This window comes from Silurus aristotelis (assembly GCF_946808225.1).
Source record: "Silurus aristotelis genome assembly, chromosome: 26".
Taxonomy (NCBI): domain Eukaryota; kingdom Metazoa; phylum Chordata; class Actinopteri; order Siluriformes; family Siluridae; genus Silurus; species Silurus aristotelis.
Window position 1 is genome coordinate 2,636,068 of NC_139599.1, and position 72,089 is coordinate 2,708,156.

Sequence of the window (72,089 nt, forward strand, 5' to 3'; positions counted from 1 at the left end):
TTGTTCCAACACTACAGGCTACAGCATGGGCAGAAGAGCACCAGACTTTACACACACACACACACACACACACACACACACACACACACACACACACACACACACACACACACACACACACACACACGTGAAAACACAAGTTAGGAAAGTTTTTTACCCATGTCAGTAAATTACATAAAGCTCAAGTCATTCAGGTCAACACCTGGCAAACAAATTCAACATACTGTTCACAGAAAAGTATTGGGACACCTGATTTTTCCAGCCATGTGATTCATCCCCAAACTGTTACCACAAACTTGGAGGCACACAACTGTATCGGATGCCTTTGGGTGTGGTAGTGTTAAAATCTCCCTTGACTTGAACTAAAGAACCCAAACCTGTTCCAGCATGATGATGCCTGATCCACTAACATATATTTTGCTTGGGTTGGAGTGGAAGATCTTGAGTTGTCCGCTATAGAGCTCTAGACTCAACTCTATTGAACATATGAACAAGAACACTGTCTGCAACCCAGTCTTGTTTACCTCACCTATACATCAGCACCTGACTTTACTAACATCTTTGTGACTGAATAACTAAAAATCTCAATTGAAGACATTCTCCACAATCTCCATCCTGTTATTATAACAGACGAGGCATTGAACAAGTATCCGAGTGGCCTGTTTGGATAGAAACGGATGAATTCCAATAAAATGACCATGTCAGATACACAATACTTCAATGTATCAGACTGTGCCATACTTTACAAGTTCGAATATGTGTAAGATTTATAGAATGGTTGACTTGCATTCTTACAGATTGGCCCAGATTCAAATACGAGCTTAATAAGAAGTAAATAAATTGATAAATAAAAGTAAAAAATAAATACTTTTCAGTATCGGTAAATATTTTTGCTACCTCTTGAAGCTAATTACAGTGTGCACATAGTAACCTAGGGAAATAAGGCATTTTGGATCGGAAAATTTGAATCTCAGTCCCAAAAAGCTGCCACTCGCTGAGGAAGGCCCTCAAACCCCTTAGTTTCTCAGTTGTACAAATGGGACGTAAACGTAAGTTGCTCTAGATACAGTAAGACATTACTGTTTGACAGTGTTTCCATATTTTTCCTCTCCCAACACACCACTAACTGCTCTTCAGCTCGAAGCTTTAGTGTAGAGCACCGATGTGGACCGTCTGGAGTCCCTGAGGACCAGCGTGAGAAACGCAGCCTGAGGCAGTACAACATTGCACCAGACCAGTCTTATGTTCCCTGCCTGAGGACTCGAACATGCAGCCATTTGACTCTCTGCTTCTCATCTTTAATAATCAGCGTGAACTTTAATGGTCTTTCTCCCCTTTACACAGACATGAAGTTCTGATGCCATCGATATTTCATGAGGACTCGTATTTCAGAGACGAGCAGATGTGTATCTGAGGTTCAAGCGCACGGCGACACAAGAACAGACGAGTGTGTAATGCCTACTTTGCTTTTCATTTAAGAGACACCCAGTGAGCGCTGACGTAAATCAGAGTACTTTAGAAATAGGTCACATTTTCACATCACAATAATTGACTAAACTTTGAGTCCTGCATCTAAGAATGGAGATATATTTTGAGAAAATACAGAAAACAAAAACAAAAAAAGCAGCTCTGGTGAACACTGGTCTGGTCTGTACACATTCATTTTGTTGCGCAGTGCTGCTGTGTCTGCTTTTCTTCTAACCAAAGACAAGCTGCTGCTGCAAAAGAAAAGGGTTTCTGGGAAAAAAAAGTCAGGAACCAAGTTCATCCTGAACAAACTAATGAGTCAGTCAGTAAATAAGGGAACCTTCAGTAAATAAATACACTATATCGCCAAAAGTAGTTTGTAGACACCTTGTTGTAAGGTACGGTATGTGCTTTCTTTGAACATCACATTGCAGATTTCGTCCCAATTTGCTCTTATAATTTCATTCACTCTTCTGGGAAGATGTTCCACTAGATTTTGGAGCTTGTTCGTGAAGTAAAATACTGATGTAGGTGAGGTGAGGAGGCCTGGGGTGCAGACAGTGTTCCAATTCATCCCAAAGGTGTTCAGTATCGTTGAGATCAGAGCTCTCTAGCTGGCCACTCAAGATCTTCCTCTCCATGCAGATATGCTTTACATGTTTTGGAGATCACTTTGTGAACAGGAGCATTGCCATGGTGGAACAAGTATTAATTTCCAAGTTTCAGTGAAGGATAAATATAATTATACCACATCCAAAGCCATCCTATAAAATTGTGTACCTCCGCATTTGTGGTGACAGTTAGAGAAGAACCACATATAGCAAGAAAGATCAGGTGTCCCAATACTTTTATCCATATAGTGCAAGTCATTCAGGAATGTGAAAGTCAGGAATTCAGTAAATAACATCAAACTACATATTTGTGATTGTTTAATCTGCTGCTGGTTCCTGACTTTTCTCATAGTAATAATTACACCAGAGAACTGAATCCTCAATTCTGATTAATCAGTGTTTTTTGCTGCTCTAACGCTAATAAAAACAAGTAATTTGTTTTATGGAAATTCCATAATTGTTCATAAAGCATCCTTGAAGTGTGTGAATTTTAGGCTGAAACATTTCTGTGGTAAAAGTGGAAAAAAAATATCTATAAAAATCACCTCAGTATGTGCAGTTGTAGGAAAATAAGTCACCTTTTAACTCCATTGCACGTAGTCACAAACCCGTTGTTGATTACTTTTCTATAACGGCACACCCAGAAAGCTTTATTATTTTTTTTATATTTTACTGTGTATTGCAAAACAAAAGGTCTGCACTTTGTGATGGCGATGCTACTGACATACCCTTGTGTCATTTGTTTACCAATTGGGCCAATCAGAATATAACCAATTACCAAAACACGCCTACTAAAAAGTGACAAATAAAAAAGCACATGGCTACAAACGAACATAAACAAACTCTACATCTTACGTGTCATGTGCGCCATTTATTTCAGCTGTTGAAGGTTATAATAAAGTAGTATAGAAAATAGATTTCTTCTATAAACACCCAAAGTGATACAAAGTGATGAATTACATACACAATCATTTTTCAGAAGAGATGGATACTGTCCAGTTTTTTGTGGGGGGGGGGGGGACATTTTGGCCCTTCAAGAGTGTATCTGAAAAAAGGTACAGGGAAAAAAAAAAAAATCTAAAAGGTGGAAAAAAAATATAATAAAGAAAAAAAGTCGGTAAAGTAGTCTTTTGATGTTTTTAATACACGGTTACCTGTACACATGAGAAAAAGAAGAGAAGAAGAAAAAACAAAAACGAAAAAACCCAAAACACTAAAATTAAACATCTGAAATTATAATATCCCTTTTCATTAAGCGATGAAGTTAATACTAGATTCGATTTATAACTAATCATTCATACATATATTAGATCACACAGAGCAGGAAAAAAAAATTACTTAAAACGTTATTAGCATCGGACTGTACACGAGTCCACAGTGTGTACTGGCGGAGGGGCGTCGATGAGCCGGCTGGTACCAAATAAGACGACTTTGATCTTAATACTTAGAATATAAAAAACTACAATTAATACACATACAGGATCTGGAGGCTTAGCAGTCTTGAATGGGTTAAAGTACAGAACATACATAAAAACCTATCAGTTCTCATTATATTTTTTTTTTTTTGTCCAAAACATCAAGATGCAACATCAAATTTCAAATGACATTCACGATCTTTGAAAAACTTTCAGTATGAAAACAGAGAGAGAAAAACAGGGACAGTTTTTCTGCAAAATGACTCTCCATGAGGAAAAAAAAAAAAACTTCTTTGATTTTTTAATTACATATATATTTAAATAAAGTATTTAGTCAAGTATCTGAGTGTACATACATAGTTTTACAAGATAGCAAAGGCAATAAACTCACAATATGCAAGACCCCCCCCCTGTTTCCCATATCAGATCAAGGTAATAAAAAATTATCCGTTACATTTCCATACTAAAAAAAAAAAAAAAAAAAAAAAAAAAAAGAGAAAAAAAAAATTTAAGAACTACATGTTAAACATCTGTCAAAATATTAGAGAAATCCATCTTTGTTTCAAATATGAAATAAGATATTGCACCTTTTTTTAACCAGAGTACAATAAAATGACAATGAAAAACAGAATACAAAACACAAGAGGAATTAAATTAGGAATTGACTGCCGTTCACCATCATCACTCGTCATATTGTGTAACAAAAAAACACATTTTTCCTGTAACAAAATATCACAGTTTTTATCACACTGAATTAAAATTGCTTTATGTAAAAAGGAAAAGAAAGGAAAAAAAGAAAACATCTTTTTACACATTCTTAAAACATCTCACAAGAACAGAACAAAAAAAAAAAAAAGGATTCAAGACTGCTAAGCCGGCAAAGTACGATTTTATTGCAACAGAACTAGAAAAAATAGATTATATTGCGATTGCTGAAATGTCACAATTCCGGGTTTCGTTTTGGCCATTTCACTTTGAATTAAAAAGATAGAATAGAAAAAAAAAACTAATTAATAAAAGAAAACAAAAACAGCTCTGTTTGCCCAAAAAAGAATCCCGGATATTGTTCATTCAAATAATGGTGTACACAAGTATTTAGTAACAATTTTTTTTTTTAACGTTCCTGATTTAGAAATATTTCTTACTTTTAATTGTATAAGTCATTCTACAGCTAGTGTTTCTCACTAAGAAAAAGAAAAAAAAGTAAAAGTCTTCAAGGCGTTGCAAATCTAGAAACCTCTGTTACAAAAGGTTTGTTTCATCTTCTGATCAAAAATCTTCAACAAAAAGGTATCCGCTCTAATGATCCTACAGGAGACACACACAAACAGGAAGACAATAAATTAACAATTCGGTTAAACAAATCTGTCAGCTGAAGTGTCCATGTTTGTTCATATCTCTGTGTGTGTGTTCCCCAGTGCCGATGTCCCCATTCCTCAGAGTGTGTTCCGCATCACTGTATGTCCATAGGTTTAGGCATGTCCACTAGGGTCTATAGGGTATGTATATCATGTGTCTGCTGTGTGTGTATTTCACAGTCTATGTGTTTCTCAAGGTGCAGGGTTCCTACACTATTCATTTATTTAAAATTCCAAACTTTTCCAGACTAAAATACGATTTTCCTAAAGATTTTTAAGACCATAAGAAACCAAACCTCGTTCGACGAATGATCAATCTATTTTTTTTTTCAATGCACATCATTCCGCGTACTGTGTGTGTGTGTGTGTGTTTGTTTGTTTCCATCAGGCCTACATGTTTGTACATTTCCTTGTCTGCTCATGTCCAATATTCCCGTGTCTACCATCATGTGTTTGTGAGGTTCTGACTGTACCTGAAGGCCTGGAGCCTGCGAGTGCTGCGCCCCCTGGCCATAAAAAGCCCCCTGCTGTCTGTAATACTCCATCCAGGCAGCACTGTAGTCAGGAGTGGAGCTCTGCTGAGAGCCAGGACCTGCAGCCTGACCTGAGACAGACGGACATTTAAAACCATCCGATGCTTCATTTTCTTTTTCCACATTTACTTTAACAAATAAAAATAAATAAATAAATAAACGTCTTAACCAGCAGAAGGCTCGAGATCAGACAGTAAAAAAAGTAAAGCAACTCACCCTGTTTCTTATAATACTCCTCCCAAGCTTTGCTGTAGTCAGGACCAGTGCTCTGTGCTTGGCTCTGCTGACCTACACACACACACACGAACACACATACCACAGTCCATTAAGATTTAAACCGTGTAAATAAACCGATCCAGTTCTCCAGACTGCATTTCAGCGTGATAAAGGGAGAGATTTCTACTTTTTCCCCTACAACTGTGTGTAAACTTCTGTCCTTTTTAGATCATTTCACTGGTTAAATGAAACAACTACAGGCTCTCTAAGAATCCTGTATAGGCCACTTGCCTAGCTTCTTATAATACTGCTCCCACGCTTTGGAATAATCCATCTGTCCTGTCTGCGAGCCATTGTGACCTGAAACCAGACAAACATGGTGCAGATGACCGAACGTTTTAAGTTTCTTTCCCTCTGTTTTTATGCAATTCCTCAGTTCTTTTTAACAAAATTGTCTCTCTGTTGCATCTCGGGCTCGGGGATATATTCAGCATTAACAAATTAATGCCATAAGAGGAAATAGAACCAGAATAAAAAAAGGGTGCGTGGGGGAGCAAAGCCCTCGATTGTGTATCGGGACAGAAACAATAAGCTGGTGCGGTACTCACTGGGGTCCTGCTGGCCCTGAGGCTGCCATGTCTGGTATGTAGTCCCCCAACCTCCAGTCATGAAAGTCTGCGGTCCGCTGTCAGACAAAACACAACAATTTAACACGTTGAACTCTGGGGGGGAAAAAATAAATAAAAGCCATAGGTATTAGAAAGGAAATAACGCTCACTTCTGGTGTGGGTTGCTCGGTCCTTGGGTGAAGGGACTGAGGCCGAAGCTGCTGCTGCTAGCCATCCCCGAGGCCTGGATGAAGAGAACACAGCGAATCAGCAAAACAAGGCAGGGTCAGAGGTTACGCACAGGTCCTAACACACCTCATTAAGCACCATCAATTGATTGATGGCGAGGCAGGAAAACCCCTTACAGCTTACCCATTGTGCAAGTACGGACTAAATAAAGAGCAGGGAACAATTAAGACCAAACTTGTGTGGCCGTCACAGACAACGTTTTTGGATGAGACTGGGATACCAAGTGTGGCCTGAAGAGGTGGGTATAATTAACTTGTTTAACATCAAGCGCTCAGATCCTGGGAAGCAGCGACAATTAGTGGTGTGTGAATCTTCACTGGTTTCACGATTCGATAACGATAATCATATCAGCGATACGATTCAATTCAATATAATTTTTACCCATACTGCAGATTTTTATCAATGAATACAAGCAGACAGACCTACTTTAGTTGATCTGTTGCATAATGATTTTAACATACTGGGTGCATTTTTATAGCACTCGTTCTGATGTTGCTCCTTCGTCCGCCATTTTAAGGAAGAACAAGCACGTGTAAACGACGAATGACATCAGTGGGCTGTAAAGGATTGTGGTTTATTACTACATCGATGCAGAATAGTTAACAACCTAAAAATTGTTCATTTCAACAGAACAATATTCATTTGATAAGATGCTCGGTGGTGGTAATGCCAAAGACGACAGAAGTTCATGGACACCTGAGCATAAGCTTTTTGAACATCCTGTTCCACATTGAGTTTCCATTTGCTGCTATATTAAACTCTGGAAAGATTCTAGATTGTTGAGTGTGCTTGTGGGGATTTGTGCTCAAGTCAGGTACTGATTTAGGTGTGGTGACAAGGCCTGGGGTGTAATCGACGTTCCGAATCATCCCAATAGGTTTGAGGCCAGAGTTCAAGATCGTCAACCCATGTAAACCAAATCTTCATGAATTCCACAGGGTTGGGTCTCCGAGTTCAAGTGGGCAAGAGACAAGGGAACATTTCATGCTACTGCTATTCAGAGACATCCTATACAATTGTGTGGCTTCAGTTCTGACCTGAGTCAGGTTTAAATACATTTTCTGAAATGTAGAGAAAATGAAGTGGAAAAACTCGAAAAATACATGCCCCCCCCCAAAAAAAAGTGTAAAGCAAAAATAAAAAAGTGAGGGCAAAAACCCTTAAACAGATTAGTGATGCATGAAATTGTTCACAGGAACTGCTCCATGTGAAGGCACTTCAGTTCTGCGAGCACTAAGACATGAGGACTTCACGTTCTTCGGGGGTCAAGGTGAAATCCATGCTACTTTGGGTCATTTTAATGATCCATAAATGCTGATACGACTCAGACACTTACAAGTTATGTCTAGGGGAACAAACCGTGCATTAACCGTATTTATTCTATCGCATGGACAAAGGAAATACAGGATTTGGCACCTACCCCAATTTTCTCATCAATCAGTTGCCTGGCCATCTCCATCTGCTGCGGGGTTCCTCTGATAGAGAAGATGCGCACGTTGGGGTCGGTGGTGAGAGGAGGGTTCCTCTGCAACTCCACATGAGCTCCAGACTGCTGGTTGATGTTCTTAATGGTCTCACCACCTGAGGAAAACAGGGATGAAGGTATTTCTTTGTAAACTTGATGGTGACCCATACAGAATGCTATTAAAGCATGTTTCCTTTTTCATGTTTAATGGCTAGAACTTTGTTCTAAGGAAAAGCCGAAACCATAAGACAGAGACGGGATTGTTCTCAGCAGTGCAAGAAGATCTGCTCCCTCAGCAGCGGAGCAAATTTTTTAAAAGCGTATCCTGCGCGAGTCCAAGCTTTTCCATTCTTTTCTTCATCTTCTAAAAGGAAAAGCTGTTGGCAAGGAGATGAGACTTTGTCCATGCAGAAACAAAGAATTAAAAAAAAGCATCCTGTGGGTGGTGATGGAGAGGGGGTGGGGGGAACAGGGATGTCCCCCAAAAATCAATTACACGTTTGTTCACATTGGACTGATACTCGCTTGACCTGACCTGACCCCTGACTGAAAACGCTCTTTTAAATCCCCGCCTTTTTCCGTCTCCCTGCCAAAGCCGATGGACAGAGTGGGCCTGTTAAGCTATTGTCAAACAAATTTAACTTCTGCAATAATGAAGCCATTATGAGCTCTGCAGAGGAATAAAGATCCAGAGCGCTCAGTTCATGGACTGGACCTGGGCCTGCCGTATGCGGGACAGGCTTAATTTTGAATTTTTTTTTAAATACCGTGAGAGTGTTTTTCTGGTGGTCTTAAATGCGTAATGAAAAGATGCTCTGGCAAAGCACTTAGAGTATACAATGAGGTGTGTGTTTCAGACTTAAGTTGGGAACTAAGACCCCCCCAATCCTCGGAATAAAGCCTGACAAAAGAACACTTGTGTCTATTACTAAACAACTGATCTAAATCCAACATTTCCATTAATCCCAGATATCCCAGAAAAGGAGATATCCTTTTATTAGAGTATAATAAGCAAGTCTGAAAATCACTCAGCTCTCATTTAACCGCAGCCAACAATATTTTTACTGATGTAGCTGTGCTGAAGAAATAGACTTGAGATATTAACAGAAAATTGTCACTAGAGGAACAAAAAGAGACGCTATGACAAGGTCCAGACTCGCCGACTTCATATGTATTCGTATGTTAACTGGGGGGCAGTTGAAGGATTGATGGCGCACCAGCAAAAAGCCACCATTTCAATTTTGTCCCCGACTTACCACTTTCACAGTTGCAAACAAAACGCGGAAATAGCTCGGACGTCAGCACATTGTCACATGCGTGTACGGGTGTACAGTAGTACAGCGCACAATCAAAAGGCCAATACAAACCAATATTACACGACTTCATAAGCATTTTGAAACTAAAGCAGAAATTCTGAAGTAAAATCACATAAAACAAATTATTATTAATCCAACAATGGAAAAAAAAACATTTATATCAGCCCTAAAATATTTTCTCCTCTTTGTGTCTGACCCATTCGAGATGTTTTACCAAAAGACAGGATTTGCGCGGCTTTTTAAGAAAGCTTTTTAAGAAACGAGCGCAATGAAGTTAAAGGATGCACAGAAATAAATTACCTTTTCCAATCACAAGGCCACACTTGTCTGCTGGTATCGTGTAAGTCACTTCCTGTAGGCCTCCAGGAGCCATGTTCCAGTCAGCACGGCCTCTACCTCGACCGCGAGGAGCCAGACCTCCGCCGTATCCATCGCGCTCCTGAGGGCGAGACGACACAAAATACTTTGAAATGATCATGTCTAAAGCTTTACCTCTTCTATTAAAAAAAATTTTAATGGTGGGAAAAAAAAAACTAATTCCCAAACAAATGCAGGGTTAAAGTTTGATTTGGCATCCAGAACAAAGGTGTGGTTCGAAGGTTGATTTACAATTCAGAGTTGACAATTCAGCATATCTGCTGTGTTGGGTTTCCTAGCAACCGACAAGGGGAAAGTACCTGTACTGTGTTGACCAGCTCGTTGATGAGGTGAACTGCATGCTGACATCGGTCCGACTGTCCCATTACCTGAGCGATCCGCTCCGGACTAATTCCATCATCTGAGGGGAAAAATTAATTTATTAGTTTTAATTTTCATAAATTTTATATAGAGCCTTTAAAAAGTGACATCTCAAAAGGCTTTCCATGCATAAAAATAGGGAAAAAAATTTGATTTAAATATATATATATTTTTAATTAAATAATAAGTAAATAAAATTTACAAAAAAAAAAGATACAATAATAATAATAAAACCCCTAAAATTGCTAGTTTAAAGAGCAGATTTAAAAACAATTCGGCCTGTCTATTCTCAAGAAAATAAAATACAACTTTTTCTGCAGATGTAAGAACTTTGACGATAATATTGGCTAATGCATGCGAGTAAAGCATTTAGCGATTTCCCACTAAAATCAGTGCAGCGAGCAGATGTAGGGCATAGAACACCTAATAGTCTACGCTTTTTTTCCCCCCTGGAGCTACAAATTCTCCAGATGTACCAGCAATACTGAATACTCCGGGATGGAGTTTTCCCCTCACTGCTTCTGAGGATGGTTTCACATTAGCAGCATGAAGATCCATTAGATTACTATAAATGATTCCACGCAAAAACGATGAAGACGGATGTGGACTGTAATATAAACAGTTTTGCATTCAATTTTGCCTTCCATCAGGAAACAGCTGAGAACTTCTATAATGATGGAACTATAATGAACTGACAGTCAGATGAAGATAGATTCCTCTTGTGTGTGGTTCGTCTCAAGGTTTCTTCCTCACACCAGCTCAGGATTACTCACCAATGGCTCACTCATTAAAACGAAAAACTTATAGGGACTAATTTATGATTCGAAACATTTATATTGGCAAGCCATTTTTCTCTATTTTCGCTAATCAGTGTATTATTTTGTATACCAGTTCAGCCAGTACAGTAGCATTAAAACAATGTGACTCGAATTCAGCATGGCTCGCTTGTCTACAACGTAAAAAGACTCGCAGTGACGTTAATCTGTCTTAAAGCCTGGAACACTTCAGCAGGCTGTTACGCTGCGTCTCCTTTACAGACTTAAGAGATTTGTTTGGGTTAAATGTGTCTGCACATAACTTCAGTTCAGTGCAGGAAGAAAAAGACTGATGTTCTGCGAAGTTATGCGAATCACTGCGTGTTCAAGCCAAAAACGGACTCGTCGTCGTGTCATACAAATATCTCAAGCATACTATATGGACAAAGGTTTGTGGACACTTGAGCATAAGATTGTGTGCTTTTTTGAACATCCCAACAATGAGTCAAAGGTGTTTAATAGGGTTCTTATATCTTAATGGAGCTGGCTTTGTGCACAGAGGCATTGTCATGATGGAACAGGTTTGGGTCTCCAAGGGAAAATTTCATTCTACAGCATCCAAAGACGCCCTATACAATGTGTGCATCATATGGTTGGAAAAGTCAGGTGTCCCAATACATTTGGCCTATATAATGTAGTAATTAAGGAGCTTAAACAGTCAGAAGTAAACTTGGAAGTTGCTGGTCAACCACAGACATCAATGCTAACTTTCTAGTTAGCATTGATGAAATAAGAAATAAGGTGTGTGCTGCATCCACACTGACCAGGTTTGAACTGGATCCTCACACCGGCATCATTCTGGATCCTCTTGATCATCTCTCCGTTTCTGCCGATGACTATCCCCACGGCATACCTCGGCACTGCCACCTGTTTCAGCACAGATATGGATCCTCAAAACACATCACGCGAAATAGAAAAAAAAAAGAAAAGAATGCAAGCTCTGCGTTTGCACTTACATCCAGACTGGTTCCTCCCAGCCTTGATCCGAAATCCACCAACCGTCCGGTTCTGAAATCTCCCTGGTCCTTATCCCGTATGATTTCTGCTACCAGTTCTCGTGCTTGCTGCAAGATACACACATACAGCAACTATTCAGCCTTTAGAACATGCAACAGAACCAGCGCTACCAGAACATGTGCATCAGGACTCGCCTGCACTTTGTAGGGATCGCCAGAGATTCTCAAGGGCTTGTCTGCTCCAGTGGGCATGGGACCATCCTGGATCATGACCATCTTCACCCCTGTTCTCTCCTGAAGGCAACACGAAATCAATTAGCGAAAATTTTCCGAAGCGAGACGGACCCACGCTAATAGATATGAAACACACCTGAAGTTGTTTAATGGTGTCTCCTCCTTTCCCAATCACGAGACCCACTTTGCTAGCCGGAATCAGGACGTCCTGGCTGGTTTCGTTTCCGTTCCGGCATCGCTCCACGATCTGACTGAGCAGCCGTTTCGCCTGCCTGATGGACACAAACACAGATCGAAATGGACTACACGTGCGGCTAATAAAACGAACTTTTTTGCATCCAAACCTCAAACACACACAAATACTATACAAACACGCAACTGGCCTTAACCAAGCCCTACAAAAAAACTTTTTCAAGCCAAGTGTTGCTAAACCCAAAGCTGAGAAATAAAATCCATTTAACGGCTGTGTTACAATTAAAGAGAGATTCGCACTAATAACAGAAAGCTGATTGGCTGTTGCAGGTTGGTCTAGTTGCTCGGAATACAGCGAATTATATTTGGACTAGCGAAAAAAACAAACACAAAGGGGAAAAAAAGTATTTCAATGAGCACTTGAGATAGTGTTACACAGACATCAGAAAATTAAGACCTGCTTAAAACGATTTAAGATCTAGAACAGTAAATTAAAGACTTTCTAAGGGCTACAATTTAGATTCCTAAATTTTAGGCTTTATTTAGACTATTTAAGACCCTGTGAAATGAGCTAAATGTATTACAATGCATTACACAAATTGCATTTAAAACCTAATCATCACTACACACCTTTGTGATTATGAACTAGAAATTGATTGTTGCTAAAACTGGATTAATGAGCATCAGTGAGGTTTAAATACGGATAAAAATCACACACACACACACACACACACACACTACAGAAAGCTGAGTGCTTACTCGATGTTCTCTGGACTCCCAGTCAAGGTACAAGGCCGGTCGATCATACCTCCACTGTCTACAGGAGCAACACATGAGGCATGTTAACGCCACAGGAAAAACAAAAACAAAACAAAACAAAAAACAGCCAACACAAACAAATTAAAGTGAATACATTTAATTAAATACAAAGAATTGGAAAAGAAACAGTTAAGGAACACAAGTTAGCTCTGGACATGGAGAACGAGGTCTTAACCACAGTATGCTCATTCAAGCAGATCACACAATGGTGATGAAAATGGAGGTTGAGAGTAATTACGGGTGACAGAATAGTTAAAATCCCACCGGAAGCAATCTGGATCTTGCACCCGGATTCCAACTGGATTCGAGTGATCTGCTCACCACCGCGGCCAATAACTGAAATAATTAGAGAGAAAAAAAAGGATAAATTAAAAAAAAAGAAGTCTGGTGTTAACGTCTGAGTTATTTGTATAAAAAAAAAAAAAAAAAGGTCTTAAAATAATTCCAGCATCATTAAATGTACAGGGAAGCAATTTACCCTGAAATATAAAATGTGGACATTATTATTGGATCATGTCAATCGAATAGTGTACAAGACGTCTTCGAAAACTGTAGCATGAAAGTTCACTTGAACAAGGAGATACAAATCTGTTCCAGGATGACAATGTCCCTGTGCACAAAGCCAGCTCCTTAAAATATGCTTTACATGTGTTGGAGTGGAAGATCTTCTGCTATAGAGCTCTGACCTTTGGCCTCACATCACCTACACCTTTCTGTCCACATAGTGCGTGTGAATTATTCCTACCATAGTAAGAAGGCATTAGCTACAGTTAGTTAGCCACTTTGCTGTACACCCTCATACTCATGTAATGTACAGTCTTACTGTTGTGTCCCTGAGACAAACCCACAGGTTTTTTTAAAATCTGTAATTCAGTGCAATTATGTTCCAGGATATACAAAAAAAAAAAAAGATCTTGCATAGCTGTACTTACTGTATCCCACCATCTTATCAGGCACTTTAAAGTCTTCTGTTATTATAGCCCTGGACAAAAAAAAAGAAAGAAATAAAATTATAGCGCAACATCCCAACTGCACAAAAGAGAGCGGCTTATGTAATTAGTCAAAAACCCGTAATTTACACACTTTCAACACCGCAATATAAATATAAAGAAATTACACTCAGGGCTGTGAAAAGCTCAAGTCTCTCTTTCTGTATTAAAATACGGAGAAATGCAATTTTCACTTTAAATACATACGAACTGATAAGCGAACAGAAAACGGCATAGGTAAATTATTTAGAAAAGGAGGGAGGAAAAAAAAAAGAGGGGAATAAAGCAAGACGGAAAAAGGTGCAACACAAAAAAGGAAATTGTTTAAACAATGAAAAAATATTTGTAAAAATTAATTAAAAAAATCGAAATATTTAAAAATCTGAAAGAAAAGAAGAAGATTTTAATGGGGAAAAAAACAATTTAGAAAAAAAAAAAAAAAAAATCAATTTGTAATATTTACTGCAGTAATTGTCTGTGTTTAGAATTGTAACATTTAATTGAACAATTAAAAAAAAAAATCCTGCTGAAGAGCTTTTATTCCACCAGATTTTGTGAAGGAAGAAAAAACTGAAAGTGAATTTTTGATTCCATGCCCACAGAGGGATCCTGAGGTGGAATTTCACTTTACGGAGAAGGTGTATTTTCTAAACAGCTGTATGAATGGAATACTGCAGTCACAATGGAGTGAAAATTCTCTCTCTTTTTCTTTTTGTACAGCCACCATGAAAAACCTGAAGGTCACCTTCTACAGGATTTGTACAAAAAAATAAAATAAAATAAACGTGACCAGTTAAAACTTACACCCGATATAACAGATGTTATAACTGATATAGATTCATAACTGTGTTTGAAGTTTATAGACCTACTTGGCAAAAGTATTTGGACACCTGACATTGTTTACCACAAAGTTGGAGGCAGACAATTGTATATGACGTCCATCACAAAGCCAGTCCCATGAAGATACCATTTATGAAGATCAACTAAACCCCTTTTAGAATGAATGGGAACTGCACCCCAGGCCTCCTCATCTCACCTCCATCTCCATTATAGTGTTGGACATAATAAAGCTACATGATTTATTTTTAGTAAAATAGAAGATGAAGAAAGACTCACCTTGGATGTACCATTGCACCAAGCTGATTACCCACTTGAAAAATAAAAAGGGGAAAGTTGTTATTTCAATACATCTGTCTATTAATATTAACAAGAGTAATCAGATACAGGAAGTCAATCACTTACAGTTTTGATAAAATAGCATTTTGTGTTTAAGCAGTAGTCATGGACAGTGTGATTCTCTAATGATATCTCACTTTTTAAATCTTTATTTAGACGGACCTTTCTGTTTCATCCTGCATTTAAGTTCACAGAAAAACTAAAGCGCCAACTCAACGTCGCCGACGCCAAAAATCACACCACAGGAAGTGCTAACCTCGCCTGTCAGTTTGTTGTTCACTTCTGGGCCTTTGTACAAAATCTGCTAACTTCGAAACACCTTTTGTTAGTCATTCAGTCAAATGTATTTAAGACAAAACCCTTGCAAACCATTTTCACGCTGAAGAAGCAACAAAATGCACACACAAACATGCATTTTGTTGCTTCCTTTGTGACCTCTTTTTTTTCCGTCTCTTTCCATGTGTAAAAATATTCTACAGCACGCCATTCAAACGTCATTTCTCGACACGAAACTCGGCTCGGTTTCTTAAGTGTCTCTGTGCCCACTGTAGCCTCAGATTCAGCACCTGAAATACTTTTCTGCTCACCACAGATGGAACGAGTGGCGAGTTATCATCGCCTTCCTTCTATCACAAACCAGTCCAGTCTTATTTTCTATTCTATACAGCGCAGAATGTTTTAGGGCTTTTGTTTTTCGCAGGAAATCACTGTCCTGTTTAAGCCCCATCGCCAAAATCACATTCTCCCCTCATCCTGATGTTTGACGTCAACAATACGTGAAGCTCATAAAAGTTTTACACGTCGTGCTGCTGCTACAGGATTAACTAATCGGATGACAACGCTGGTCTCAAAGCTGAATAACGGTGATGTCAATCACAGGGTTGTTAGTGTATATAAAGGCAAGGGCAGAAGAAAGGAAACCTATAAAGCCACCACCACACAGCCACCACTCGCATTTCCATTTCTGGTGCACGAAACGGAAGGTTATTCGGTTGTGATTTCCAGTCAAAGAAACAGGAAGTTGTTGTTGCTGTCTTTATTCAGATACAATGCTACAGGCACGATGAGAGAGGAAATAAATGATGCACTGTGGCTCGGCTTGCAGCGCGGGTTCCTCAGAGGATTTGATAAGCAGCATTCTTTATACAACGAATGCGAAGAATTTAGACGTTTCTGGTCCAAGTAGTTTCTTCACGTACCTGTACTTTACTTAAGTATTTCCATTTGAGGAGACTTTAAATTCACTACATCTCAAAGTCAAATATCTCAATTTTTACTCATCTACATTTCCCAAAATCAGTCGTGCCTTTAGTTTAAGGGAGCTTGACAGTGGCGGATTTAGGCGACTTTTTTTTTCATGCCAATTATTAGATCACTTTGGATACTTAAGTACATTTGAAGGCAAATACTTTTACTCAAGTAGAAGTTTAAAGGGACACTTACTTTTACCTGGAGTAGTAATTTACCTACTGTATCTCTACTTTTACTCAAGTACATGGTTTGTGTACTTTGTCCACCACTGGACAGGACATATTAGCAAAATCAGCAAGAGATGGGATCTGAACTAAATTTAATCATTAATTTAAACAAAAAAAAAAAATACATTTCCAAATAAATAAATTTATGCAGTCGATAATCATGTATTTTCATGGTTTGTGCTCATTTTGTTGCATTTATATTTTCGTTTTTATTCTATTCAGTATTTTTATAAAATTCATTATACGATCACATCTGTTAAATTTTTATTTCTCTTAATAAATTAATAAATAAATAAATAAATAGTATGAATCTTGAACGTGTACTTCAAATATATTTTAGGCAAGATGACAACTTCAGAGAGACAATAATCTGGATACATTTGAAAACATAAAAGTCCAAAAACGCTCCGTGTCCAAACGTTCGTTTTTATTTTTTTTATCGTTTCCCAAAAGTTCAAAAGCTCATCCACACTGAAATAAGAGTCTTCAAACAAAAACTTATTACTAGGGACACATCAGCAGAGCGCTTCATCGAGTCCAGCCTAGCCCCCCCTCCCCTAGGACCTGTAAATGTCCTGTGTCAAGAACCAGGCTGGAAGAATTATGAAGCACCGCACACCCTGCATACACACTGATCAAAACAGGGACTGCCAGAGTCCAAAACGGCCACAAAGTTTCTTTGCACACTCCCATAACCCCAATCTATACCTGAATTTTTATTACTGCCAGACCTCCATCTCTTATTTTGTGCAATATTGTTTTGAACTACCTGGACAATCACGGCACTGTATCATCACATTCATCGCCAATGCTTGAGCGTTTAGTGATGATAGTTGGTTTAGTCTTTTCGAGTTTTGTACGGCTGAATATATTTTTCAAAATCGCATTTTGAAAAAGTTTTTATGAATTTATGCGGCCTTCAATTTCCCCCATGCAAAATTATTACATACAACAAAAGCGATTGTCATCTAGTCTGCAAATCACCTATAATTTCCTTCCTGCTCTTACAAAAACATTTCCGACACATGCCATCCCACCGTGTGTAAGCATCTCTGGATTATAAATTCATTAAACAATCCCACTTCCGGTTCATGTTTTTGACTCATTCGTAACGTCTGGGTAATTAATAAGTGTGGGAAGAAATTTACTACGCAAGAAAAATTAAATTAAAAAAAATTCTCAGTGGTCACATCAGCTCTAGATTCAAAAGGAAGGCCTACGCTGTGTATGCAAAGCAAAAAGCTAAAAACACACCACTGACGAGATCGGAGATGAAGATAAGATCGCACGTCGAGTTAAACGAGTCTGTCAGCATCTGACGCCGAAGCTTTACAAAATACATGGCGCAGAAAAAAATAACCAGACGTGTAATAACCCAATTAGATCGACTCATGATCTGCCTGTGCATCTATAATATAAAATAATTACGAAAATAATTATGAATTCTAGATTCATATGTACAGAAAAGCAGTCTCCGATACCATACAATGGAAATCTTACTCCCAGCATATATAAAAAGCACACTTACATACAGAGTAAACATTTACATACACTAGAGGACAAAATTACATGCACTAGAAGTCCAAAAAAAATAAATAAATAAAGTATTGGGACACCTGACTTTTCTAGTTCTTCCCCACAAAGTTTGAGGCATACAATTGTAATAGACGTCTTTGGATGCTGTAGCGTTTAAGTTTCCTTTCGATCGAACTAGGAGATCTTATAATTATAAGTTTATGCCTAATGAGCGATCCGGTGAGGAAAAATTCCTCGTGATATCATGAGGAAGAAACCTTGAGAGGAATGAGACTCAAAAAGCGAGTGACACTCATCTGGGTAGCACCGAATGTCCATTTATTACAGTACAACGTTGTGGAGGCGTGCAGTGATTGGTGATTAAGTGCAACTTGTGGTCCTGAGCCACTGTAGACTATCGAGATTAACCACAGTTCACATCCACCTTCAAAGCTCCCGTGTAGCTACACAATCTCATGGACCACAACTTTCTTCCCAGAAGAGTGGAGGTTACTATAAAAGCCAATTGGAACTAAATGAGGAATGAGATGTTTTAACGCTCACATGCCTGATTACGCATATTTACGTAATTTAAAAACACGGTCTTCATTTTCAATAAATGTTCAACTAATAGCGGAAATATTTAACGTTAAAGTCATACGTTATTAATGATTAGCAAACACTTCTCAGTGATTTCTCGCACAAAGAAACTTATTTGCTTGGTCTTACATTGCGTCACCAATTCTCTCAAAACTGAAGCTCATGAACTGCAGTGTACCAAAAACCCTCTCACTTCCTAAAACGACTTCAGGCAGCTGGAGCTTTAACGTGTGTGAATCATTGCAGGAATGGAGAGAGCTGTCCATGACAGCCACGTGTAGGGACTCGGACGCCCGATAATAAATCCCTTCTCTGTCCTTGCAGTGGCTTGGACTCTGCTGTTGCCTACACACTTAATTTACTTTGTGCTGCGTTGTGTAATCCCCACCAAAAATAACATTGTGAGCCGAGAGGGCCGAGTGTGTACACGCACACACCTCGAACAAGTGCAAAAACTCCTTCCTGACATACCAACAAGTTTTTTTTTTTTGCAATGCAAATCGCCTTGACATTTCAACATAAACCCTGAGACGTCACTAAACTCCTCATATCTACAGTGAGAAATCTGCAAGGCCAATAAATACACACACACACAAAAAATAAGTGAGCAAGGACAGGGCATGTTTCCCCCACCCCCAGACTAAAGGCTGTTTGTTTGAGAGAAAATTATGACTATGCCAAAAAAGATACAAAGAAGGTTACTTCATCATGGTCTGATATCTGTATATTCACAGATTTTTTTTTAAATGTATTCTTTAGGGAAAAAAAACTAATTTTAAAGATCTAAATATTTAAATAATGAATAAATTGGGATTTAAAAAAATAGATTTTATCCATAATCAATCAGTTAGAGCACAAATGTTAATATATGACATAAATAAATGTAAATTACATTTTACTAGCTACAATATTTACTATATTGACAAAAGTATTGAGACACCTGTATTTTCCAGCCATAAGTGGTTCCTCCCCAAAATTTTACCAGAAACTTGAAGGCACACAATTATATAGGTGTTTATTTTTTAGATACTGTAGCATGAAAATTCTCCTTCGCCTGAACTAGCAGACTCAATTTGCCCCAGTATGGTAATGCACCAGTATAGCTTTCATGGTTTGGAGTGAAAGATCTCCTGCTATAGAGCGCCAACCCTACTGAACACCTTTGGGATGAATTAAAACACTGACTGAACCTCAGGCCTCTTTATCTCACATACATCAGTACCTGACTTGAGCACAAATACCCACAAGCACACTAAAAAATCAAGTGGAACATCTTCCTAGAAGAGTGGAAATTATAAGAGCAAATGGTGGAACTCATTGTGGAATGGGATGTTCAAAAAACACAGTCTGAGGCTCAAGTGTCCACAAAATTGTCCATACAGTGTATGAAATATAATATACAAGTTACAAAAAAAACCAATGAATATTGATAATTTGTTTATTAACTACTTTAAATCTTAATTAAATATATTTTAGAAATATGTTGTTGAACAGTGTGTGTGTCTGGACATCACCAGGCTTACCTCCTTCATCTAGGGAGCGTTTCTGCCCTCCGTAGCCATAAATTGAGGGATCGACAACAGGAGAAGAGTGGTTCAGGTGGGACATTGGATCGCCACCCATTTTAGCTGCAATCTAAAACAAACCAAACAATAAATAGGAAAGAATTCAGATAAGTCTTAGATCAGAAAACATTTGTTGTGAGAGAGAGAGAGCACAAAGCACCGGGTCTCAATATAGCGACATCGACGCACCGTGCGGCATTTAATAAAGTCCAATTTTCACTTCTTTTTTCACAAGCCAAAGTTTACACAACGGACTTCTCCTGCAATTGTGACAAGATCATAACAATTAAAGCCGCTTATATAAAGAGAGCCACACTAATCGCTAGTGTGTTTTTTGTCGTGGTGGTGGTGGTGATGGTGGGGGGGTTTGTATAAATAATCACGTAGCTTCCGATCTGCAGTTTAGCCATTTACGCTAAACACAAAAGTAAAAGCCGACACAAAAGAAAGTAGATTCTATCTGAATTCTTTCTTTCGTTTTCCATGTTGTCTTTCACCATTGAAAAGTATAGCCTTTCAGAAAATTACAGAAAATTGAGATGACTGCCTGGCGGCATGATTGATGTCTTTTCACAAAGGAAAGGACCCGAAAAAACAAAATATAATGTTTCCAAATTAGTGTCTCTCAATTAGAGGCTTGTATCATCTTTAGTGACAAGACGATGTGATTCCTGAGAGACAGCGAGGGAGACTAAGTGCAAATGAGCGCTCCATATTTCCCCCTCAGGCTAAAGCCTCTTTCTTGGGAATGCTGGAATGCCAGCAATGCGAGCATGCGGATAAATCTGCTACCCGGGCAAGAAAAAGCCTCCGACAGCCGCTGGAGGAATTCAGGCCCAACAACTGGCTACTTGTTGACCAGTGGCTGTGGGTCTCAGGACAAGGAAAGGCAACCGGGCTTTTCTGTCGTTTCGTGGGGAAAGAATATGGATGGGCATTTATTTCGCAAAATGGTGCCATGGGGCACCCCAAACGTACCTAGCCATGGGAGGTCCATGTTTTTTGTTAGCGTTTCTCACCTTGTTAAATTGTATTTATTAACTTTGTCTCCCTCCACATATTGGGCAATTTGACTGATCAGTTGAAATGCAATCAAAGGGTTTGAACCAAAAATAAACCAATGTTCGTATATTGTTCCAGAATAAACTTCATGGAGTCAGTAATCAGCTAGAATTTTACCTCCTGTATAATATTTGAAAGTAAGGAACCCAATATATGTTAATAGTTGTAGTATATTCATGAATAAAAGGCTGCTGAGGAAACATGGATTTATTCTACAGTAAAATGGCTAAAAAAAATTTGGCAAACAAAAACTATTGCAAATAAATTATCTGTGGGCGTCACCTGTAGGAAAAACTGATGACACTGTAATGACTTGGGTTTGAATGGATGGGTTTTACCCCTAATTAAGTCTTGACCAATTTCTATCCTAAAGTTAGGTTTACACAATCATATAACAGCTACCAACCAAAAAGGTGAAGGCCGTCACATTCTTCCTCCAAGATACCCACATCGTTTTGAGCTGCTGGTTATTCTGCACTGAATGTGTAAATATAACCTACCTGACTACAAGCTACAAAATCCAACAATCAAACCAGTACATTAATTTTTGCTTTCCAAGGGACCTAATTGCAGGACTGGGCAACACACTGGAGGTTTCACACGTCTGGAGGGCTAGCTAATGAACTTGTGATTTGTTCACACAAGCAACATCCCTGTACCACAATCACAAATGAAAACATTTGCATTTTAATTTTTGACAACAGACATTGTAAAGGGCCGACGACGATCAGTCAAGTCTTGGGCTGTCGTTAGATCTGAGAAAACTCTAACAAACCCATCAGTGATGCAAAAGGCTACAACGCGAGTCATCTGGTGCCGAAGAGTCCGATTCCCTACCTACAACAGGTGTGGTGCTGTTCTGCCAAAGTCAGCACTGTAACAGCTGTCATTAGACTGAAGTACAGTGTGTGTGGGGGTGTTTGTGTGTGTTTACAGATCTGGCCTGAGCTCGAGCAGTAAACGTACTGATAAGACGATGACTTTGACCATGAATTGCAAACTGAGCTGAATGGCAGCATAACATTGTACACCAATAACGTCATAAGCTGCCGAAACCGATGTTTAAACTGCATATGTTGGTGTCAATCGTTAGACTTTGAAAACACAACATAGAAATGACGCATTGAATCTGACTGGGACAGCCAACAACAGAGGTAAACTAGGAGTCAGAGAGTTTTCTTGTGTGAACTGGTAGCCAAGTTGTGTTTGAGGAGCTTGCTTTACCATGCAGGCTGTAAAATCTGTCTGGCCTCATGCCCAGTTCTATTTTCACTCAGTGGGACTTGATAAAAGCTCAATGTGTGGACAGAAAAAGGGGGAGAAGAACTTTTACAAACCTGAAAAGCCAAAAGGCACATACGCAAAGCTTTAATCGGCATTACAAAGCTATTAGGGGGTACAAGAAACCGCCTTCATAACGTTTGTAACTGCTAATTCTTTAATAACAATAACTTAATTTGTCCCTAAATGCAAAAAACAACAACACACAGCTTTTCTGTTATTAGAAAATATACATTGTACGCCTTTTCCCCCCCATTAAGCGTAAAGAATCCTTCATCCAAAACATGTAGCTGTTACGGATAAAACGCTGACGTTGCTAATAAGATTTCCCTCTATCAAATTGTTCAAAATAATAAAACATTTTTAATTCAAAATGACACACATTAGGATATATAAATGTTATATTAGTTATTAAATGAGGTCCAAACTGAGGGCACATTTTGAAATTCTGGTTAGCCAAGATGGCCGCCCTAATAATGTAACAGAAATCAGCCACAAGTGAAGCAGTAGGTGATATTTCTGAGGTAATGAATGTGTTTTAAAGATACAAGGGTCATTTTTTTCTCCCAAAAAATGATTCATAATTTAGTAGAAGTATATATATATATATATATATATATATATATATAAAAAATATAAAATATCATACCATACAAATAACTAGATTCCTATAACAGACAGCATAATAAAGTGACTTCTTGGTGTCTAATCCTCCAACAATGTTTAGAAGTTAAAGAAAAGGTCTGCATGCGGCATCACCGATGAATGTTGTGAGCTGGAATCAGTTACTCATGTAAACAAATATTCCACAGTGATCCTGAGGTAAAAGTAAATATTTTTTTAGTCCGTTAGCATTGATGTTTCATCGTTGGCGTTACAGTTTGTGTAGTCCTATAATTGAGTTAATCATTTTGGACAAGATCAAATTTTTTACGATTCTTTAACAATTTTGGTTGTGATTACAAAACTGGCATGGAAACGCTGTACACGAAATCCGATCACGATGTCTTTGGAAAACAAATCCGATGAAATGGCTTCAAGATATTAGGCCACATTTCTAATCACGTTCTATATTGCAGCCTGAATCCAATCATGCTGAGGGTCAGAAAGAATGCATTTGATGTGTTTCGGTATTTATTTCTCTACAGCTGCTTTGGTGCTATACAAATAAAACTGAATTGCACAGAAATGTATATTTGAATAGAAGAACAGAAGTCAGAGCACGGATATAAAGCGTGAAGGAGATGAAGGCCCGGTAGTGCATACGCTGCCCACATCTGGTTTTTCACGTTATACCAGAACAGTTACGCAGGTAAGACCGACAGCCTGTTTTTTTTTTTGTCATTGTGTAAACCGAATCTTATACGGCTTTTATACTTTTAACTGAGGTGTAGCATTTTATATATACACACACTTGTTCATTACAAAAAGCAGGACGTAATAATGAAGGATCAGAGAACCATATTGTAGCATCGTGTTCAATGCAGGAATTGTTTGCAAAAATAAATAATAATTGAAGCTTGGGCTGTATTACAGGATTTATAAACGGCCTGTACACAGTTCATGGAAATCATGAAAATTCCGGTCAACTGAAACTAAGGAAAGCCGCCAAGGAGCGAAGGAAGGAGGGGGAAGAAAAAAAGAAAAATAATTCTTACATTGCAAATGAATATTTTACTGGGGTTACTGGGGACAAAATAGAAGCCAAGTATCGTTTTCGGGGTTACAACGTTTCCCTGGCAACCATATTGATATGCAACACTTTAGTGCGCTCAAGTTCTCGAATCTGATTGGTTTGAATTGTGTTGAATGGATTTGTTGCGTTCTCTAACAGAAGATCGTATCAATACGTAGACTCAAAACGTACTTAAGGAGTCTCCAGTACCGGAGTTTTGCAACAGTTAGAAATAAAGATGCGACGTCGCATCGTCGCACAGAAGACGTGCGTTTTCTCTGGGGGACCGTTTACGCAGTAGTTTTGCATAGGAACTCCACAATATCACGTGCACGAGTATGTGGATCGCCTTTAATAAAGGAATGTTAGTCACACGTGTACCCTCACGCTATAAGCTATAACAGGGTTACGTTTTTCTGCGCCGTATATGGGAAGAGGACCAAATTTGCTAAAGTAAGAGGAACTCCGCTTTAGGACTGTGTTGAATTTCTCACCTAAGCCAATTTTATAGTAATATAGTCAAGTGGAAACAGAACTGATTTTATTTTTAGTGCTGTATTTGTTCACTCTTGTCAGAGAGAGAATTCTCTGAAGCTGCCACACAGGCTGCAATCAGGTGGTTTACATTCAGAGAGTTATTAATTTACCAGAATTGCACTGAGGCCTGTTGGGTGGCCGTGCAAATGTCATACACTCCAAAACACACACACACGCATGCACGACTCCAATCCTAGTCAGTAGACCAACTTGTCGCGCGTGCTCGCTTCACTTTTTTTTTTTCTTCAACTTTCCCTCGCCCCCCTCTTCACCTTCTTCACTTTTTTGACGTGTGCTAAAGTTTCCTCCCAAGCACATGCTAAATCCTAAAGCTTAGAGGGCCCAGATCCGAGGTGACACAGTGGCGCACATATACCACCAAAAGCGCTGCGTCCAAAACTTTTTCCCTTCATGTCACGCAACATTATTGTTATTTTTCCCATGAAAACTCTTTTTTTTTTTGCTGATTATTAATTTTTTGTTTCGGAGCTAATGATTCACATTAGAGAACACCCAGGAGGGGGTGAAACGTGAACGACCATCCTAACACGGACTATCCGTGATGAAGAATATAATGAAAAATCGAAGGAACGTGAAAAGGTTTGGAGTGTGTGTGTGCAAAATGGTGCTCGCGCGTGTGCAAACCCCCGGGTGCTCGAGAGGCTTTTGCGGAACTAGGCCACACTCTGCCTACAACTGGGTAGCATTGTAGCTTAGCGTGTAGCTTTAGCAGCTAAGGAACTTTCACTGGGTCGCAACAGGTTGTTTCCTCGGTTGTTTGGGGAAGAAACTTTTCGGGAACAGGGCGCCGGGGAAAGTTGTGCGAGCACGCGCGACGCGGTCGGAAGCGCGCACTCTCTCGCTCGGCAGCGCGCTCGCGCACTTTGTTTGCTTGCTCGCGGTGTTTGTTGCTCACGCGCGAGAGCCTTGTTTTAATATGCATGCGCGCGCGCGCACACACACACACAGCCATGGCATGCAAGGGTTAGCCCGTTAGCATGCTAAGTTGACTAGCCAGCTAGCTTGGTGTGCGTGTGTCTAGAGGAGCGTGTCGAGCTTGCGCCGCTCTAAAACAGAAAAAGTTGCACTCCTGTACAAACACTTCCGTGCCGTACTCTCACACACACACTTATTTACGCGCGTGTATCTCGATCAGCGTGCGCTCGCGCCGCGCGCTCAACTCCCCACGTTTACCTGTCGCGCCCGGTGCAGCGCGTCGGCGAAACCGTCTGTCTTCATCCCGGGCTGAGACGCCGCTGCTGCCGCTGCTGCTACCGAGGCCTGTCCCTGCGCCAGCTCCGCCATCATCATCATCATCATCCTCCTCCTCCTCCTCCTCCCTCCTTCCTTCTCTCTAGCACCACGGCGGCAGCTCACGCGGCACCACGACGAGAACGAACGAGCGCCGAGAGCGAGGCCGACCCAGGAACCGGAAACGCCTCGCGCTGATAGGAAACAGCGCGAGACTACAGTCTTATATAATTATATACTGACTATATATATATATATATATATATATATATATATATATATATATATATATATATATATATATATATATATGTATGTATGTATGTATATATATATATATATATATGTGTGTGTGTGTGTGTGTGTGTGTGTGTGTGTGTGTATGTATATATATATATATATATATATATATATATATATATATATATATATATATATATATATATATATATATATATAGTGTGTGGTGTGGTTGCTATGGAAATATTGAAAGCTAAAGCATTTACAGTATTTGAAAGACCCCTTTTACAGAGTCACTTTCACACAACTGAGCAGCAATGGGGTTAAGAGCCTTGCTCAGGGACCCAGGAGTGGTCGCTTGGTGTGGCTGGGATTTAAACCCATGATATTTGGATCCATAGTCCAATGTCTTTAGCTACCTCACCTACATATTTTGGGTTGTTAAACACTTCTTTGTTGACTACATCTTGCCTCCCTAATGTGCTTTAGACCATCGGTTGAACCATGCAGAGAAAAGGGTGAGGGCAGAGTCAATAGCTCTGTTAGTGCTGCCACAACTACTATACAAATCCACATTAATGCAAGAAACACTCAGTTAACTGAAGAGAATAATCAGTCCATCATTACTGTAAGAACTACTGAATGTACAGTCAGTCGAAAACATCTTAAGAACTTTAAATGTATTTCCAAGTGCAGTCACCAAAGCTATCAAATGCTAGGGGGACCGCCCTATAAAGGGAAGACTAAGTGCAAAATGCTTCTCAGAGTTCATGTGGCAGACATATTTCAACATTAACTGCTCAGAGGTATCTGGGTGAGTCAGGCCTTTCATGGTTAAACTGCAACAAGAAACTATTACTTCAGAAGAACAACTAGCAGTAGAGACTTGCTTGGGCCAAGAAACACAAGGAATTGACATTAGATCAGTGGAAAACTTTCCTTTGTTCTGATGATTCCAAATTTGAGATTTTGGGTTCTAACCACCATGTCTTTGTTAAACGTACAGAAGGTGAACGGACAGTCCCTGAATGTATGGTTCCCACTGTAAAGCATGGAGGAGGAGGTGTGATGGTGTGGGGTGCTTTTCTGGTCACACTTTTTGGTGATTTAGTCATAATTGAGGGCATAATTAACCAGCAAGGCTAACAAAGCATTGAGATGGCACTTTTGGGACCATCATTATTTCCAACAAGACAACAACCCCAAAAACACCTCTAGGTTATATGAGCGCCGTTTGTCCTAGAACGAGAATGATGAAGTGCTGCATCAGATGAATCCAGTTGAGGAGCTTTGGGATGAGTTGGATTGGCGAGTTAAGGAAAAGCTGCCAACAAGCACTCAACACCTCTGGGAACTCCTCAGAATTGTTGGAAAACCATTTCAGGTGATTACCTCATGACTGAGAGAATGTGAAAAGAATGTGCAAAGCTATAATCAAAGCAAAAGGTGTTTACTTTAAAGAACCGAAAATATAAAACACATTCTGCCTTGTTTAATACAGATATTAGATATAACAGATATAACCTCAACATATGTAAGTTATAACCTCAAAGGCAGACAGAATGCTACAAAACTGTGTCATTGAATGTATTTGTTAATGTATTTGTTTTTAGACTTCATCACCCTTCATCAGATCCCCACAGCCCTTCCCTAAAATCTAGAGGAAAGACTTTGCAGGAAGAGTGAAGCTTATTATAAAAGTGATGAGTCTGGATTGGATTTTCAACATGCACATATGGGTGTATTTAGAGTGTTAGAATACATTTCTTGATGCCAGAATTTGACATACATTAAAATGGCAATGAAATAAAAATAAATACAATTTAATTGCATTAATACTTGAAACTGGCAGTGCTGTCTGACGTAGTATCTCCCGGTTTAGTGTTTTGAAAGGTTCTATTTTTTCACTGTAATTTTTTTTAATAAGTAAAAAATATGATAAAGTATGTTCTGACTTATACTCTGCAATTAACCAATAACTTGGAATTATTTGGAAATGTAAAAAAACAACAACAGATCATTAAAACCCTCATATTTGCATTCAATGTTCAATGTCCATGAGACTTGTTCATTCCTGTTATCACTTGCATTATAGTAGCTATAAAGTAGGTTTACATAGAAGGAGTTGTAAAATATTGTTTATGATGATAGAATAAAATAAAAATGCTGTTGGTCATGTGAATGACATAAACCTATTATTTGAATTAAAGCTGGTGCTATTGTCAAATGGATCCGATGCATCAGTGTTGTGATGTAATTTTATTCTGACTGATTTTTCGGTGGATCCGTAGATGATTGTAGAAATCTTGTGAACATGATACTGTTGTGGACAGTCTGCATTTGGAATATGAACTAATTTACAGAATTTCCATCACATGTGGGAAGAGTTTCCCTCACTGGACATCTGGTGGATTTCTGGGTATTTTTTAGAAGAGGGTGCAAGTAAAATGTGTTAAAATAGGCAAAAACCTGAAGCCTGTTTATGCAAATTATGGACGGCCTTTGCCTTCTGAATTTGGTTCACCCTCTGATACTGAATATGAGCTTTTGGCATGTTAAACAGATGTCCTGCAGTTAGACTGAATATTGTGAGAAACATCAGTTTCACAAACTCTGGAAAGAAGGAGAAAGTAAAGAGATGTCACAGTATGGTATGTAAAATCATGAAGGGACAGAGTATTATAGTTTCATAGTGAAATAATAATAAAAAAAAATTCCCTTATCATGCCACAGGCTGTAAGATGTTAAGCATTTAAAAGTCATTCATATGACATACATAAAACATTTTTTTGAGCATTGTGAGTAATGCACGAAGTTATTTTTTTCCCTTCCTGTTAACCCTGGGCATTTTGTCACCTCCATAGAAACACAAAAAGGAAATTAATCAAGGGGTTGCCCTTTCCGTCACCTACCTCACACATTCAGATGAACCCCCCCCTCAATTTGCCGTGAGTGTGATCTAAGCTCGACTATTCGATTGCTAACATGTGGCTCTGCAAGATGAATTCCAACTTAGGATCAGGTGGGGCTGCAAAAGTCAAATCCTGGCATCAAAGAAGCCGTCACAACCGTTATGAACTGGTTCGGCTGGAATGATGATCTGAAGCAGGTGTGAGAAGGGCAGACGTGGTGGGAAGAGGGACTGCAGGATAGGGATAACTGTACATCAGTAATCGTAGACGTTCTCAGGTCAGTTAAACATCAGCAGAGGGCTGATCAGGTGTCACACCACAAAAGAGGCTAATTCCAATTCCTGAATAATCTGCATGTGCGTATTAACAGATGAGCGTTGAGTGCAAGAGTGTTTCAAGACATCTGGGATGGCTGCCAAACCACAAAGTCAAAACTTTAACTGCCTAGAGTGTGGGCCTGTCAGACATCGCGAGAAACATAATGAAAATCTACGCATGCTGACCTCCTGTAGGTTTTGTATTAGAGAGAAAGAGAGAGATTTTCTAGGTCTATTGTTAAAGGTGCCTTTAATATGATTAAATGTGCAACTAGGCAATTTTTAAATTACCTAAAAAAACAGTGATTATAACAATGATATAATACGGTCATTAGTTTTTTTATTTAGGGTAAGACATGTACAATCCCAGTTCCAAAAAATTTGTCCAAAATGTAATTAAAAACAGAATTTGCCATTTTAACAAATCCATATTCTATTTACAATATAACAAAAATATTTTTAAACTGTTTACGCTAAGAATATGTACTTTAAGGGGAAAAAAATAAGGTATTTTTGAATTTGATGGCTGCAAAAAAGTAAAAAAAAAAAAAAAAAAAGGTTTCTCCAGATTCTTGAAATGATATTATGATTTCTGATGATATTATGTTCTGGAAATGATGAGATATTCAACAGTTTTGCAATTACATTATCCTGAAATTGCTCCATAATTTGTAGACACAGTCTTTCACAGATTGGTGAAGTTCTTCCCATCTTTACCTCTGAGAGCCTCTGCCTCTCTAAGATACACTAATTATATCTAATCATCTCACTGACCTGTTGTCAATTAACCTCATTAGTTGCAGAGTTTTTTGAGACGTGTTGCAGCCATCAAATACAAAATGACCGTATTTTTTCTATAAAATTATGCATTTCCTCAGTTTGAACATTTGGTATGTTTTCTATGTAATACTGTGAATAAAATATGGGTTTATGGTATGTGTAAATCATTGCATTCTATTTAATGTTTTACATTTTACAGTGTCCCAACTTTTTTTTTTAGAATTGTGGTTGTATAATAAAAGCAGCCTAATATAAAAACATACAATTATTTTGTGTATATAACCAAAAATCCTTATTAAATAACAAATATTATAATTAGTTTACTAAAATAAGTTATATATAGAATTTAAGGATTAGGATAAATAAGAGAATATATGAAAACAGACCACCTGGTTCGGATGCTAGTGTATTTTTAGCTGATGTAATTTTCTGGGCTGGAAATTAGCTCCGCCCCCCAAGGTATTACCTTGATCAGCATTCGACTTACATCAGAAATAGGAATTTAGAGGTGGCAATTTCATCCTCTGTGCATCCGAGGTACAAAGTGTGGTTCTTTTATGCTCATCTCTGCTAGCAATTAGCAAGTTAGCTAACAGTGACATGATAAGAAGTGATATGCTTCTCAAATCTGTGTTCGGTTATTAATCTGAGCACAGCAATATTGATTTGACATCACTTGCTACACTTGTTTGACTTGAAATGACCATGACAAGATCCCAAACCAAAGTTTCAACATTTTTTATTTTGGATAAAAATAAACTTTTATAAACTAAAGGAATGTTTTGATGGAATGACATGATTTGAAGGGAATGTCTTATTTTAATAGATTTCCTTTAGTTTTGAAGGTAAGCAGTGAGATTTATATACACCGATCAGGCATTATTCAATGGCCATCAATCAGGCATGTAATTATGACCACCTGCTCAATATTGTGTTGGTCCCGCTTTTGCTGCCAAAACAGTCCTGACCCAGTGAGCAGTAATAGCATTAACTTCTTCAACAATTTTTTTAAACTATTGTTGGATCGAACCACATGGGTCAGCCTTCACTCCCCACGTGCATCAATGAGCTTTGGCCGCCCATGATCACATGACCAATGCAGACCGAGAACATCCAACAAGAGCTGCAGTTTTGGAGATGCTCTGACCAAGTCGTCCAGTCATCACAATTTGGCCCTCGTCAAACTCGCTCAAATCCTTACGCTCGCCCATTTTTACTGCTTTTATCACATCAAAATTAAAATCAAAATGTTCATTTATTGCCTAATGTATCCCACTGTATGTATCAGTGGCCAATACCTTAACGAACGTCTGTGGTTGTTCTTTGAAAAAAACAAAAAAACAAATGTATCATAAAATCAGATCTTTAAACAATTTTGGCAAGATCATGAATACCAAAGGGCCAATTCTAACAATGTACATACAATTTCATTTTGCCATTTATCCATTAAATCTATGTATACAATTGTGGAGAAGGTCATAAAGCCTATGCATTTAAATAATTTTTTATTTAATTTGGGGATCCAATCAGAGACAGACAATAAGACCCATACTGTATGTAGCTAAATAAATAAACATACTTTAATTAATAAATCCTGTAATTGGCATACTGTACAATTGGATGTTTGCATTAAATAGGATTAGGTGGTAAAGAAATAATTATAAATCCATCTAGGCATTAAATTACAAGCTAGTTATACTGCAAATGTATGCACTATAGACAATATAAAGCTATAATATGTAATATTACACAGTATGTGTGTGCATAAATGCGTATCCTCTAATTCAAAGGATTCTTAAAATAAATGCATCGAGGTTTTAGCGCTGTAAAGTCTCTCATTGTGAGGCAATAACAATGAAAGACAATAAACTATGCCCTCAAAATATGTTCTCATTCCTGTGTGTCTCTTCTTATCTTTCTTTCCTTTCCTTCTCGTCTGTTCTTCATCCAACCCCCCAAACCACTTTGCTTTGAATCCTCCTGGAGTCTGTACTTTCAACGACTCAATTACGCAGGGACCCCGTGGTGAAAATTACAGATGTTTTTCCATCATTTCTCTCTTTCCGCTGGGACAGCTTGACCACTCCCTGCTGTCCATCCCCCTCCCCTATTCTCCATCCTCTCGCTCTCCTTCCCCTTTCCTCTCATACACTTACTCCCCACCTGTCGTGTTCTTTTCCTTGCGCTCCCCATATGTAGAAGTTATTGTGTTGCTATCAGTGACTGCGATGAAATAATGGGTAAATGGACTTGTTTGTGCAATCCTCTCACCATGAGCTGAGAGCGAGTGGAGGAAAAAAAAATACAAGAGTGTGACAGAGAGAATTCCAGAAAGCATTGTCCTTTTACAACTGTCTTTTTCTTGTCATTACTGCAAGCATCAGCAACCGAAGCTCAGCAGGTGACGAGAGGTTTCCGTTCGAACAGAGCTCAAATAACACTCACTGCAAACATGTAAATGTTACAGGAGAGACTATCTGACAGAAACCGAGCACAATAGTTTGAAATAAAATAGTTCTTATAACCAAAATACTGATATTTGGATACACTCTATAAATTACATAAGTATAAATGAAATATGAGCAATTATATTATTTTGCATCATTACTATGCTTATGCTCTGCAAAGCCCTAAAAAAAGTCTGGCCCAATATACAATTCCTATTTTAAATATAGTGAAAGCTACTTTTAAGGATCTGAATTAAACTTTTATCTGGTCCTTCAAAGCTTTCATCAATAGCTACATCAGCATTCAGATTAGCCAAACCTTTAAAGATGTAAAACATTACAATGCTCTGCCATTAGCATCAAAATGAAAAGAGATATTAAAACTCTGGATTTAAACACCCATGGGAAGCATGTAGAACATGAATTAAAGGGGGCCTAGAATGGACCCTTGAGGCACCCCACTGACAAGGGCAGAAGAAATAGAGCCATTTCCCCCCAATAGACACAGAAAATGTTCTTTTAGAAAAAAAAAATCTTACAAAATAAAAAATAGCTAAATTGAATAGTATTGATGACAACAATGTTGGCAGTGTTGTATGATGAATATATTTCTTTTTGTCTAACTTAGAATTTGTTTAGCATTTTTTTTTTTACAATGGGCATTGTCTCAGAGCAGTTTTACACAGATAAAGCAGTCATAAGGTTGTAAAAAAGAATGATAAAAGAATGTGTAAGTTAATTGCCTATAAGTTTGTTCCCTATATTTGTTTATCCCTGATGAATGGAACTACATCCAGATCTGAAGAGAAAATTGACTCAATTTAGATTTTGTCATTAAGCTACATAAAAAAGCCAATGATACTGATATATTATTAGTTGAGCAGGAATAACCATGGTTTGCAAACAGATATGTTTATGGTTTACAAGTTTTTAGCTTACTGAAAAGGAATTAAAGTCACTAAGACATTTTGTGAGTTTATATCATTGTTCCTTGCTCAATTTGACACTTTAGTGAAATCACAGCGTATTTATCAATTCAATTACAGTTCAATATTAATTTCATTTCAATTAAATTATTTGCTGGACAGAAACCCTTACTGTTAAACACTACTATTTAAAGCATATGCAAAAAAAATATAGACAAAAAGTATTGGGACACTCGACTGTGGTTCCTCCCTGAACTGTTACCGCAATGTTAGAGGTGCACAACAGTATAAGATGTCTTTGGATGCTGTGGCATAACATTTTCCCGACACTTGAAATAGGAGACCCAAACCTGTTCCAGCATGACAATGCCCCTGTATCACAAAGCCAACTCCATAAAAATATGCTTTACATGGTGGCCTGCTAAAGAGCTCTGACCTCAACCCTATTAAACAACTTTGTCATGAATTAAAACGCTGACTGCACCCCAGGTCTTTTCACCTCAACTACATCAATACCTGACTTTACTAACACCCCTGTAGCTGAATGAGCACAAATCTTTACTAAATCTAGTGGAACATTTTCCCAGAAGAGTGGAGGATATTATAACAGCAAATGAGGACAAAATGTGGAATGGGATGTTGGGGGGGGAAAAAACACATGATTCTTATGGTCAGGTGTCCACAAACATTTGCATATATAGTGTATAATGGACATGTCTTATGAAAGCTTGGCATGTTATTATCATACATTTGTGTGGTCAGTCTGTGGAAAATACATAGACCTCTTAATCTATGCTCTACATTCTTGAGGTCTTGATCTCACATCATCAGGATATGAATTATAAAACAGCAAAGTATTAACTGGCTTTTTTCCCCGTCTTTTTTCTTCAGTTTAAATTCATAAATGCAAATACATTGATGTAATGTCGGCTTCTCGTTACAAGTGCCATTGGAGTAGTTCGGACCCTTAATAGTTAAAAGGGTGGATTAGAGTCCACGCACCTAAGGTACAGGTCATCACCTTTAACCCGCTCAGATCAGGGCTCAGACCCAGCCCGAGCTCTCAGCCTTCACTGACTAATACTGAAAACAAATCGAAAGACATAATGAGGGCCCCAGCAAACAAGGCAGTGGCCCCCAGGGTGTGGCTCCAATACGGAGGTTGCAGAGAGCAAAATAAATCTATTGACTCGGATCAATATGCTACATTACTGACACGCCTGGGGAGAGTGCGCTGTGTATTGTGTGTGTGTGTGTAGAGGAGGGTTTGTATCCAAACATGACAAAGCTGGTTATGGCAAAACAGCAACTCTAATATACTCGGTTTGACACTCAGAGCTCGAATTTCTGCTCGTGTTGCTGATCATTTCGAAGCTTTTTTACTTAACCTGTTAGCTGAAACATTAGCCTCTAAATTATATAGCTGCTATGAAACATGTCAGCAACATGAGCGTCACAATAAAATGTAACGGTTCTACTGTAGTTTTTGACTTACATAGTTAGGTAGTGTGTTTATATATGAAGAAAAAAAAGAATTTTGACAAAAATCCTATCGCATTCATTTGCTCATCTGATGTGTGAGACTTGTGATCTGGTGTAAGTTAATCCACTTGCACTGATAAAAAGCTATTGATTGAGCACACACTGAGCAGGGACGGAGTGTGAAAGCCCATTGACAGATAAAGCTCAGGTTGGCGCAGAAGCACTGTAACCCGAGAAGAGCACAGCTCCGAGTAGGCTTCAAGCAGCAGGCAAAATATTTCTATTTTTCCATCAATATTTTATCACACACTCGCCGGAAAACATACACACCGAGGATTTGACCATAATGGCCCCCCATCTGTTTATAGATCTGGCACGGAGATTAGAAAGGGGTGCATGTGATGCCCTTTGACAGCGACAGACGCCCAGAGACAGGCTTAATGTCGTACATACTGTCAAGGAAGTACGGTTTTATATTCTTTTTTTTTTACATTCGTTGACCTTCTACAAAGACTATGTAAATGGCCCATGAATGTTAAATGGTGTATGAAATGAGAACAGTTTGCTGTGTTAGACCCACCTTTCGGAGCTGCTTTAGCGTTTTATAAAACACAAATCTTGGTGTAATTGAAACCGAATAATTGTTTAATTGAATCGTTGTTTGGTTCAATCGACTTCTAGAACCGGTGCATTTTTATAAAGCCGAGGATGTTAACCAAAGCCGCAAAAATGCATTAGCGGAAATCTTTTAACAGCGCTCTGGTGTGTTGATCTCTGGTGTGTGTGCGCTGTAAATCCAGCAGACAGGACAAAGAACGTGAGCTCATTGTCTATATCAGACCCATTAGTCCATGCTCCAAACCTCTAGGGTTACTTAACACACCTAAGATTTAGGCAGCATAGTCCTGCATTATAATCATAATCACAACATAGATTTACTCAACGGATCCCCTTGAAAATTACTAAGCATCGATTAAAAGTACTTAGCAACGATCAAATATTTATAACCTCAAAACAGGTTCTGGTTCCAAACTTTAGAGTGGATCACAAAAACTTCTGTGTGTAAGTATTTATCCTTCTATCATATCGTACTGAATTGTGCTTGAACCTGAATGTGAAAGCCCATAGTGCTCCAATGCTATGCTAAGGTTTTGGGTTACTGGTGGCAAATGACCTGTTGACCTGCTCGATCCATTGTTCATGTAGCTACCTTTGTGATGATGGCTGATGTTAATAATAATGGTCAATGAAGCAGGAAGGCAGATGGACACAGTGGAGTCACTTTCACAGCACTCATGGGCAGTTAATGCTAATGAGATTTATTTACATGTTCACACATGCTCGATTCTGATTGGTCAGAAGGTGTAGACTCGTTTTCTGTAACAGCATTTCGGACATTAGTTCCAGCTGCAAACAAACTTGCAGGTTTAAATTAATTAGCTTGTTAGAACACTTCAATCAACACGTTTATTAAAATGACAATCATTCTTATAAATATATATACATATTTATGTTTTTTAACATTTTAACATTTAACATTACTCAACTAAATGAAATTAGCCCCCTATCTAATGATTTGCTAGCTAAAAGTTTGCTAATATTTTGTAACCTTGCTGTTTAGCCTTACAAGAACATATACACTATATTGCCAAAAGTATTGGGTCATCTGGTCATAAGTACGGTATGCGATTTTTAAACATTGCATTCCACATTTAGTCCCAATTCACTCTTATAATTCTCTCCACTCTTCCACTTTGGCGTGTGTTTAAGGATATTTGTGTTCATCAGCCACAAGGTTATTACGAAAGGCAGGTACTGATGTAGGTGAGGAGGCCTCGGGTGCAGTCAGCGTTCACATTCATCCCAAAGGTGAGATCAGAGCTCTACAGCATGGCCACTCAAGATCTTCCTTTCCGAAGGAAAAGTAAACCAGTTCTTCAAGGAGCTCACTTTGTGCACAGGGGCATTGCTATTCTGGAACAGGTTCGGTTTAAGTTCAAGTGAATGCAAAATTTTATTATAGCGCATCTAAGGATGTCCTGTACTATTGAGTGCCTCCAGCTTTGTGGTAACAGTTTGGAAAATAACCACATATAGCAGAAAAGGTCAGATGACCCAATACTTTTGCCAATATAGTGTATATTCGATACACAACATACTTTCAAAACTCAGTAATTACAGTCCCTAATAGGATTGTTAAGCCAATGTACTTTTAATCTGTTTGCTGGTTTAAAAATCTATGTTTTGCTGCTGTTACGTTCTCGAGCTAGTCACTTAGCTGCTACTTTATGATTTTGAAATGTTGGTCTGAGCAGCAAAAAAACCCTCAGTGTAGTTTTATAGCTATTGATGACCTAAAATAATGGCAGGTTATTGGTTGAAGGATTTGTTCAACACAGCGTGTGTTTATCCATCTAGTAGCATGTCTGAGAGAAATATTGATGAGACTCTGGTTTCACAGGCGACATGTGCAGAACAATAGAAGGCTTTGTGTGTTTAAGGATCATGGCAGGCACAGAAAGAGAGAGAGAGATAAAAAGAGAGAGATAGAACAGCCCCCATTACAGCTAATTCTGTGTGACAAACTTGGACTATTCATGTCCTTTGGTTGTGTCCCGGCCCCCTGAGAATGCCGCTTAATGAGAGATAATTGGCCAAAGGTCAAGGATGATTAACTCCATTGGTTGAGTGTCACCTTTTTTCATACCTGGCCTGACAGGTAGCGCCGTCTCGAGCTACCATATGAGCCACATGAGACAGGGCTCAAATCCTTGCCATCATATTGTTAGATAATCTGCAACTTCCTCCTTTTGACAATCAATCACCTTGATGTCCCAAAGCAGCCGTGTCTGACTTCCTTTCTATTGTGGAGATCAAACAAGAGGCAGGGATTGCTTTCACAAACTGGCTCATAATAACAGTGCGGAAAACAGAAGCATTTTTGTATTTTTTTTTCACTTTATGACTTTCCCAAAATATGGGTGGAGCTTCATCCTAAATATGACATTATTTTTTTAATTATTATTATTATTATTAGCTCTACAACTGGTACTTAAGTCTTAAATAATATTTGGCATATTCGTAGTTAAGTAATATTGAATATTCCTGCTCTTAGGGGAAAAATTGCCTTTTTTATGTTACAGATTCTGAAGGTTTCATGTTCTACAACATTGAGCAGACACCCTTGAACAGAGTGACTTAGTAACTTAGTTAACTCATTCATGCAACTGAGCAGTGGAGCTTTGTTGAAAGATCCAGCAATGGCAGCTTGGTGTTATTGGGATTAAAACTCATGACCTTCTTATCAGAAATCCAACATCTTAACCACTAAGCTAACACTTTTCATGAGCCACCCTATGACTATACACCATTTCATCTATCAATAAAAAGAACGATAGAGGCTTTTACTTATACACACACATATATGCATTACAAATTGCACAGTGAACGTCTTTTCTATTCCAGATTGTTAGGAAGCTGGGGTTTAAAGCAATCGTACAACCCCACTGGAGCAGAGAGGGTTGAGCTATATAACATTTTTATTTGTATTTTACTTGCACATCACCTAGAAGTAGGGTTAAAACATCAATTAGTATACCATCAGTATAAAAAAATTGTTCGAGTACGTTTTCATATGTTCATGTGGCTTCATACATTTTAATAATGGAGAGATTTGGTAATATATTGAAACTCTAGCTACAAACATAATGATCATTTCTGAGTATTTCCAGTCTTTTCTTACTGTGTGCTTCATTTGAACAATTCTAATAGTGTCAAAAATAATTTTTCCGAAATACATATTTGAAATCAACAATACAAGACATTTAATGGTCTGATAAATCGTACCTTATTTATTTGCCCTTTGGGGCAAGCATGGATCTGTCTAGTCTCCCGGGATAAAGATAAAATCGTAAGCAGAGTTTCACGGTTTTTGTTGAATCTCCAGGTCGATTGTCGTCACTTTTGTAAGAACCGTACATTACAGGTACAAAGTTCATACTGAAATCCGTCAGGTTGGTGTTGAGAAGTCTGTGCTTGAAATGCATATTGTAGAGAGTATGCAGAATGTTCTGGTTTGGATGTTTGTTTGATTGCCATGGAAGGGACCTTATTACAGTCAGCAGGGGGGCTCCTGGTCTCGTTTGTAAGTGCGGCACTGAAACCACCCAGAGACCATCTCAGCTATGGCTAATGGAACAGAGTGGATAGGTCAGAGGAAAGGAGAGTGCGTAAGTGTATGTTGAGGAAAGTTTGGTGGACAGTAAATGGCTTGGTGAAGTTTGAGATGTCATTTCTTGTCACTTCTGGGTTCTTGTCCACTTTTCTGTCATTGTGTCACTATTTCATGTTGGCATGTTCATGTTGATGGCTAGAAGTACACCTTGTGTTGTGTCAGCTCAGATTAATGATATGTTTATATAGTCAATTCGAGAATTATTGGTCAAAATGAGCAAAACTATTTAACATTTAAAATAACCAATTGGTAGCAGGGATGGTGTTTTGGGGTTGCTGAATCAACTTTAAAAGGTTTGCAATTTTATACGGCAAAAACACCGGTTTCAAAAATATCAGAACAATCTGTACACGAAAAAAGAGAGACATCACACAGTCTCTTTCTGATGTCTAAAAGGTTCAAGGTGCTTTCAGTTGCAATTTTCTATTTCAACCATTTTTATATTCTTAGACTTATTTTTTTTAATTGTTGTTGTTCCTACAAACATTTCTGTTCTAAACGTAATAGGCTTTTAGGATAATTTTAGAAAGGTCAATCTAACAAAAAAACTGTAACCTCGTGGCAGAGGCAACCAAGTTTCATCTTATTCCTGGAAACAAGAAGATAGTCTACAAGGCCCAAAAATTCAAATTGCAGTCCAGATGATACTGCATTTCGTGGGTTGCCTTTATGAAGGCCTTCATTTTGTGCAGTTGTATGCGGAGACCATCTTTAATTCAAAGACTTTCCAAAGAGCTTTTTTGTTGCTGCTCCTGCAAGCATTTCTGTGCTAATCTAGATGGACCTTTGGGATAATTAGCTTTTCCAAAGGTGCACCTAATGAGGAAACCATTACCTAATGGCAGAGGCAACCAGATATTGATTTATACTAACCTGGTCTAAGGCACAAAACCGCTCCAAAGTTTCTGCATTATATATTTGAAAACATGCAGATAGTCTGCATGGGCAAAACTTCAAATTGCAGTTCTGATGACATTGTATTTTGTGGTTTGCTTTTCAGAAAGACCTTTTTTTCTTTTTGCAGTGATTCCAAATTGTTATATTTGCCAACCACAAAAGAAATCAATTAAACAACAACAAATGTAAATGACCTATAGACGATTAATGATAATGCTGCCTCAATATATGGAGACTTGTGTCCATCGAACATACACTATATTGCCAAAAGTACTGGGTCACCTGGTCATAAGTACTGTATTTTTGAGCATTACATTCCACATTTAGTCCCAATTTGCTCTTATAATTTCCTCCACTCTTCTCAGAAGATGTTTCTAGATTTTGGAGTGTGCTTATAGATATTACTAGGAATGAGATCAGAGCTCTATAGCAGGCCACTCAAGATCGTCCTCTCCAAAGCATGTAAACCAGATTCTTAAGGAGCTCACCCAGTGCACAGGTGCATTGCCATGTTGGAACAGGTTTGGGTTTCCAAGTTTTAGTGAATGCAAAATTTTATTATAGCGCATCTAAAGACGTACGATTGAGTGCCTCCAGCTTTGTGGTAACAGTTTGAAAAGAACCACATATACAGGGAAAGATCCGGTGTCCCAATGCTTTTGCCAATAAAGTGTATGTTAGAAAAGAACAAAACAGCAGAGATAGTTTAAGTGCTTTTAATAAACCGTCACGGACTGTGACCATACAAAAACCATGCTATCAAGTAATCAAAGACTTATACGAGAATAAAGACAGTATGAGAAGATGTATAGGCTGAGTTATGAAGCTTCGAGTGTTTTACTGCTTCAGCTGGTTCCCTCCCTGCAACCTGTGATGCTCACGGAGCCTGAAAGGAATTAGAAGAAAGTGAAATAAAAAAATTTGTAGAGACTGACTAAAAAATACACCATTTCAGATAGAATCTATATTTAGGTATGTTAAAACATATGCACCTACCTGACTGCATTAATCTTGATGAAGCCTGAGGCATCTGATGGATCGTAGTCTCCCTGAACATCCATGCTGGAGGAGAAAGAGGAGGGAAATCAGCTGCTTCAGCAGGTACTCAGATCTGATTCTTATTGAACTACACTGTTTAAGTTCAGAGTCAGTATAAATCTGTATGTGTTGATGATCAGTGGTCATGGGTCATGCAGCGAAGTTTTATTCATCTAGTACCACCAAGAAATAATGGCGGTATGAAATCATTCATCCTGGGAAAAACCTTTTGCTTAATGGTAAGTGCATTGCGAATGTAATGCTATTGCTAATGCTAGCAAAAAGTCAGCTTTGTTTTAAATTTAGTGATTTAAATTTAATGATTCAAGTAATGCATGCAAGTAGTATGTTCACACTGAGAAACTCAGCAAAATATAGAATACAATGAATTGCCTAAATGACGTACTTAATTGTAGAAGTTGCATTTTGCATTCAAACCTGGCATGCTACAATATAAAAACTGTTCTGCCCCAATCTTACTCAAAATGAGAACACCTTTTGAAGTGAGGTATTAGCTCCATTCATCACCATCATCATTATCCTCAAAACACCAACTGGGAGATTATGTTTTGCAGGAACTCTCCAGAAAAGTTCAAGAGTCCTGAAGAATCTATTTCCAGGTACATTGGAGTTTTCTCCTTCACAAGTACAAAATCCTACTTTTTTAAGTTGTGCATAAAGGCGTTAATGGTTCCAGAGACAGAAACAAGGAACCCTCAAGGATTTCGTTTTTTTCTTTGACTACAGCTCATAAACAGAGGATTAAAGTCTTCATCTAAAATCTTCTACACTCTTAAGAAAAAAGTTTCCTCAAGGGTTGTTTGGATGGTTAAGGGTTTGTAGCTTCCAAAAGGAGTTTCACTTGACCCTGGATTGACCCTTAAAGTCAAAGTTCTACATTTTCTAAGAGGGTAGCTCATGGATGAGATTGGATGTGGAGGTTTTACAGAACATGAACCTTAAATCCCCCCAAGGCTTTCTTCAATAGTTAAAGGTTCTTAGCACACTAAAGATAAACCCTCTGTGGTTGGAGTTCTGCATAGAACCTTTAAGGGTCCCTCAGAGGGACGAACAAAAAAAAAGGGATGTCAGGGTTTTAAAGAATTGTACAGAATACATTATGCTGTCTTCTATACTTGTTTAAACGTTCCTCAAGGGCCTTTCAAACACTTACTCGTTTTGAGTAATATATATAATATATATTTGACATGGGGTTCTATTTGGACCTTAAAAGCGTACCCACAGAGAGAAACAAAGCAAACTACTTTTACTACTTTCACATATCCACAAGTTTGTATTTATTACAGTCCTTCAAAAAAGGTTCCTCATGTGTTCATCAGATGATTATGAGCCCTCAGTGCTCTGAAGGGGTTCCATATACAGTAGTATGTTTTTTTTTTCTTTTCGTTTGTTACCTGTTTGTACTAGATATAAATATAAAAAAACAGATTAATGCAACAAACATCTCCTTTTGCAAAGTCAGAAAAATGCCTTGTTCACTTTTCCAGAGTGTCCACAAGTGTTATTTGTATGTTGTTTAACTCCTACATGTGATTATGTAATGGTACTGGTTGGAAGGCTCAACATTTCCTTGAAAGGTTCGGTGGTTCTGCGGTAAAAAGAGCATCAGTCATGCAGCACTTGTCTCATTGTCGTCTCCGTGGTTGGGTTTGATCCTATCTCTCTTAATTTGCTTCAGATAATCGTATGTGCCAAATGAATACAGATAAATGTTCAGAGTGGACTCTTTTTTTTTTTCTCGACCATAGTCTTCCTATTGATCTGATTTCCTTTTTTCTCTCAGTATTTTGTAATTACAGTAGTTTATACCTGCTGCTCTGAGCTGCACACAGAAACCTAGTGAGAAGCCTAACACATTAATTAGGCCTTTAGGACAGAAGGAGGACGATGGGAAGAAAATGGTGGATGTAGGGGAAAAGAAGACATACTCGGTGAGTAGAGAAGTCTGGGGAAAGATCTGAACTAAATGTAGCAAGGGATGTAAAAACAGACCCCCTTCCTGTAGCTTGTGTGTGTATGTGTTTATCCTTGTGTGTAACTCTTTGTATGTACAGCTGTCAGTGTAATCACTCGGTGCGCCACATTGTGACATTTCTGCTGGATCAATACAGCGTGTGAGGGACACCACTGTGCTAATGACACTATTTACTGATCCCTGTTGATTCACCACAGGGAGACCGAGAAACCAGGACTCTCTCTTTTTCTCACTCACATTCGTCCTTCTTCTCTTTCACACTCAGTTCTTCTTTAAAAGTCTCGATGAAACACAAAGCGACATCCACCGATGTGACCTTTTCAACTGAATGTCTCCATGCTTAACCAGCATGAAACAGGCCACTTCCCCCAGCATGGCCGTGAGGGCCATTAGCGTGCAGCTGAGGCAAGAGGAGAGATCTGGGCATATGGGTGCTCCGCTTTGGTCAGCTCTGAGCCTGCCCCGAGGGCATCCAAGGGTCATGGCACTAAATACATTCACTGTTCTCCCAGGACAAGGCAGAAGGAAAGAGAGACAACGCAATGGATGGAAAAAATTGTAGGAAAGAATCGTTTGTTTCACCTTCTAAAGCTAATGGTACTGTGTAGATTTTTGTTCCTCTACAGATGGTGTCAGCTCAATGGATGACATGCTGAGTGACCTGTTCAAGCATCACACACCGCGCTTGATCGTGGACAAGGTGCCTACATTTTCTGGTCACTAATGGAAACTAATGGAAAATGCCCTGATACATTTTCACAAAAAAAAAAAAAAAAAATCAGTGACGCTTTGGTCCATTTAAACCTTGTAGCAGACCTTTTTTTTTTATTGATTTGCATTGAGTGATCTGATTTAAATTAAACAAGAATACAAACAAAAATAAATAATAGTAGTAATGCCATAAAACCTGTCTGTGCAGATTTAGTTTAAAAAACACAAACTAAATTTTAAATGTTATTTATAAAGGAATAATATTAGGCTTTTTTCATTCTTTTCAAAAATTTTATTATGGATATAATCCCAATAATTGAACTAGACTTGAAGAGAGTTGAGCAGCTAGCATTTATTTACTTTACAACACTTTTTTTCACGGTTCAATTAATGTTCTCTATGGTATATGTGATTCGGAAAAGATATTTTTAAAAAGTTCAAGGTTTAGTTTAAACACACATAAAACACACTTGGCTTACTATGCTTGTGAGGACCCTCTATCCAATAATTGAATCTAACTCTAAATCTTAAAAATTAAAAAAAAATTGTGGTCAAGTGAAATGTTCTCACAAGGACAAATGAACCTACCAAGATATTAAATGTTATGGTGGTTACCTGACAAGCTCTTCATTGTACAGAGATTTGGGTGATTCCCGACCCAGGATATAGACTTGGCCTTTAAACACAGACAGCTGCACTTTGCCCTCTACATTCTCCTGAGACTTGGCAATGCAATGGCGCACAAATTCACACTCTGGGCTGTACCAAAATCCTAGCAAAGGTGAGAAAAGGAGGCATTAATTACTACAGAAAAAATAGATTGAATTCTGTATCAGCAAAGAAAATCTCATCTACCGTTAATCAGATTTAAACATTTTAAAGATACTTTCAGAGTTTCTTGAATGACTGTTGCCACTTAATGTTCCTGGAGTTTTTCTATAAGAGCCAGAAGACCTTTAGAGTAGTCTGATTTACCTTTTATGGAATAGTATATACATTAATAAACCTTTCACCTACCTTTCAAATGTAGAAAAATGCCAGTTTTATATACAAATCTTTTAACATTTTTTCAATATTAATAATATACGTTTGTGTTTTGAAAAAGTATATATTTTTAGAGTTTTTTTTATAAAGACACATGCATGTTCTCTTTGTTTCTATGCAACAACCTGAGTAATTTATGTAGATTTACTCTATGAATATTAATATAAATGTCTAGATGTTCCATTTTATTTCCATTTAAAAACTCCCCTCAGAAAGAATATCAGCTTTGCACACTATTGGCATCCGGACACTTAGTTTCCTTAAACATTCAGCTGAAATACTTTGCTATGCCTCTTGTGAAACATGCCAAAGGTGTTCTTTACTAGTTGGAGATTTCTTTCTGTAATCCAGTTCATCCCAGAGATTGGATATATGCTTCGCAGTCCAGACGGACTTGCATGGCATGGGTTGGCGTATAAAATAGTTGCCATGTTGTTTCAGTGTTACTTTCACCTTCCCTGCTCCCCAGCTTCCACCTCCATGTTTGACAGTGGGGGTGAGGCACTCTGCTAACATCTTCTTTCCGGTTTTCTGTATTATATAAGTTATGTTAGAGCCAAAATGTCACATTTGGACTCATCTGTCCATAAAACATGTAGAAATGTCAAGCCTAGAACTCCAATACTTGTGTGTTTTTGCCCTTTTACCTAGTTTGCTGCATAGATTTTTTTAAAAGATGTTAAAAAGTTGAGGTGTTTCCAAACGTTTGACAGGCACTGTAAATCTGTGATTTCAGACACAGCTAATAACAAAAGTCATTTTGTCCATGTGTTTAATATATCACTATGCTGCTCCAAAGCACCAAGCTTGGGAAGAAAAAGTAGAAAAGAAGTTTAATCAGTTATGTATCTTGGTTTTATTTCTACCAATTTCTAATATAGGAATGTATACTATCAAAATATCTTTTTATCTCATGCAGAGAAAAATAAGACTTTAAAATGTATGATAGCAAGCATGCAATTATTTATATCCGTAGCTTAAATTCCTAAATAATTCAGGGGAATTCAAGCTATTAACTAGGTTTATTCCTAATATAAACCGCATTAGAAATACTGCATTAGGTCTGAAAGTTATGATCCATTGTGTAAAGCCGAGCTACCAGAGTTTTTTTTTCTTTAACACTCCCCACTATTTTTCCCCCTGCTATTAGTGTGTCCACTGAGGCTGTGAGTGTCTGCAGGTGTGAACGAAGCCCTGCGTTTAGTCCGTCCATCTCTCTCTTCTCTGCAGGACAGCAGGGGCCGAGCAATCCCTCTCTGGCTCCGTCCGCCTCCGTTTCCCCTGAACACAGGAGTCTAATGAGTTTAATCTGTTCACACCTTTGTAAGGTGCTCTGTTTCCCTGTGCCTGTTCTCACTCCCATGTGGCTTTAATTGCAGGGAGACTGATCTGTAATTAGCCACTAATGAGTTCAAATCCTATTATGGGAAGGGAAGATGGGCCAGAGAGCAGCCTGCTGCCTGTGACGAAGAGATTAGGACACCTGAGCCAGAGAAGGACGGAGAATAAAAGAAGAGGCTCGGTGTGAGAGAGAAAGGAAGGAGCTAGGTGCTCACATTTGGGCTTTATTATTATGTAACATCTGTTACTGTATGTGACTTGTAAGTGAACAAAAAGAGAACAGGAACTTTTACACAAAACAATCTGGTATTTGTGCTCTTACAGAAATTAATAAAGAGTTTATATGTACACATATGTGTATATAAATAGATAGATTAATATGAACGTGTAGTAGACCTTTCTCGCTTCGTTCAGGAATATTCCAAAACCAGACTATTTAATGATTTGCATATCATTAAATGTTATTATACAATATTTAATGAAAAAAAAAATTGCCTCAAGTCTTACCATTATACAAAAGTTTAGAGAACTTAATTCCCAGCCCTTGCTTGATAGACCTGACCTCTCTATCCATCGTGAAAGCCTCGACGTCCAGGTGAGCATGATAGAGAATGGTGCCTCCGGGCGTCTCGTAGATACCTGACAGGAAGCACGAAATGAAAAATGTACACGTAAGAGAATGATATCTAAACCGAACAGCAAGCATTATAAATAAACAGAGCTATCAAATTGTCTAGAAGATGCTAGAATTGATAGAGTTGATGAGTCTGGTCATTGTCCAGGTATCATCATAAGATAATAAAGTCTGCTGACCAGCGTGCTGTCCATCACCTGTTATAGACAGAGCAATGAGCGGAAATGATAGGGTAACAACCCTCAGCTGCCAAGATCTACTGCTCTGACTCTTCCACCCTGCAATTTACAACCTCCATGTCTCTATGTGTGTGTGTGTGTTTGTGTGTATGCTCGTGGAAGACGGATATTTAACTTATGCACAAATAAAGCTGTCACTCAGTTGTCTAAAGAGAAGCAGGACAGCAAGATGGGACGCAAAGGTTTTATCCATTTGAACAGGTTTATACAGTGGCACATTAAATCATGGAGACAACGTTTCTGGTAGATACCAATACTGCTCTATTCTGAACAATCAAATGATTAGCGTATTCACTTTATCATGATAAAAGCACAAATTTCGCCTGTTCAATTTGAGCAAAATATAGACGTGCATATTTTCTGTTCAATTTGAGCCATGTTAAAAAGGAGCTAATGCTAACATTCAGTACAGCTGCTACCCTGAGCCGTTTTCTAGCATTTTAACAAAACATCTGAGGTAAATGTTGATCATTTGTACACTTTTATCACATTTATAGTGTAATCGCCATCAAGTATTTTCATCTTTTCATGTTAAAAGCACCAATATTTATATAGGTTACATATCTAAGGTAAATGTTCACATTTCCTAAAGATTTATCTTAGTGTTTGTTAGATATGCTAGCTAGATATATAATCAGCTCTGTATTACGCAGAATGTACCCTACATACCAAATGCTTTGTTCTATGAGGGTAGTGTTTGCAGTTGACTCAAACTTTATTTATAGTAATAATTCACCTGCTGTGAATCTTTTCTTAGAAAATTATCAACATATCTGAGGTAAAAGTTGAAATTCTCTAGTAATTTGTCTCTTGTCTGGTGTCATTAAAGTCTTTCTATGCACAACCCCAAATTTGAAAAAGTTGCGACGCTGTGTAAAATGTAAATTAAACCGCAATGATTTGCATTAAACTCAAATATTATTCAAACTAAAACATAAAAAACATATCAAAAGCTTAATCTGAGGAAATATACAATTTTTAGGAAAAAATAAGGACATTTTGGATTTGATGGAACATTTTGCAACTAATTAGGTTATGATTGGATATATTTTAGAGACAATTTCACAAAAATAAAGCTTAACATAGGTCATTTTAAAATAATGTTCCTCAAGATCAAATTGCAAAGACTTGTATTTAACATTATCTATTGTAGGGGTGTCTAAAAATTTCGATACCATTGAGTATCACAATATTTTACCGCGATACTGTATTGATTCTCAAAAAACGCAATACCGATATTTAAAAACATCGACCGTCCATGCGCACACTGCCACACACTTATAACCAGACGAAGCTCAATTTGTGGGTTGAAGAATAGTACGATATACACAAACCTACATTTAGACTGGACTACACTTGCGAGAGTGCAGCTCCTGCATGTCTTTCCTTGCCCTACTGCACTCTACCTTTATAGAAGAAAGAAACGTCTTTCTTACTCTTTTTTCTTGACTCCAAAGGATTGTAGCTTTTGGATTTAAAACACTAGTTAGTGCTCAAATCATGCTTTTACTACTAGCCTAAAATTAATGGTAATACTAATTATATAATACAATAATAATAATCATCACCATCCTCAATCTCACTTCATATTTGGTGTCATTAACTACTATATGTGCATATGTTTAAAAAAAAAAATTTTCATGACCATGTTAGGAACAATCATACAAATTGTGTTCATGTATTGCAAAACACTTAAAACCACTAAGATGTGATACGGATAAGGCTGGCACAGGATTTATGGTATGGGTAGGTTTAAGGGGTTAGGGTTAGCAGTGTCATTTTAGATGTAATTAATGCAAATGTAAATCCCAATGTGTTCTAGTTAAATAATTGTTTTGCTAAAGTTTGCATATGGTTGTGTTTTCTTGAAAGATTTCCTAAAATTAAATCCTATTCCTAAAATTAGAAATATCCCAATATACCGCCTTGCTTACGGTATCGCAATGTACAGCAAAATATCGTATCGCAACCCCTGTATCGTGATACATATCGTATCGCCAGATTCTTGCCGATACACAGCCCTAATCTATTATTTAACATTGATGGTGCCTTTCAGGTGTGCATTCTACCTTTTCCATTCTGTATTTATTAAAAATCTTATTTTTTTAAATACGCTGGTATACATGTTTATGCTGCTATATGTTAACAGTGTTTTATCAGCCTTAATTGTATTCATCTTTTTTTTATGTTATGAACAAAATTCACTAATTCTTATAGAGCAGATTATATATATACACAAGGTGCCAGGTCACATTCAGTTGAAAACTTCAGTTCCAACAACACAGCCTCTCAATTTTGCGAACACAAATGCCACCTAACAGTCTACACAATTTTTCCCAGCTATTACCACACTGTATAAAAAAACCCTTCCTCTCTAAATATCTTTTAAGTAACGCTCTTAATGACTTATTCCTAGACTTACCGAGCATGTCACAATTTTGGTTTCCTGTTGCCATGTTGTTTGCACCCTTGTTTTGTTATTTGTTTTTGCCCATCTGGACTTTGTATGTACTTCACCTGACCTTTTGCTTGTTTGTGACTACAGTTTTTGCCTCTTCCGTATGTTTTGTAATTAAAGACTGTTTTATATGCCCTTGCATTTACTTCAACGAGTTTGAGTTTAAATATTTTCAGGAAAACACACAGAATTATATCACTGCTAAGTGTGACTGAGATAAGTATAATTGCTCCAGAGTCCTTTTAATAGCAAGACATAAGTGGAAAAGAAATTGACATTTCCTACAGTTATGTCCCATCTCTAACACTATATACCTTTAAGATATATAGTGTTAGAGATGGGACATAACTGTAGGAAATGTCTTAAAGGTATATAGTGTTAGAGATGGGACATAACTGTAGGAAATTGACATTTCCTACAGTTATGTCCCATCTCTAACACTATATACCTTTAAGATATTCTGGTGAAATACAGATACTAGTCTAATCACAAGAAGAAAGAGTCTTTAGTTAAATCCACAAGTTTCTACCAAGCATTCCTCTATATCACAAAGCTCTTAATTGGGAAGCAGGCCTCAGGCCGGCAGAGGGAAAGCTGAATCACCATAGATCCTTCTGCCCAAAACAGGACTTAAAAAAACGACTGATCTTTTAAGCACTGAAATCTGGCAATCTGATACATTAAGGCTCTGTGGATTTAAGTGAGGCCAGAGCCAAAGAACTAAAGTGCTCCAGTTCCATAAGGGGGCATCTGATAACTCCTTGAATTAAGCTCCCTAAAGGAATGGACTGGCTAGCACAGATTATCCAGACAAAAGCTTGCTGATTTGCAAGCATTAATCTTTTAAAGTGTGTGCGCGTGCGCGCGTGTGTGTGAGAGAGAGAGAGAGAGAGAGAGAGAGAGAGAGAGTGAGAATAAGATAGAGTAGGAGAAAAAGGTAGCCTAAATGACACAGAAAAGTAGGTGTGTGCATGTGTGTGTGTGTGTGTATGGGTAGTAAAACTACTCCTTGCTTGGCTCATGGCTATTTCTGTGCCCCGCCCTGCACAGGTAGGCCGAAGCAGCTTAGCATTCTTATTGCTATTTGAAAAGATACGTCTCTCTCCTAGACAGCAGTGTGGAATTAATGCCAGGTTTTAACACTTCAAAGCCTCTGTCACACAAAAATACACACACAAATTACGCTCAATTGCACATAACCCGAGGCATGTTCAGAACCAGCTAACGGCCAGTGACGGGATAAGCAAACTAAATTAATTAAATAGTTAAAGCAGATAATCACTTATCACTAAGTCACTGATTCACATCAACCAACATGCAAATTATATTATATAATTAATTTAATATAGTTATCAAAAAAAAAAAAGTATAATTATTTATAATATTTATAATATATATATATATATATATATATATATATATATATATATATATATATATATATATATATAAATAAAAATTTTTAATGGCAATAATTGTATTAATGCATGATTAATGCAGCATGCATTTCTGTTCTGTTTGCCCATTTTTATAATAAATATAAATAAATATAAAAGAGGTGAAATTAAAACCTTTAACGCAACCCACATTTATTCACGACGTCCTTACTTTACTCGGATATTTAAAGAATAAATAAATGGATTTTTTTTTTTTTTTTTTATCACTAATTATTTGTTTTATTGATGCGCCAAGTCTCAAATTAAGCACTAAAATCCGGCAATTAAAACCGTCCGTGTGGAAACACAGCAAAAGTTCCTTCTGGTGTCCTGATGATTTATGTCATTTAAAACGCCATAATTAGCTTGTTTTCATGCAATTTAGAGTTGCATAAATGTACTCCTCATGAATCATTACAGATAATAGGATACAAAATGTTTTGCCTTTTTTGCTGTGAATGTAAGAAGTGAGTTTGTGTGTGTGTGTGTGTGTGTGTGTGTGTGTGTGTGTGTGTGTGTGTGTGTGTGTTCGGATGTACAGGTCAATAAAAATAAGCAAAAACATCACAAGAACCATGTTGGTTATGCCGTGCGTTCTTATTTAAAAAACACTTCCGTAGGTCTCACAGATATGTCAGCGGCAGGTGGAAATAAATCTGCTACATTCCTGACCGCTTTTGCCTTTGTAAGGTTTTAGACTTCATCCTGACTGACAGTGTGACAGCTGACCGCAAGCCTGAGCCAGAGGGAACAACAAACACAAACAGCAAGCTAATGGCCTGAGGAGGGTTGCCAGGTCCACCGCACATCTGTTCAGCATTATTCCGTTGACAACCGTCAACCGAGAGTCATTTCCAATCCGTTACTCGGAAATGACCCACTGTCTGCCGAGGAATCGAGACATGTGTGTGCACACACTGAGAAATCTCTTACTTCACTACAGATTTTGTTATAAACACAGCCTGTCATCTTCAGATGCTGCAGTCTCTACATCGTACACCTTCACTTTCTTTCAGACCAAAGCTACAAACAAGTCGGAAATAACATCCGGAGTGAGGTTGAAATTTCTACCTGCCACTCTGAGGTAAAATGGAAAGCGAGTAGATTCACTGGTCTTTGTTGCAAACTGATGTGATGCACAATGACAAAAAAAACCCAACAAGACAAAAACCGTTTAAATCCATTTTTTACGGATGTTAAAAAGCGTAGACCTTTGAGATCACAGAGATGGTAGAAATACCTCTAGACTTCATTCCGATGAAGCGGTTTTCCACAATGTCGATTCGGCCGACTCCGTGCTTCCCTCTGGGAGGAAAGACATATACACAATTATAAAATAGTGTCAAATTTAATATTTTAAATATATATTCCACTGTCCCAGAGACTTACCCTACTTCATTCAGGTAGTTAAAGATCTCCAGCGGCGTGTCTTTGGATGTTCCTTCTTTCAGGTGGCGTACCTTTACTGGGACACCTGTCACACACGTTTTTATGGCTGAGTTAGCGTTTATCAAAATATGAAGCAAAACTATACACAGATACATACCAGAAAACCTGAGAAATATTTATATTGCTTATTTTTAAGACCTGAAAGAAAAAAAGGCTTGATTTTATTTTCCTAAAAGAACTAATGCGAATTATGGGATGCTCAATTAAATAGTTTTCACCTGTAAAGATGAAAGAAAAAATTTTTTATATATAAGCAAAAGTTTTACTGAAATTTTTTGGACCCTCCCAAACACACACACACAGACACACACAGACGCACAGACACACACACAGACACACACACACCACCCTCTCCATTCATTACACTTACAATAATAACCCTAATGGTTGAACCTCTACAGAAAACCATAAGTGAACTTTAGATTGGCGTTTTTTTTTAGCATCTGTCAATATGCCTCATCTATTTTAATAAAATGCTTGGTTGCCAGACAAGTTAAAGTTTTTAGTTCGATCTTATATTCCTCTTCCAAATGGTGAAGACCATTCACCATTTGGCTTGGGAAAAAAGAGCACCTAAACTCAACACGGTGCTGAAGGGATCTGGAGGAGGGATGGAGTGATTTGGGAGGAGTGGTGGGAAGAGGTGACTAGCAGCACTGAAGAAAAGCACTTATAAATTCAAAAGCTTTACTACTCTTAAAGCTGTGAAATCGTGAGCAGAGCCTTCAGTAATTTAATTACACACTCCAGCTATTGTGTCCCCATGTCCTCTTGGAAAGATAGAGAGGAATTGAGAGAGAGAGAGAGAGAGAGAGAGAGAGAGAGAGAGAGAGAGAGAGAGAGAGAGAGAGAGACAGACAGACAGGCAGACAGTAACAGGCTTCAAATCTAAACTTTAACAGATGTGAGATCGAAAATAAGACCCATTATAATGCATACTTTGTGTTATAACGGCAGTAAGTATTCAGCTGGCTTGATTATTGCACCAACATTTGAGAGATTAGTCAAAAAAACTATTGCTAGTTTGACTTAGCATCGTCTAGCAATTAGTATCGTGATAATATTAATTAGAAATCCGAAATGGTGGAGATGCTGGTGTAAAAGTTCCTGAATGCAATTTAAATCTAAGACACGGTTACACAGAGACACAAACCCAGCTAAGATGACAAGCATAAAAGCTGTGTAAAGCACCGCTACATCGTTTTCTTTAGGTTGGTAGGCTAATTATGGGTAATTTATTAAATTATTATTATTATTTTTTATAAATTTCGTTATGAAATAAATGAAGAATGACAGTCATATGTTTAGCAGCGGGTTTATATGTTTAGCAGCGGGTTTATTTTAATTGCACTATTGAGTTTGGATGATTTCACGGCGTCTCTACATGAAAGACATTCATGGTAAAAAAAAAAAAAAAAAAAAAAAGAAACAAAAAAGACAAATAGGACACAGTTGAACACTCTGGCACAAACTAACACTATGTAAGAGCCACCATGTCTGGTCCAGCGCTTACTCTTTTCAACCAACACCCTTTGGAGCCCCATAAATAAATCACTGTCAATAGGCGACTTATTCATAGCATGGAATGAGCAACTCGGAGGCCAAAGGTGGAAACGATGCAATAGATTGGGCTTAGGGTGGAGATCTAGAGCGAGTGGAAGAAAGACAAGAAGAGAAGGCCCGAGGACTCTTTTGACCAAGTAGAAGAAGTGGAAAAGAAAAAAAAAGTGCTGATCGTTTTCCACCCTTAACCACCTACTCCTCCCTTTCTATGCATCTGGGAGCCTCATTAGCATTTAGCATGCTTGCAGTTGCCAATCACAGCCGAATGGAGCGGTTCGGGTCGCCCTTTCTCGGCCGTGGGTGTAAAAGCCCTGTTAGAATGACACGTAAAAAGGGACTTGACAAAATATTTTCAGACATGTTCTTTTGTTAATCGCCCCATTCCCATATCCTGGGAGCGCCCCGACGGGTGCAAGGGCGCCCCGAAAGAGCAGTGTTCGCCTGCTTAACAATGCCGGGGATCACTGCAAATAGTTAATAATTAGATTAAAAGTTCAAATAAATTAAACCACGGCAAGAACGCTGGAGTCTCTTGGATACCCCCCTCCCCAGTGTCTATCAACATGCAGGTCCTTTTCTCTGCTTCGGCCTCTCCTCAGAATAGTACAAAGACGCGGCAGACACAGTTGTAGGAAAAATTAAAGCTTTACATTTTTCCTCTCTTTCCCCCTTCCTCGGGCCCTATCTCTGTCATTCTCTCTCACTTTTTCTCTCTCTCTCTCTCTCTCTCTTTATTTTTTTACTCTCAGAGTTAGTGCACGACATGGAAAAGCAAAAAGGGAGGGGCCAGCCTTGTAAAAACGGCAAGAAGAAAAAGGTTTAGTAGTTAAAAATTCTTTTTAATCGATGAGAAAGCAAGCGCTGAGAAAGTAAGCGGGAAGAAAAGAAAAAAGGGAATAATAAAATAAAGGGAGAAGTTTTTTTTTTTTTACAGGACCAGGGAAGAGGAGGAGGAGGAGGTGGATCTTTTGTGTGTTGTCACTAAACCAGCTTTTCTCATGGACACTAAATGGAGGTGACTAAAATCTATGAATACTGATCAGAAAAGGATCATAGACTATCTTAAACAACACAATGACGTTACTGTCTGATCCAATCAGTTCACTGGGTGAGCTTGGGAAAAAAATTATAACTTGTAGGTTCTTCGGTTCTCTATGCAGTTGGTTGGAACTTCTCAAAATTTGGGGAATGTAGTGTTGAGTTTTTTTTAATATAGAGTTAATAAAGTTGCATTTAAGGTGTATTTGGGTCTTCTTTATCACCATTCTTTTCTTTAATTTGTATTGAATTACTAAATATAAAGTAATCTATTAATATATAATCATAATATCTTAATAATGATTATATTAATCCTAAATAAATACCGTTCATAAATTGTTAATTGTGTTGTAATAGAATGCGAGTTTTCCTCTCACGTTTGTTTTTAATAATGAATGATTCTTTTTACAGTTTATTGATGAATTTTGTGAAATATTCACAAAACTAGTTTTATCACTTTTTATCACTTATGTTATAGCAGCTATAATCACCACCAGCTTGTTTTTTAGCCTCGTCTGAAGATAGTACAAATATTAATGCTGCAAGCATCAGCATTAACTGCTCTGTCATGATTTCTGACACTGGAGCTAGTATCCATTCTTTTATTTTTCGGAGTGTGTTTGGAGCTCTAAGTATGTCAGAGCAGACGGTCTGAGGCTAGTATACGACTGAAGATTGGTCAATATCTCAACACAGCAGGGGATCTGACTCCCATCACGGAGCTGACTGATGGGGGCAACACACACACACACACACACACACACACACACACACACACACACACACAAACACACACAGATACCTTTGCTAAACTCTATCTCCAGCACGTCTGGTGTATTTGGTGCATCTTCAGGGTTCTTGGTCATCAGATAGAGGTCAGAAGGAGCATGATTCTGTACAGAAAAATAGTAAATCTGGTGTTATTACAATACAGATGAGCTCTTACTCACATCCAGACTCCGTCTTAAATGGACATGACGGAGGACGAAAAAAGGATTAGAAAGATGTGCTTGTGCTATTTTTTGTCTATACCAAATTTAAAACAAAAAACAATTGTGTGAAAAAAAATGTTTTACAGGTTTTCTGACAAAGTGGACACGCCGTGAGAGTGAATTTGCGTGAGTTTCTCCATCTCATCTGCATTTGCATGGTGGGTTTGTTGCAGCAAAGAGATGTGTCAAAAGGAGACACCCCCCTGCCAATTACCTGACATTACGGCGAGATGGCAAGCGACGCATCCTGAGCAGAGGCAAATTGCAGGGGAGCTATGCAAAATAACCACCGGGCGCATTTAAATGGAAACCTTTACCAAACAAACATCATGATAACTGATCTACGGCCAAATCAGTGCCTTTGCTTTCCTTTTAACTAAACAGCGCACCCCGAGTGCCCCGGCGTCGCCTCCTTTCATTTACGCTTCGCTGATTTCTGTCATGCGAAGATACACGTCTGTCCTAAAAGCCCGAGACCGAAGCACTGGATTTCAAGCGAAGTGAATTTTGCTAATAAGCTGAGAAGTTTGAGGTTTTACACGCATTTCTACCGTTTGTGCAAAATAGAGCTGTGAAAATAGTGCCAATATATTAAATATGATTATTTCGCACAATGTTGATATATTGATTAATCACTGTTGTAAAATATTGGGGTTTTTTTTTAACCAGACTTTTTGCACTTTGATACAATTTGACTGCATGCAATGAACAATTTATGAATGTCAAATAAAAAATACACACAAAATTGTGAAAACATTTTAGAGTAATTGAAATGAAAAGAAATGAACAGTTTATAAAGAAAGTAATCTACCTGTGCTTATATATTTTATATAATTTTTTTTTACATCTCCTGAAGCTCATTAGACAAAAAAAAAAAAAACAGCCTTTCAAGATAGCATTTACTCCTCGTTTTGTTTTGTTTTTTTTACATTTAGAGAACCCTGGAACTGGAGACGATTTCACAGAGACCATTACACATGGTTTTATGTATATTATAAAAATCCCAATGAGCGCATTGAAATAAACCCTGTTGCATTTGTTCTGTATAATGAGCTTAAGTTTTATTATATTAATATAAATTAATCAGTCAAACTGAATTCATGTGTAGCATCAGAGAAAATACACACAAACCCTAAGGGACTATGACAGAAATATGTCCTACCTCCAAAACATTCATACAGAAAGCCAACACTTCCAAACTAAAACATTTTACTACCTACAGGGCCAAGAGATGCCCAGCAGTCCTGTGAAGAGCTTCCACATGGCCAGAACTCGGCACGCAGCATCACAAGGTAGGAAAAGCGAAGCGATAAAAAGGGAGGTGCAGTGAGAATGTGAGCAGATCAATGAATTTCAATTCCAGCCCCCTGCAGGTGGAGCTGGCCCTGCTGCATGGCCCTGACAGAGAGGCGAACCGTAGGTAGAAAAAGAAAGCTAGAGGGAGAGAAAAAGAGGGGGCACATTGGTGGCAAATGGTCCGTGAACTAGCCCATCATGTCTCCGCTTAGACGGCTCACTATGAGGGTCTTTATCCGGCTCTGCCCATATTGTTGTCCTCCGAGGCGAGTGAATACGTGGCCTCTGAAAGAGGACCACGGCATGAACTTAGAGCGAGTAAATTTCTCGCTTTCCACATGTTAGCTGCCTCATTGCCTTTCAATCAAAGACCTGGAGCTAAAAGTGAGAGAGAGAGAAAGAGCGAGAGAGAGGTATAGGGTGAAAGAGGGAAAAAACGAAAGTGGGGGAGTAAGCTGTGAGGAAAAGATGGAAGGACAGGAATAAAGCTAAAGCAGTGAAATCTGGTCACTGGATTGGAAATGACGTTTAAATCGCCTGTCTTTTGACTATTGCTCCCACTCACTCTCTCTCTCTCTCTCTCTCTCTCTCTCTCTCTCTCTCTCTCTAGAATAAGTTGCTGGTAAATTGAAAACGACAGAACAATTATGTGATGAGAGCTGATGATTTGCATTTTTCCACAGAAATGTTTTTTGGTGATCACTGATAGTTGACCAGAAATAAACCATTAAACAAACTGATAAATAAAAGTCATGTGTAGTTAGAATTCAAAACTGTGTGACTATGAAATAAAACTAATTGTTTACGTCACCTTTACAAACTTTAACTAATGTTCAAATGCTTACAATCAATTCTGGTGCTTTAAAAACAGCTCGGTTGGTCCCGGAGTAAATGAGCGTCCTAGTGAAAGTAACTTATCTCCATTGACAATTTGCAGGAAAGAGATTATTTTTGCTTTGTCTAATAAGAAGAAAGGAAACATTCTGTAGCATTATGTAATAGGAAAAGAATCAAAGACGGTGATGTAATAAATCAGAGGTGACTAAGCATCCAGAAATTATTTATTCAGTTTATGAAACCAAGAATCAGCTATTTTATCTGTTTATACTGTAGATAAATAAATTATATGGACAGAAGTATCGGGACACCTGATTTTTCAAGCCGGTTGTTTCCCAAACTCTTACCAAGAAGTCAGGGCACAAACCTGTTCCAGCATGACAATGTTCTCATGCCAGCTCCATGAAGCTCCATATGCTTTAAATAAGCTGAAGTGGAAGATCTTTAGTGGCCTGCTATAGAGCTCTGGCTTCAACCCTACTGAATACCTTTGGGATGAATTGGAACGCTGACTTAACTTACTGAATGAGCAAAATCTCCAGAAGGACAATCCAAAATCTAGTGGAACATCTTCCTAGAGGAGTGGAGATTATTATAACGGTAAATGGGCACTCAATGATTTGTATGAATCATATGGTCAGGTGTCCACACACTTTTGTCCATATATAATCCGATGATGTGGAAGAGCCATAAATCAAATTCCTATTCGTTTTTTGTTTATTTATGGAAGGAGTCTCCAGTCTTAAGCTTTGCAATTCAATTCAATATGGTACAGACAGCTTTTATTTCTTTGGTTCAGACAGACAATCAAATCAAATTTACTTAAGTGCCTTCTGACTTCTAACGCATGGCCTTTTTACAAACAGGCCTTTGTAGTGCAAAAATAAATACATAAATAAATAAAACCAGATGTTCTTTTCCTGTTCTGTCTGCAGGAAAATGCAGCTCTACCTCTGCCATGTTAATCTGTATTCTATGACTCTCAGGACACGCCTCGGCCTCAGCAGTGGCGCTGAGTGAACGTTCTCGAGAGAACGTTTTAGTGAGGAGAAATCAATCTACATATCGAATATTGGCAAATTATTGGTCACGTTCTAAATAATAAATCTAATAATTACATACAAATAAAATGTTTTTTTTTTTTTTTTTTTTTTACCAATGCAAATTTTTAAAACAATACATCGTGATACAAATATTTAACAAACGTGTATCCGATGCACACTTTTTTAAAATTGATGCAAAACTTAATCATGTTCTGGTATTTTGCTGTCTAATTAAAAACATTTTTTTCTCTGACCACCAAAAAAATCCGACCACCCAACATTACGCATCTCTCACCCTCTGGTGCTAAATATTAATAAGATCATGACCGGCCAGAGACACATTTAATTTTCTCTCCAGCTCAGAGTCACACCAAAGGTCTCATTGTATTTACCAAACAACAACGTCTCTCTTTCATATTTGTCCTGTGGGTCCATCAGGTCACTCTCAGTTAGGCCGAGGCTCTTGAAGTCTGACAGAGATGCTATTTTAATGAGTGCTAACGTGGCTGGAGGACACGTTTGAGGTCAAATCCGGGGACAGAAGGAAACAACGAGAGACGATAAAAAAAAATAAAAAAATAAAGAAAAGTGTTGGAACAGTCTGTATTGTCGTGTGTATATAAATATTATATATTATAGGATTCATTATAAGAAGATAATTATTAGAAGATTTCTGGGTCAAAAAGTTATATGTGAAAGAAGGTGTTTGAATGATTCTTTTATCAAAATGAGTTTTAATGGATACTCGCAGATTTGTCATACAATTGATGCGAATACTTAGATATTACTGTCTAAAATCAAGTAACAAGTTAACAGCAATTATATATATATATATATATATATATATATATATATATATATATATATATATATATATATATATATATATATAACCCATTACCCACAATTATAAAGGTACTTCTGCAATCATGCAGCCTCAAAACAGCCTAATAATTTCAAAGCAACCCAATTAATTTTATATCAAAAAGGAATAATGCACAATGCTATTTTGCTCGTGTTCATTCCTGAAGTGACAGCACATGATCTCTCTCCATCCCTTCCTCTGCCTTATTATCTCTCTCTCTATTTCACTCTCTCTCTAACTTTTTCTCTCTCTTTCCATTGCTCTCTCTGACATGTATGTGTGACGGAGGCCTTTGTACTTTACTGTTAGCGGTGACATCTCAGTGTCACGGTGTCACCCTAAAGTGTTTCCCCTCCCACGTCGAAGCCCAAGGCAGACACAATGGTGGCCCCGGGAGTGCCAGGCAGCCAGGGGGCCAGATGGGCGGTGCATTCCCATGAAATCAGAAATTAGCCAGAGCCACTTTGAGGACAGGTCACTGTCTGTCTGTCTGTCTGTATGAGTCTCAAATGAGTCTCATCATAATATCAAAAGACAAAAAATATTTGCAAACCCAGAGAACACCACAATCATATTATTATTATTATTATTATTATTATTTAGCTAGGAGACCCAAAAGTGTTCCAGCATGACAATGCACAAATCTAGCTCCAATGAGATATGCTTTACATGTGTTGGAGTGTAAGATCTCCTGCTATAGAGCTCTGACCTCAACCCTACTGAATACCTTTTGGGATGAATGTGAACGCTGACTGCACCCCAGGTCTCCTCACCTCACCTACATCAGTTCCTGACCTAATTAACACCCTTGTGTTTATAATGTTTATTGCAGAATATTTCTGTAAATCAAGAAGGTAAAGAATTTTTTTACGCTAGATATTGGAAAAGGTATTTTTTATTTTACCTTGGGGTTCTCCAGTATTCCAGACTCGTAGCTGTGAAAAAAGACATTTACTGTTAGATCAAAATTCAAATGTTCATATGATGTCATATAATATGATATGATTTGATATAGATGTACCATTTTCATATCATGGTACCAGTTTTGTAAATTTCATAGGGTTCAATCATGTTTTTTTTTTGTTTTTTTTACTGCAGCAACGCAACAAACAATTGAACACATTTTAATGCTGATTATTTGTACATCACTTCTGGTAAATTCTTATATTGTATTAAAATATCGAAGAAAATTTTTTATTTAACCAAATCCAGATTGGGGACCAATAAGAACCACATATTGCTGGAAAAGTCAGGTGTCCCAAAACTTTTGTCCCTATAATCTATTTAAAAAATGTATTTTTGCATACATGATTTTTTAAGTGTGCATCTGCAAACAATAATATCAAATATAAAAATAAAAAAAATGACGACCAAGAATTGTTTTTATTGTGTATATTAAAGTATCCCAGGTTTGTAAGTCTGACCTGATGTGCATGAGGTTGGCGTCCATGCTCCACGGGGCTTTTGGAGTGACCGGGACAGGAATGCCATGTTTCTGTAATGAGATCCAGAATGTGATCTTCTTAAAAAGGTGGAACTACAAAGATCTGAAGACCAAAAAAAAAATCTGAATACGGGTAAATAAAGTGTATATGAGGTTCTAATATAAGGATCTTTAATATAAGGAAGTATAAAACAGATCCAAACGGCTTATTATTATTTTTGTTTTTAATACCTCTGCATACTCCATGAGGTCCTTTCTGCCCCGGAAACGGTTGTAAAATTCAGGTATCCTCCAAGGAGAGATGATCTGATGTAGGAAACAGACAACAAAAATTAAGCATGAAACAGAGTCGAGAAGGATCAAAGATTACACACAGAAATGAGAAAATCTGGTTCTCACCTTCACATCAGGGTACAGGGCGTAGCAGGTCAGCTCGAACCGAACCTGATCATTACCCTGGAATAATACAGTGATCAATACGATTTATTTTTATTACAATTATCATAGCATTGACAAAAACCAAGCCAAATTTTTTACAGACAATAATCTGACATTTGTCTCCATCTAGTGGCAAAATAATAGCATTATTTATTACATATTCATTTTATTACATATTGGATTATATTTATCAACAAAGTTAATAAGAGTTGTTTAGAGTTAAAGTTAAAATATAGACTATTACATTATATATATATATATATATATATATATATATATATATATATATATATATATATATATATATATATATATATATATATATATATATATATATTGTACTACACATCAAGCTAAAAAAAAAAAACCTGTAATACAGAAACATCCATACTAGAAATAAGCTTGTTAGATACAGTGTGTGAACTGACCTTTCCAGTTGCTCCATGGGAGACATACTGTGCCCCCTCCCGAAGAGCAATCTGGACCTGGCGCCGGGCGATGCAGGGCCGGGCGATGGAAGTGCCCAGGAGATACCGGTCTTCATAGATGGCGTTGGTCTGCACTGAGGTCCAGATAAACTCTTCTACAAATTCAGCTCGCAGGTCCTCGATAAATATCTGTCTCACACACACACAGAGTACTGAATATTGCTAAATGCTGACCCAAAATTCAAGCAAAATTATTACGGATAAGAAGGTTGAGCGTTTATGAGAACTGTTGTGCAAACACACCTGTTGGCCAATAAAAACATTTGTATTTATTTTCACATAAATACTGCAGAACTTTTTTTTTGTCCAAATAAATGGACCAAAAAGCACATACTGGTAATTGGACCAGCTATTGTGTATGAATTTTACAAAGTACAAATATTTCCTGATTACTCATATTTCCCCATTACCTTCTTCGCTCCAAGCTTCTCTGCTTTCTTTCTGGCAGCGTCAAAGTCTTCCTCCTGTCCAATATTAGCCTGCAGACACGCATACAAAATAAATTTATAACAACAGTAAGAGTCATTAATATACATTTCCAAAACTATAGAGATGCCTGGATTGTCCGGCAGTGTTTAGATCTTCACCACAAAGTTTGGGGGCACACAATTGTATAGGACGGTTTGAAGTGAAAGATCTCCTGCTAGAGAGCTCTGACCTCAACCCTATCAGGAGGAATGTGAACGCTGACTGCACCCCAGGCCTCCTCACTTCCCCTACATCAGTACCTCACTTTACTAACACCCTTGTGGATGAATGAAACTCCACAAATCTGTCTAGTGGAACATCTTCCCCAGAAGAGTAGAGTTTATTATACCATTGCCATGGAATATGTCCTCTTACTTTCTTTATTTCAAGTAATTACTTAAATATTTTATATATCTTTTAAACACTCCTTATGTCTTATCAGCCAATAACCAGTGTGTAATTAAGGCAGAACTTCTCAGTCTAAAGGCTGCAAAATCTCCAACAACAGAGAATAATGAACATCTTCTCGTCTACACCTGTCCTGTGGCGCCACCTAGTGGTCAAAATTATGCCAAACAACAGCCAAAGCAGTAAAGAGTCTTAATTTTAATATATTAATATCAATGTTATGCTTAAATGTAAAGTGTAACATAAATATACTGTTTTCACACTCAGGTAGTACAAGTACCAAGTTCCCACAACACATTAAGTCTTTTGGCTGAAGTTACACAATTACACAATTATTTAGGGATTGTGCCAAGTTACACAATCATGAAACCACCTTTAAATAAGGTGCAAAGTTAAGGCTTAAAAAAGTCACCTCAGTGGTTCTGTAAGAACAAGACATTATAGATTAAGATTTTACACTGAAAAACAATGTTGATTGATTTCATTTACAAACTTTTCAAGATTCGCAAAGAAAGAAAGAAAGAAAGAAAGAAAGAAAGAAAGAAAGAAAGAAAGAAACAAAGAAAGAACAAAATACTTAAAGAAAGAAAAAAAATAATTCTTGAAGAAAGAAAGAAATAAATTCTTAAAGAAAAAAAGAAAGAAAGAAAGAAAGAAAGAAAGAAAGAAAGACAGAAAGAAACAAAGAAAGAACAAAATACTTAAAGAAAGAAAAAAAATAATTCTTGAAGAAAGAAAGAAATAAATTCTTAAAGAAAAAAAGAAAGAAAGAAAGAAAGAAAGAAAGAAAGTAAGAAAGAAAGACAGAAAGACAGAAAGAAACAAAGAAAGAACAAAATACTTAAAGAAAGAAAAAAAATAATTCTTGAAGAAAGAAAGAAAGAAATTCTTAAAGAAAAAAAGAAAGAAAGAAAGAAAGACAGAAAGAAAGACAGAAAGAAAGACAGAAAGAAAGAAAGAAAGAAAGAAAGAAAGAAAGAAAGAAAGAAAGAAAGAAAGAAAGAAAGAACAAAATACTTAAAGAAAGAAAAAAAATAATTCTTGAAGTAAGAAAGAAATAAATTCTTAAAGAAAAAAAGAAAGAAAGAAAGAAAGAAAGAAAGAAAGAAAGAAAGACAGAAAGACAGAAAGAAACAAAGAAAGAACAAAATACTTAAAGAAAGAAAAAAAATAATTCTTGAAGAAAGAAAGAAAGAAAGAAATTCTTAAAGAAAAAAGAAAGAAAGAAAGAAAGAAAGAAAGAAAGAAAGAAAGACAGAAAGAAAGACAGACAGAAAGACAGAAAGAAAGAAAGAAAGAAAGAAAGAAAGAAAGAAAGAAAGAAAGAAAGAAAGAAAGAAAGAAAGAAAGAAAGAAAGAAAGAAAGAAAGAAAGAAAGAAAGAAAGAAAGAAAGAAAGAAGTGATTTTACATTATTCCTAGAGTGTATTTCAGGACAGAGGCGTTTTTTCCGCAGGCTCTTACATTTCCTCCGCTCCCTTAAGAGGAATTAAAGGTGATTTTCTAACAGTAAGAAAGCAGGAAGCTGAGAACAAGTTAAACAGGTGTGAGATAAAGGTGAGACTGAAGCCTACAGTTAGGAGCAGTATGCGGATATAGAAAAGAAATTGCTGTTTAATGTATGAAGGGTATGAAAAAGAATAGAACAGTTAGGTTAGTGTTAGTTATATAGCCATTGTTCTCTCTCAGTCAGAGAGGAACACAGTATTGTTGATCTTTCAGCTTTAAGGGATAAAGACTCTTCACACTTCACAGCGTTCTGAATGAGCTGCTCTGACGTTTCTGCACAGTCAGCGGATTGCTGCTATTGTTAAATCTGTCTGGGTTGTTTTTTATTTTATATAAACTCTATAGCTTTTAATCCAAAAACACAGCTGAAACCTCGACCACTGGGAAAGTCCTCCATTTCATATTATCATCAGTTAATCAGGGTGCGGTCAGGTGGGAAAAGTGCTTCGGTAGCGAATATTTAAAGTTCTGGTTTGACGGTTGGAACTAATGTGTTCACCCAGCCAGCTGGGCCAAACCCAGTCAAATCCAAACACTGCTTGGAGCTTATCTGTCTAACAGTGTCCAGTAAATCAATATTTCATTTTGATTGCATGCAAAAAATGAAAAATAAAAGACATGAAAGAGCAAAAGAATTCTGACTTTTCCAGCCATATGTGGTTCTTCCCCAAACTCTTACCACAAATTTGAAGGCACACAATTATATAGGATGTCTTTGGTAGCATGTATGTGGTAGCATGAAGTTTTCCCTTCACTTGAACCTGTTCCAGCATGGCAATGCCCCTGTGCACAAAGCCAGCTCCATGAGCTTATGGTTTACAAGAGTTGGGGTTGAAGATCTTCAGTGGCCTGCTTTAGAGCTCTGAACTCACCCCTAACAATGAATAGAAGGTTGGGGGATCAAGCCACTCTTGGGCCCTTGATCAAGGCCCTTAATGCTCTGACCTCCAGGGGGCACTGTATCATGGCTGACACAAGCTTCCTAACATCACTGGGATAGGTGAAGAAAGAATTAAAGTGTAATGTACATGTGAGAAGTATAAAGCACATTTGACTTTTTTTTACCTTTAATCAGATGAATGTGAACGCTGACTGCACCCCAGACCTCCTCACCTCACCTACATCACTACCTGACTAATACCCATGTTGCTAAATAACTACAAATCTCCACAAGCACATCTAGTGTCTTCACAGGGCACAATCTTGTGGAACATCCTCACAGGAGAGTGAATGTAATTATAATAGCAAATGGTCTTGTGTTTATTTGTGACAATTTATATAACAGATAATTATTTTTTAATGACACAAACAATCCTGTTTGTTGCTTTGTTTGTTGTAAGATACACCGATCAGTAATCACATTATAACATTATAATATTATAATAATCTCTTCATCATGGCACTTGTTAGTGGGTGGGGTTTATTTATTAGGCAGCAAGTAAACATTTTGGACTCAAAGTCGACGTGTTGGACGCATGAAAAATGGGAACGCGTTAGGATTTGAGCGAGTTAGACGAGGGCCAAATTGTGACATCTAGACGATTCAGAGCATTTCCAAAACTGCAGCTCTTTTGGGATGTTCCTGGTCTGCAGTAGTCAGAATCTATCAAAAGTGATCCAAGGAAGAAACAGTGGTAAACCAGTGACACGATCATGGGCAGCTGAGGCTCAGCGATGCATGTTGGGAGCCCCATGTACTCACTTAAAAGACAGTATCCCCAGTTTCTGCTAACACATGTGGCTGCTGAATATGCACTGTTTCTTAATACTTTGCTGTCTTCTATACCTTCACCTGACCCAAGAATGTGGCCATCATATTAGCTGGTTTGTGTCCTTTAAGTCTCTGACGCTTCTACACAAACGGACGTATGTCTCCCTGATAACAAACCATGTCTGGATATTGATAATGACCGTATTGTATCCTGTTCTAGTGCCAGTTTTGATTCATGTATTAGTGTATGTGAGGATCTTACTGGTCAGGCCAGTGAAGATTCAGCTGCAGATTTTTTCTGATTTGTCATTTGGTTTTTTTCATTATGCATGTTCCCTCAAGTAATGAATATGTTTAATGGGACACGCTGAACAAAAACTATTGATTCTTTTACTATGACCTGGTCAACCTGATCTGGTCGATATGAACATGCAGCAGAATGTGTCCATAGCTGCTGTGTTTTCTTTTGGCTCTTAAATTTAGAGTTTAAACATTAAGCATGCTTACAAATGATCCTACACTGAAAAAGTAAAGTGTCTCAGTAATTTTGTCCATGTAGTAAATAATCCTCCATGGAGATGCAAAAAAGTCAATATCTTACCAAGTAAGCGATGACATCATAGCCTTGTTCCTTTAACCACACCAGGATGCAGGACGTGTCCAGTCCGCCACTGTATGCCAGGACCACTGTACCTTTGGACATTTTTCCCCCTTTAGTACCTTTTGTAAGCCAGGGAAAGTACGATTAAAGTCTAACCAACCAGTCAACTATGACATTGACATTGTTGCTCTATGAAAGCAAACTTAATCTTTAATCAGAGCAAAATCTGGCCCTGATGTATAACACAGATTTCGTGAAGCTAAAAACACAGATTTGGATTATTACACAGATTATGGAGTATTACATAATCATGTCAATTTAAAACTAACTCCCAGAGAAAAAGTGCTTATTTGTTTTTTGTTTGTTCCAAGAGATTTACATACAATTTGAATAATTAAATGGGAAAAGTTTGGTTTTTGGATTGTTTCCTATAAATATTGACATTTTCCCAATAAAATAAACAAATTTATAATATGTTGTTTAAAATTCACAATTTTATTATTCTGTATAAAAAGGCACATCAAGTAAACATATTTCTATCCTACATTCCATATTTTTTTTATTAATATAGAATTCCATAACAGAAAACAGAATTCACAGATATATGGTATATTCATCTTAAATCTTTCCAAAACATGCTTAGCAGGATCAATTCTCAAGAGTATTTTGCAAGACATTTCTTTAATTTTGTTATTAATACAACATTTCTTTTTTACCATATTTTAACCCGAGAAATATAACCAAATAAAGAAAACTTTTTTTGCTGCAGGTAAAGATACAGAACAAAAAGCATTCCTTATTATCTTCTTACTACACTGTTGTTTTAAAACATCAACATTTTCAATAAAAAAGTTTTTTTACAAGGATTAACCATGTCGATTCCTTATGAAATATAGTTTTTATAAAAGTCACACTCTTTGGAATTGCAAATGCTCTCGGTTTAATTGGTAATTGGAATTCTTGAAGAAATTTAGTATATGACAACAAGTACATGAGAATTAAATAACTGCCTTAATAAAATAATACCTTCATTGAATTAGTTATGATAATATAAAGATTTTTTTCCAAAATATTTTTCTCTTTTTTATTCCATATGAAATAGTTGTGGGGTGAATAAATTGTGCTTATGCACCAAATTCCATGCATTTCAACAAAAAATCACTGCCTCCCAGACTATTAAACATATAATTAGAAAATACATTCCAACGACTATCTCTATTCTTCATAAACTATCAACCATTTTATTTTAAAGGTGTCATTAAGAGTATTATAATCTAAGACCTCTAGTCCCCCTTGGTCTTTAGGATTACAAATTATTAAAACATTTTTTTTTTGAACATTCAGTTTGGAGCATAGTGACGTCACGAGGAGTATTTTCTCTCATTGGTGCTTAAAAATATGATGAAACCTGAGCAAGAAAAAATGTATGAAAATTACATATACAAATCTGATCAGGATGCAATTTTGTGGGCAATGAGACATGAACAAATTCCACCTTTTAATTGACATTTGTTAAGCAAAATATCTTAAAACAAAAAGCTAGACCTTTGCCTATATAAAAACAGCAAAACCTACAATATAATTATCTAAAATGTAACAAACGGAATACTAATTAATCAGATTTACTCACCCAGGTAGCAGATAAAGGTAAATAAAAAAATGAAAAGAACCTCGATAAAGTAGAGGGAAAAAAGATCAGAAGCTTCCTTCTAGGAACAGCAGCACCGCGTGGACGTTATATATAAGTCCTTGTTTCGTCAGCACTCCGACTGGCAGCCAGCCAATCAGACAGCAGATCGGCATCAGGGGCGTGGCTTAAATGGCCATGTGTCAACACGTCGCCTGATGTAATGCTCTGAGGGCTTGCGTTGCACGTACACAGGGTTTCATTTTTTTATTCTCCTTTGTTTTGTTCTATCAGGGAAACCGATAATAAACACAATACTGAGTTAATACTATTTAAACACTTTATTAAGGTGATTTATTATGTTCTTGCCCCCCTACAGACAAACAGATATTCAGTCTTAATCTGCATAATGCACAGGTCTACAGTCCACTGTGTTTCATTTCATTCATTTCATTTCATTTCATTTCATTATTCTTCTCTTATTCGCTTGTAATTTAACCTTGCATTTCATTTTCCTTACCTCTGATCTGTTCTGTTGAACCTGAAGATCAAACATTTTTCTTTCTTTCTATCTTTCTTTCTTTCTTTCTTTCTTTCTTTCTTTCTTTCTTTCTTTCTTTCTTTCTTTCTTTCTTTCTTTCTTTCTTTCTTTCTTTCTTTCTTTCTTTCTTTCCCTTTTCTTTACTGGACCTCCTTGAGTGTTTAAAGGCTCTGGCATGGAGAAGCTGGTGTTGGATCTGTGATGATCTCAGATGTTGAGCTATTTTATGAGTTGCTCAGTAGCTCCTAGTTGTATAACCACAAATGACTGTATAAAACTGTAGAAAGAACATTACTTATAATCCTACACTCCAGTGCTCATGTTACGTTCTCTCTAGAATGTGTTTTGTATTGTTTAAAGATTTATGATCACACTTTTGATGTCACCCAAAGGAGGATGGGTTCCCCTTTTGAGTCTGGTTCCTCTCAAGGTTTTTTCTTCATAACATCTAAGGGAGTTTTTCCTGGTCACAGTCACCATGGCTGCTCATCAGGGATAAATACACACCGTTCACCTTGACTCTTAAATTCCCTAAAGCTGCTTTGAGACAATGTCTTGACTTGACTTCCTTCTTCTTTCTTTCTTTCTTTTGTTCAATTGAATATTTCTTTTTCCTTCTTTCTTTCTTTCCTTTAATTCTTTTTTTCAATATTTTGCCTTCCTTTCCAAAAAACATAGACAAAAGTATTAGGACACATAACATTTCCAGCCATATGTGGTTCTTCCCCAAACTGTTACCACAAATTTGGAGGCACACAATTCTATTGCATGTCACTGGATGCAGTAGCAGGACATTTTCCATTCACTTGAACTAGGAGACCCAAACCTGTTCCAGCATGACACTACCCCTGTGCACAAAGCCAGCTCCATGAAGATCTGCTTTACATGAGTTAAAGTGGAAGATCTTCTGCTGTTAAACACTTTTGGAATGAATGTGAATGCTGACTGCACCCCAGGCCTCCTCACCTCACCGACATCACTACCTGATTGAGCTAAAATCTCCAAAATGTAGTGGAATGTCTTCCCAGAAGAGTGAAGGTTATTTTAGCAGGAAATTGGTACAAAATATGTACCAGGATGTTCAGAAAGCACATACCAATCTTATGGTCAGGTGTCCACAAACGTTAGTCCATATAGTGTGACAATAAATTCTTGAATTGACTACACTTCCTGAGTCTGGATCTGTAATACAAGCTGTTCACGTTAGTCTAATTTTGTTTTCATTATGTAACACACCCTTATCTTGCAAATCTACCTCGAAAGAATTCTTCCTGTAAGAGAAAATCAATGCCATTTCTTCTATTCAGGAAACATCTGCTGGAAATTCCAGGTTGATGTTTACAGAAATACGCCTTCTAATTATTTTAAAAGAAATTTGAAAGCCAAGCTGTCACTCAACGGCCTCCGTTTTTGTTAATCTTATCAGAATTCCTGTAACCCTTGATCTTTTGATAATCACAGTTAATTTTAAAGTCTATCTACATTTTTATTGCAGTTTGTAAACAAAAACAATAAAAAAACCTTATGTAAATAAGGATATTAGCAGACCTTTCAAGGAAAATATATATCCAAAAAACTGCTTATAATTTGTTATATAAAAAAATATTTTTTTTAATCCATTTTTGTTTATCTTAAAAATATAATGTACCTAGAATAATGAGCATATGAGTATTTAAAGTAAAATCTTTGCAGATTAAGACTATTTTCTCCATTTACTCCAAAAACATCTTCTATGACATTATGGTACACGTCATAAGTATTTTTAATGAATTTATTACGTAATTAAATCATTTAATTGGGTCAATTTAAAAACACAAATTTCCTGAAAGAAACAAAAAAACAAATACAGAGAAACAGATTTGAAAGTAGCAGGTTTATGACCTACAGTGGTGCGTTTGGACACACACTGCGGTTAGATTGAAAATATATGAGGTGATTTCATCATCCATCTTCAATAACTCTTTTATCCAAGACACAGTTGTTGTAGATTCAGAGTTTACACCAGACACACTAGCGCTCAGAGTGAATGATTGTTCGCCAGACAAAACATTACCTGGCTTTGCCATCCTGTCACCTGATCATTTAAAATGTATTTTCAAAGACACTATTATTCATACTGTCATATTTCAACAATAATCACAGATGATGGAACAAAAACACTAAGAGGGAACTTGATAATCCATAAGATCATAATTCCATAAGACGTTTTGAGTATTCAACATTTACACCCACATTATTATTGTTATAATGACCTACACTCTTCTAGAAAAATGTTCCACTGAATTTTGGAGTACAGTTGTGGAGATTTGGGTTTATTCCACCACGAGGGTATTAATAAAGTCAGGTACTGATGTACATGAGGGAAGGAAGCCTTGGGTGCAGTCAGCCTTCACGTTCATCCTAAAGGTTTTTAATAGAAAAAAATATAGAATATAAGAAGATAGCAAACACCCTGAAACTGAGTTACAGTACAGTTGCCAGGGTCATACAGAGGTTCTTCAAGATGGATTCCTCTCAAA

At 37.5% G+C, this 72,089-nt stretch overlaps 2 protein-coding genes and 3 long non-coding RNA genes across 6 annotated transcripts; 2 read left to right on the plus strand and 3 right to left on the minus strand.

The window, feature by feature from the left end:
- Positions 1-3,201: 3,201 nt before the first annotated feature.
- On the minus strand, positions 3,202-26,322 carry fubp3 (far upstream element (FUSE) binding protein 3). Of its 2 annotated transcripts, XM_083531450.1 has the most exons (19): positions 26,065-26,300; positions 20,274-20,385; positions 15,098-15,131; positions 13,925-13,974; positions 13,257-13,328; positions 12,933-12,990; positions 12,118-12,253; positions 11,943-12,041; positions 11,748-11,855; positions 11,556-11,658; positions 9,916-10,016; positions 9,539-9,677; positions 7,878-8,038; positions 6,379-6,452; positions 6,209-6,285; positions 5,892-5,960; positions 5,601-5,672; positions 5,325-5,455; positions 3,202-4,801 (listed from the first exon to the last, which is right to left on the minus strand). In XM_083531450.1, exons 1-19 carry the CDS (start codon positions 26,188-26,190, stop codon positions 4,793-4,795), a joined length of 1,731 nt encoding a protein of 576 aa, XP_083387576.1. In that variant the 5' UTR covers positions 26,191-26,300; the 3' UTR covers positions 3,202-4,792. The 2 variants fall into 2 exon arrangements, with proteins under 2 accessions (XP_083387576.1, XP_083387577.1); XM_083531451.1 differs by lacking the exon at positions 5,892-5,960 and having other exon boundaries at positions 26,065-26,322.
- On the plus strand, positions 5,018-5,446 carry LOC310720677. The gene is made up of 2 exons (XR_014531795.1): positions 5,018-5,150; positions 5,240-5,446. It is a non-coding gene; the product is annotated as an uncharacterized lncRNA (long non-coding RNA).
- A 283-nt stretch (positions 26,323-26,605) lies between the features above and the next one.
- On the plus strand, positions 26,606-28,351 carry LOC310720489. Its single transcript, XR_014531748.1, has 2 exons — positions 26,606-27,745; positions 27,975-28,351. It is a non-coding gene; the product is annotated as an uncharacterized lncRNA (long non-coding RNA).
- A 12,707-nt stretch (positions 28,352-41,058) lies between these two features.
- ass1 (argininosuccinate synthase 1) lies at positions 41,059-69,161 on the minus strand. The gene is made up of 15 exons (XM_083531350.1): positions 69,033-69,161; positions 67,403-67,521; positions 63,117-63,185; positions 62,647-62,835; positions 62,180-62,236; positions 62,012-62,086; positions 61,761-61,831; positions 61,241-61,271; positions 56,106-56,196; positions 52,643-52,727; positions 52,494-52,558; positions 46,994-47,125; positions 44,717-44,873; positions 41,353-41,418; positions 41,059-41,242 (listed from the first exon to the last, which is right to left on the minus strand). The coding sequence occupies exons 2-15, from the start codon at positions 67,502-67,504 to the stop codon at positions 41,194-41,196; spliced, it is 1,239 nt and encodes a 412-aa protein (XP_083387476.1). The 5' UTR covers positions 67,505-67,521; positions 69,033-69,161; the 3' UTR covers positions 41,059-41,193.
- On the minus strand, positions 47,134-50,126 carry LOC310720639. Its single transcript, XR_014531788.1, has 3 exons — positions 49,663-50,126; positions 48,009-49,520; positions 47,134-47,977 (listed from the first exon to the last, which is right to left on the minus strand). It is a non-coding gene; the product is annotated as an uncharacterized lncRNA (long non-coding RNA).
- Positions 69,162-72,089: the final 2,928 nt, after the last annotated feature.

Bases quoted from the DNA above. Each gene is read 5' to 3' on its own strand.
- ass1 (XM_083531350.1), bottom strand. From the start codon at position 67,504: ATGTCCAAAGGTACAGTGGTCCTGGCATACAGTGGCGGACTGGACACG. The intron at 62,237-62,646 runs GTCAGTTCACAC...GTATTATTCCAG, and splicing joins CCCATGGAGCAACTGGAAAG to GGTAATGATCAGGTTCGGTT. The intron at 47,126-52,493 runs GTATTTCTACCA...GCTTCCTGTCAG, and splicing joins CATCGGAATGAAGTCTAGAG to GTATCTACGAGACGCCCGGA.
- fubp3 (XM_083531450.1), bottom strand. From the start codon at position 26,190: ATGATGATGATGATGATGGCGGAGCTGGCGCAGGGACAGGCCTCGGTA. The intron at 20,386-26,064 runs GTAAACGTGGGG...GGTTTGTTTTAG, and splicing joins CGCTGCACCGGGCGCGACAG to ATTGCAGCTAAAATGGGTGG. The intron at 5,456-5,600 runs GTGAGTTGCTTT...CGTCTGTCTCAG, and splicing joins GGAGTATTATAAGAAACAGG to GTCAGGCTGCAGGTCCTGGC.